Source organism: Glycine max, chromosome 3 (assembly GCF_000004515.6).
Source record: "Glycine max cultivar Williams 82 chromosome 3, Glycine_max_v4.0, whole genome shotgun sequence".
NCBI classification, from domain to species: domain Eukaryota; kingdom Viridiplantae; phylum Streptophyta; class Magnoliopsida; order Fabales; family Fabaceae; genus Glycine; species Glycine max.
Genome location: NC_016090.4, coordinates 6,793,412 through 6,865,500, shown reverse-complemented (window position 1 = coordinate 6,865,500; position 72,089 = coordinate 6,793,412). Strand labels below are relative to the sequence as shown.

Here is a 72,089-nt window from a genome sequence, read left to right as displayed (position 1 = left end):
GAGGATACCCGAGATAGATATTCATAGGGATAGAGCAAAGGGTGAACTATTCTTGTCCCAAAGCAATTACCTCAAGAAAATGGTGGAAAGGTTTAGGATGCATCAAAGCAAACCTGTTAGCACACCACTTGGCCATCATACAAAGCTATCTGTTATTCAAGCACCAGAAACAGCTGAAGAAAGGTCTAAAATGAGTCAAACACCCTATGCCAGTGGTGTTGGAAGCATAATGTATGGAATGGTTTGCAGCAGACCTGACTTGGCTCATGTTGTAAGTATTATAAGCAGATTCATGGGAGATCCTGACAGTGCACACTGGGAAGCTGTAAAGTGGACACTAAGGTATCTAAATGGATCTTTGAAAGTTGGATTAAGGTACAAGAAGACAACACATGAGGCAGCAATCACAGGCTATGTAGATGCAGATTTTGTAGGAAATGTAGACATAAGAAAATCCTTAACAGGATATGTGTTTACTTTGTTTGGTACAACAATCAGTTGGAAAGAAAATCAACAATCAGTTGTTGCTCTTTCAACAACTGAAGCAGAATACATGGCCCTAGCTGAAGGAGTGAAGGAAGCAATTTGGCTTAAAGGTATGGTAAATGAACTTGGAATAGCACAAGCTTGTGTCACGATTCACTGTGACAGTCAAAGTGCCATTCACTTAGAAAATCACCAAATGTACCATGAGAGGACAAAGCACATAGATGTGAAACTACACTTCATCATAGATGTGATTGAATCTGAGAAGGTGAAGGTGGAGAAGGTTTCAACAAAAGAAAACCTGGCTGATATGTTCACAAAGTCCCTCTCTAGTGTCAAGTTCAAGCACTGCCTGGACTTGATCAATTTTGAAGATGCCTAAAGCAGATTGGTAGAAGTGCAGCCCTAAATCACAAGGTAGACACTTGCTGATTTGGAGTCAAGGTGGAGATTTGTGGTGTGTGACTCAAAATTACATTGGCACAAGTGAGAAGGTTTTAAAGTGGTGTTGTCATAACTGTTTTCAGTCATTATAATTGAATTGGTTTTGACACCAATGTATAGTCTTTGTTCCTAGGCCTAGCTTCTAGAGTGTATATATACTCTTGATCATGTAATGCAGAAGGAGAGTTTTGAGAGGTTGCAAAATAGAGAAGTTGCAAGAAAATTCAGAAAGTTCTTAAAGGAGGTAGTGAGCTAGGTGATTGAGAAAGGTTTTGAGAGGAGAAACCAAGAGAGATCAAAGCTAGCTAGCTGCTTGTATTGAACTTGTAATTTCATGATCAATGCACTACAAAAAAATATTAAATAATGGAGGTTATTTTGCGGAGGTTTTAGAAACCTCCTTAATTTATTAAAAACTACAATTTTTTGTACTTAATTTGCGGAGGTTTATAACCTCTGCTAATTAAATATTATTTTTCCACTCTTTTCACTAGCTATAAATAGTAACATGCTAGGTCAGTTTTGAGATTGACTCCTCAGCTTCCTCTACCTTTTAATTTCGATTTTCTCTCTTCTTCTCCCAAAACCCTCTCTTCTTCCCGCAGGCCACCAAATATGTCTCAGAAAAATGACGATCTCGAATTCATTCACCGTTGAATCGTCGTGAAATTTAAGCAGAATGTTCGCAAACCAATTTCGAGCATTCCCACCGTTGTGAATTTCGATATCATGTCTGAGCTAAGAAAAATACCCCTCGCATTGTAGCCTTTTCCTTTCCCGCAGAAACCCAGAGCTGTCTCGGTAAAACTACGATCCCGATTTCTTTAACCGTTGGATTATCGTGAAAGTTTGATATGTTGTGAGAAATTAAATTGCGCACACCTTCATCGTTGGGATTTGGAAAATAATATTCGTGGAGGGAGAAAAAGGAATCGCACGAAGACAGTACAAATGGAGTCTTCAATCTCTTCTCATTCTCTCTAATGTTTGGGAACCTTATCAGAGCAACCAAAGGAAGAAATTGAGGAATCTTAGGAACTTGATAGAGATGCCGTTATCACTTTCGAAAGACACGTGAGTCCGCTTAGAGGTAAGGGATGAGTTATTCAGAATTGGGAATTAGTGAGAACATGTGTAGGGATCCTTAGAAGTTTAAATTGGAGTTTTATTTTGGGATGTTTATTAAATTGCAAATTTTCCTTTATAATTATAAATAAAATATTGATGTTCTGATGAGAATTGCTTGATAAATTGTGCTCTTGATATTTGTATATTTTGACCTATGATTTTGATATAATTGTGTAATATTATTTGAGTGGTTTTAGTCCCCAAGTTGTGATAATCTTTTGTAGAAATTGTTATATTGAGGATATGAAATGATGATTCAAATTGTGAGTATGTGGTGAATTGAACATGTGATGAATGACAAGGTAGACACTTGCTGATTTGGAGTCAAGGTGGAGATTTGTGGTGTGTGACTCAAAATCACATTGGCACAAGTGAGAAGGCTTTAAAGTGGTGCTGTCATAATTATTTTCAGTTATTATAATTGAATTGGTTTTGACACCAATGTATAGTCTTTGTTCCTAGGACTAGCTTCTAGAGTGTATATATACTCTTGATCATGTAATGCAGAAGGAGAGTTTTGAGAGGCTGCAAAACAGAGAAGTTGTAGGAAAATTCATAAAGTTCTTAAAGGAGGTAGTGAACTAAGTGATTGAGAGAGGTTTTGAGAGGAGAAACCAAGAGAGATCAAAGCTAGCTGCTGCTTGTACTGAACATGTAATTTCATGATCAATGTGATGATGAAGAGCTGCACTTTTCCATGGATGTAGGCATATTGCCGAATCACGTAAATCTTTGGGTCTTGCTCTGGTGTGTATTGCTTTGTTGTGTTTTCTGTTTTTTCTTTTGATCTTGCAAACTCTTTGGTAGCTGAACAAAGGATAAGAAACAACAACTCATTTAAGCCAAACCTTGTATACTAATAGATTTTGCTATAAGCACTAATTTAAGCCAAACCTTGTATATTGCGAATTAGGATTGGGGCATTGAAGGTGTTGTGAAAGAAATTAGGGTGATTGGTACTTTAATAAAAAGTCATTAATATGCTGATGTGGCTCACATTTTCGTGACACTCGCTACCATTGTCATTAGTGGCACAAGTAACATTATTACCAACTACATGCTATCCATATGGTCAACCTAATCAAATGTGGTATTAATTCTTTGATATTATGCTTTTTGTGTATGTTCTTGAGCTCTCACATAGTACTTTCTCTTATTCTGGTTATTAATTACGATTTATTTTTACCATAGTCATTATTTAGTAGACAGTGGTCAAGTGGGTAGAAGATTGAATAGAACAGGTTGTCATCTGACGCACAAACAAGTGCGAGATTAACAGTCGCTAACAAACAAGTTCGTTAGTGCAGTGAAGCTCTCCAGTTCCTATGCATAGCAACAACGGTGATTGCCTTAAAGAAGCCATAGTCAGACCACCTGGTAAGGACACAGAGAAAACCCTAGAAATTCAATTGTTCCCCTCCATATGAATATGCTAAAGAGCTGCACAAATTACTTAGCGCAGTGTAACTTTGTTTGACTTTTAGTTACCTCTTTGATAGATGTCACATAAATAATAGAATGTCTATATACTTGAATGCAAATCCTAGGCCTGTATCAAGGTGATAACGGGTTCTGAATGCTAAAGAAAATGAAAGAACAAAGTAGTCTAGGTAGGTAATTTAAGAGTGCCCACTATTTTCTGAAAGTCAACTAATTTCCACTTTCCTCTCACCGTCCCACCGTTGTGTCGTATAGCCTCCACAACAGAATTCTCACACTCCCCATCTTTCTTGCCAGCTCAGCAGTTAGTTACGTTGGAATTGATATTGCATTGTCTCTATTAGCTATGATTTCCAACGTGACCCCCCTTTTACCCTTTTGTACATACACTGTTGATGCAGTTCTTTGTGGCCACTCAAATGTGTCAGCAGGTTTACTCATTTGAAGATGGCAAATAAACTTGGGCATAGGTTGGTGGGGATTTAGATCAAAAACTCAAATTCATAGGTTCAACCAATCAGTTCATGATAACAACTCCTTCATACACGAAGAAAAAACAGCAACAATAGAATCTATTAGAAATGTATGCTATCATTATGATATAGCTTGGACCTATGTGCTAATTGTTGAGTTGGATCTATTATAAATGTATGCTATCATTTTGGCAGAGGACTTTGTTTCTCTACTGTTTTGGTGCGTGTACTTTTTTATTTACTGTGTGAACAAAGAAGCTAAACAGAATTGTAGCTCCCTCTTATGAGGTTTTCTGTTCTCGTTAAATCTCTATAGGATATGGGAAAAAATAATACTGCTTTGTAGCGTGTGCTTATTGCATTTTCTTTCTATGGGAGAATGAGGGTTTATGAATCTTCCAAGGGTCTGCTTACTGTCGCTTATTTTCAAGCATATTATGGTGTGTGACTTTGTGTTATGAACTTTGTATGCTCATGTAGAATGTGATTGTTTCAAATAACAGATTGCTTATGAAGGACTCAAGCATAGAGTGTTTGAGGTCTCCTTGGCTGATCTTCAAGGGGATGAGGATGATGCATTCAAGAAGATTAGGTTGAGAGCTGAAGATGTGCAAGGGAAGAATGTTCTGACAAATTTCTAGGTATGATGGGTGATGGCTGAAGCTTCTTTTGATTGTAATATTGTATTGCATTATACATCAAATTTGAATTTCTATTTATTCTTTGAATTTCTAGGGAATGGATTTCACAACAGAGTTGCTGAGGTCATTGGTACGAAAATGGCAAACTCTTATTGAAGCCCATGTGGATGTAAAGACAACTGATAATTACACATTCAGAATGTTTTGCATTGGATTTACCAAGAGAAGAGCTAACCAGGTGAAGAGAACCTGTTATGCACAATCAAGCCAGAAACTGAACTTGAATTTGCTCCTATGATCATTGACCCTATGGTGATATCGGCACCAGAAACTCAATCAGCAGCAGCTAGCATACTAGTTGCAGAAACAGAACTTGAATTTGCTGTTTGTGACTGTTGTGGACTAACAGTTTTATGTGCACCCCAGCCTATATAGAAAGAATCAGACAGAGGTACTTTGGAAAATGGGTTTGTGGGTTGTGTGCTGAGGCTGTTAAGGATGAAATTGTGAGGTCTGAGAGGGTTGTTTGCACACAAAAAGCAATGGCTAAGCACATGAACTTCTACAAAAACTTCAAGGCCTCAGGGCCTCATCCAAATCCGACAGTGCACTTGATATCAGCCTTGAGACAGATTCTTAGAAGGACTTTGGATTCTCCTAGAGTAAGGTCCACACCAAAAAGTCCAACCAAGACTCGCACAAAAATTCATGGTTCTGTGCTTACAACATCTGAGAGCTGTTTCCCTACCTCTCTGAAGGGTTGTGATGAAGGGAATACTTGGGTAATTAGTTGGATAAAAATGGAAGCAGGAAGCAGAAATAAGGACAAAAAAATATAAGCTGCAAAAGTTTAGATGTTCAATTGTAGTTTTGGCCAGTACAGAACTTGTAATATGTTTGTTAGAAAATTTGAACATAAGTTGGTCAAGAATTTTGCTTCACTCAGACCAGTTATGTACCTTGTTTTGTATGGCATTTATTTGTTTGAAATAAGAAAAATATGTTCTTAACTGAAGACAAACATGTCACGTTTCACAATTGGTGCAACAAAACAATCAGATGGGACAATGCTGCCCCTGTTGTTGAACTCTGCAAAGTCTCAAAATTTGATCATGGAGTTCAACTAATCTTGTCTGTACTCAAATTGATTAAACTTGGTTGGAATCATTTCGGGTTACTTAAAGTGAAAAAGAAAAATAAAGACACCAATAATTGAGTTCTACTTCTCCAAACTGGCTTAAAAAACTAATCATTGGTGAAATATAAAATTGACTGGTCTACTTTAATGCAATGCACAAATGCAGCTTCTAACATTGATTATAATTCTGACTCAATCACACAAGACAAGACACTGATGAGTTGTCATTGCGAACCCTTTTGGGATGATGAGTTGAACCAAGGAATTTAATTGGTTACCATCCCTCACATACCAAATACGAATGTTTATAGTGCTTCAGCTAAGTTTCATTTATTGAACTACTTAGATTGTCAAGCTGGTAATGGAAACAATGAAAGAATTAAAAGAAGAAATTTCTGCTTCTGTCAAAGTTTCCAATCCAAGGACTGATTGTTCCTCACCAATAGTAGAAACAGAAGCTACCTATTGAAGGGCCATCACCATGCCACAAGAGAGGCACAGAAACAACAAACATAAGATCTTAAGGACATATTCCTGTCCTTGTCAACTTCCTAGTCATCTTCACTGCTCTCATGACAGAGCGCATGGAAAACATGGACTGCAGTAAGGACCAAAACAAGTAAAGGAGTCTGACACTTTGGATATGGCCACATTGGATGTGTACTTTCGTCAAATATATAGTGGGTGTGTTATATTAGTTTTTGTGTGGCTTGGTTCAAGAGTTATTGGTAACCAGTGACAACAACAAAGATTGGTCACAAAGTGGCAGATGATACTGATCTAGAGTTGTCAAAAGAAGGAAATGCAGATGAGTATGATTATGAAGTGTCAATGAAAGTCTAAGACGCAAGTCATGCTGTAAAGTCAAAGAAATATGACCAAATATATTATTGTTCAGTTTCTAGCAACATAGATTTAATATGATCAAGTATATTAAATATAATATATTCATTTCATAAACCTATAATATATTAATATGATTTGTTGGATGAACCCTACAGAATGACAAATGGCTATCATGGCATGGATGGCAATTTTGAGGGTTTAAGCTGTGATGAACCTGAAGAGGATGCGGATGCAGAACTAATGACAAGATCAAAGGAGCCTGAGGAGAGGGTTATTCTTGTCTCTAAGAAACTGGAACCAGATAGCTTTTTTCTTGATGCTGGTTATGATGTGTCAGCACTGATTCAGACAATCAGACATCTACTAGAGGAGAAAATAAGCTTGGCTTTGGAAGTTTCAACTTAGCTGGTGGTCTCAAATTGCTGAAACAGTCTCTGCTAGGGAAGAAGTTACACATGTAAAGATAGAACTGGAGTTTCGTACTCAGAGACTAGAAAAAGAAAACAATGAGATGCATTCACCATTGGATAAGGAATTGGACAGGAGGTCAACTTACTGGTCATTTAAGCTTGAGAAGTACCAGTTACAACAGCAATGGCTTCGTGAACAAGTTAGAGAGGTTGCAGAGCAGAATGTATCACTTCAAAGGGAAGTCCCTAACTAGATTGACCGTAAGACAGACATAATGTAAAACACTATATTATTGATTTGCATAAACATAGCAGAAGAAAATAGGGACTGTATCCTTACAAATTTTGAAGACGAGGAGAAGGAGTGCAAATGTTACACAAGTCCCTAAGCAGATTATTAACAACTTGCAGTACTGCAAACTTATAAAAAAGGGGAAATACTATATGATATATTAAATAATAAATTGACAGAATCATAAAAAAAGTCAAAAAACTTATAAATCAACATATAAGACATGCATGTCTTACAAAATAAATGATGCTCCCCTCGATGATGACCGTAGGTTACACAAACAATGAAGCAAATAACTGATAATTGGGTGTACACCTTTGAATCCTTGTGATAATAACGCCCAAACAATGCTCCTATGAAATTAAGCAAAGATTCACAAATCACAACCATTCACATTTCAGAAAAATACACTTGCCTGAGATATGTCAAGTATAAATCAATATAAATTGCACGTTTTCATGTTTAAGCAGTTATCACCAACTTAAATTCAGAAGTCTGTAACACAAATACGAATTTCTTTTATTGTTTCTACCATACTCCTATTCTTGTACTTTCTATATACCTAATTTGAAATAAATAAAAAAATAAAGACAAACTGGAAATGCATCAGCCAAGAGTAAAATAAGGACTCCACAAACAAATTAGGTGCACATCATGCCATCACATGGTTTAGCAGAAAGCTTGATGACCAAAATAAATGAAGTCCCTAAAATAAGGAAATCTAAACATGTAATAGTCAAATCCAAACGAAGGCCAGACATATGAATTGAATACCCAGAACTCCATCATGGGATTATCATCTCCCTCTCCATCATTGGAGGTGCTACTTAGGCTGCCAAATCCCTCCACCTCTGGGCGTACTCTACTCCTTGAAAGACTCATGCTCCTTCTTGCACATGTTTTGCAATTGCATCCTATCGAGAGCCATGTCAGTGTTGTATTGATACTGCTTGATGAAAGCAGCCATTAAGTCCTTCCAAGAACGGATCCAAGAAACTTCCAAGTTAGTATACCAAGTAATTGTTGCTCCGGCCAAACTCTCTTGAAAAAAGTACATCAAGAGTTTATCATCTTTTGAGTATACCCTCATTTTTTGATAATACATCTTCAAGTGGTTTTTGGGACAAGTGGTCCCCTTGTACTTTTCGAAGTCTGGCACCTTGAATTTAGGAGGGATGATGACGTCAGGCACTAGGCATAGCTCTGTCATGTCAGCAAAAGGGTAATCACCAATCCCGTCAATGACCCTTAGCCTTTCCTCTATAAGATCAAACTTCTCTCTTTCTTCTATGGCAAGAGGTACTCTCCCTAAAGATGTTGAGGGGCCCCCGAGGTATTACGCTGGGGCATGCCACCAAACACTGGTCCTTCAGCGGCATATGCAGGGTAAGGCTCGAACTTCCTAGAGCGTGGTCCCGGGGCTCTTCACGGGCCTCTCCCATAGGTTGAGCAAAGGGTGCATGCCCCAACTAGGGTTGTTGGCTTTCAAGGAGAATGGGAGTGGAGTGGTTGGTGTTCTCGTCGGGCACATGCAACGCATTGGGTGGTGTATAGTTAGGTGGCAAGCCGTATGGTCGGAAAGAATTCTTACTTTGCACAACATGGGGAACGCCTGTACTCCCCAACACTTCTCCTCCCTGGCCTACGATGTCTGGGACTGGACGACTTATTTGGTTTATGCTGGATGGGTGAGTCAGATTCGCCTCAACGGCGGTGATGGTGGTGGCGACTGCAGCCACGTTGTCCTCCATCATCCTTCTCATACTCATCATGGAGGTCATTTGGTCCTTCATGGCCTCCATGTCGGCCTTCATTTGCTCTTGCACTTCCTCTGTTTCACTCATGATTTTGGTTTTGGCACGTGTTTGGTAGGGGTTCCATAAAATGCGTTCGTTCTTTTTGGTTATTGTGTTTACTTTTTGACTACAACTGCTAAAAAAGCAAAATGCAATGAGTAATGCGACAAAGAAATAAACATGAATGCATGATAATGATAAGTTGCCGAAGTATTGAACCCATGTAGAAATTTCATTAAAGACATAGGGTCGAATCAAATCTCATTTTCATTAAGAAACAACATTGTTTATCTCGCCAAAGCCAAAGCATAAATACAACACGAACGCCTCAGCGGTTCTTAATTATGTGGGACATCAATTCGACCATGTGTTGGCAATAATCGAAAAGCCCATGAACATTGTTTATCTTTGCCCATGACTAGCAGCTAGGTTTTACCTTTTTTTATACTGATCAATAATTGTTAACATATTCTCTTCCGTTCTACTCAGTTGTTTGGTCAAACTTCTCTTTGACCTCTGACAAGCCTTCAATTTATCCTTAAATACCATGCTTTCCACCCTTGACTCGTCCCTTTTGGCCCTTCTAAGTTTGAGCTCGTTGTTGCTGCCCCATAGAGCCCCTCGGAACTTGTTCCTGCTCCATTCTTCCTTTTGGACCCTCTTTGTTTCCTGCTCTAATGCTTCGATCATAGTCATGTTGACATCTCTTAGCTAGTCACACTTTTTCATGACCCTAGTGACTATCGTCTTTAGCTTTTCCTTGACCACTCTCGTTCTTTCAAGCTCTGCTTTCAAGGCTTGCACTTCTTTGCTTTCCTTAGGGACTTCAGCTTCTTTCCCACTTGGACCTTTTAGCTTTGGGAGCCAAGTTATCCCTTGCGTCCTAGCCTTCAACCACTTATGATAGCCGCCGACGACATCGTTGCTACTTCCCCTAAGCTCCTTATATTTCCTTTCCACTGTGTCCTACGCTTTACGAATTCTCTGAAGTATTTTTGCATTACCTATATTGAATCCCCGTGCAAGGAAGGCGTGATGATCTCCTCTGACGATGCACCTCTCATAGGGTAGCCTAGTTGTCTTGTGGCCAACATGGGATTATAATTAATACAACCCCTTGTTCCCATCAAGGGGACGTTTGGGAATCCTTCACACGAGCACAACACTCCAGCCTCTCCTTCTTTCCATCGGGGAAACCAACCAACGGACGCTCCTACCATACCTGCCAAGAGTTCCTCCCAATTTGTTTTTCCCTTTTCGGCACACATGTGATGACCTTGTAGAGGACAGACAAGCCTACCTTCATGTCAAAAAACATGGGAGACCAACCACACATAAAGAGTCGGCGTACAATAGACAATCCTTGCACCGCTCTTTTCGCATATCAGGTCGAATGTGTCATATGCATCGGCCAAAATAGCAATGACCGAACTTTCCTTGTTGTGATGATAAGCAAGAAAAGTGTCGATCGCTGCTAAATCCACTAGCCCGTCTACATTTGGAAATTGTATGGTCCCAGACACCAAGAGTGCTAATATGTCAATGAATGAGGTCCACTATCCTTGATCTATCAAAGCTTCTGACTTCTCCTCCAAGCGCTTCCCTGGTAACCCTACCACCCCATTCCTATTTTGCTTCACTCGGTCTAACTCTTGTGTCAAGATCTTGAACACTTTTGCTACTCTTGCCATGGAAGGGTAGAATCTGGAAAAAAGATATGGCTTCCTTCCTCCTAGCGGGCATCCCAATATCCCTTCGAACTCTTCTATGGTTGGTACCAACTGAAAGTCCCCAAACGTGAAGCATTTGAGCGACTGGTTGTAGTATTGAGTGAGGGATGCGATGGCTTCAATAGACATTTTTATCATGGCCAAATCCCAGATTTTCCCATACGCCTTGCTGAAGGCTTGACGTCGAACTTGATCCATCCGCTACCCTAGCTTTCGCAAGCTGACTAGTTCTAGGTTCTTGACTTTGACATGATAGAACCTTTTTTTAAAAGAGGGCGCTTGGTTCGACCCCATGTTCGCTAGAATGAAAATTCTGATGACCAATACTTTAACACCCTATCATAGAGGAGGTACGATGAATGCATCAGGGCATGTTTATGCTATGCATGACAGATGTGTTTATCTATGGACACAAGAGCTCGGAAGACCATCTCTTCTTACCCACACTGCATTGGGTATCATGGTTCGTTTGTAGTCATTGCCATGGTGCCCAATGCATGCAATTAAGAAGGCGATGCGGACCTTCCGACTTCCCGTGACAAAGATAACGAAACAAATGCAATGCATGAGTGATGACACGGTGTGAGTATGCATACATGGGAGTATGTGTTTGGTAGCACAAAGAGAACACGCTAAATGAATGAGCATGATAACGCAATGACTTAATGCCAAAATTCCGTGTGTGAACATGATAACTGGTAAATACAGGAATGATGTACACAATCACGACGTCATAAAAATATGCATGGACAGATAAAGGAAACAAAACATAATGTGTTTGTTCCGTGTCCCTAAATTAGGGACCTAATGGAAAGGGTTAAAGGTTTGCTATTTAGTAACAACTCCAAAGGTGGTCGCATATAACTTTCAAAGGTTTATAGAGATATCATCCTCTTTGATATCAAACATTGTGGTGGTAGGGACTACCAGCGACAATGTATCATCAAAAAGAAAAACTCTAGATGAGGCTTCACTGTTATCAAGCGAGTCGGAGACCCAACATGACCACAGATTAACCTCCACTTCCTATGTTTCCACGGCCTGAGTATAGGGCCCAATAACTCACTATGTGTGCAAAGGTGTAGGTGCCATGTGTGCATAGAACAAAAAAATATTTCTAAATATGCATGTAATAGGTAGATAGCCACACCAAACACAAAAGCACACAAAAAGAGTTATATGAACATAATAACATAAAAGAAAAAAGGGAAACAAAATAAAGAAAAGGTCATGATAAATATTGCACACAGATTAAATGGCTTAACTCTCTAACAAATGTCCCTAGTAGAGTCACCAACTGTCACAACCTACCCTTCGGTGGGAGGGTGAGGCTAGATAAAAAGTGCGCCTTCCAAAATGGAGAACGCGCGGGAGTCACCACCAACGTTTATTTGAGGAAAACGTTAGAAAAAAATCAAAAAAGGGTCTGCGAATTTCAAAGAAAAGGGTTCATGAGTTGTTTACTCACGGGGAAGGTATTAGCACCCTACGCGTCCGTCACAAGGGACGGCAACCTTTAATCAAGTGTGCAAAAAAATGTGACTTCAATATTATTTATTTTCCCTTTTTATGTTTCTTTATTTTTTGGGTCGACAAGGGTGTTGTCATTGCTCCTATGTATCCTCAAGTGCAATGAAGAATTCAGACCTACGTAGTTCTTAAAAGCGAGAAAGTTGTGTGTTGAGTTGATTTTAAACTTTTGAAAGGTTTATTTTTAACCAACAAAAACAAAAGAGACCGCTAAGGCATTGGACCTTGAACGGATTCAAGCAACTTTTATGGATAAAAAACTCAATTACATGCTGATTTCACCTTAGTTTTACTTATTAACTTTCAATCCCTTTAAAAGATGATTTGTGACGTAAATGATCAGTCAAAATTCACTTTACAAGAAGAAAAGAGATTACTAATGGTAGAAGAATGAGATAAAGATGTTTAAGGCAACAAAGAGGACCCCTAAGGGTGCATAGATCATATCCAAATCCTCAAAACAAATACTAACCGGACGACGAACGAAGAACGACGTAGAAGTCGATTACAGTCGCAATTTGGTAGTGCCTCGGCCTTGTTTTTCTCTTCTTTCTTCTCCTTCTCTCTGATTTTCACTGAAACCTCTCAATGTTTGAAAGCTAAACCCTTTCTCCAGCCCCCCCCCCCCTCACGCCTATTTATAGGAAATTAGGGGGTTTGGGACTTTGGCAGCTCGCCCAGACGAGCTGGTTACTTCACCCCTAAGCTATTTGGGGGCCCAGGCGAGCCAGAGGCTAGCCTGGGTGAGCCAAGGTTTAGAAAAAGGCTTAAAATGACCCCTTTTCCCCCCTTTTGGGTATTTTCCATATTTTTTACCGAAACGTCAAATGATCTTTCATCTTGCGTGGTAACTGGTGTTGAACAACTCAATTTAGCTAGTGAGAATCAAAACGTTAGCTAATGCTAGTGAGAATCAAAACGTTAGCTAATGATAGCATATGTAATTGGTCCCTGAGCTCACCTCTTCCAATTCATCTTATACACCATTTAGAGAGAGAGAGTGAGAGCTTGGAAGAACCAAAATAAGGCAACTCTTTCATGGCAATGGCTAAAGGTATAATTTGATTTGTGTTTCATTTTGTAGTTTGTAACATCACAGGTTAAAATTTTTAGTCTAATACTGATATGTGGCTCTTAATTTTCTACAATAGCTAGCATATGCATATGTAGTCAACAACTTAAGTCAAATTTCAAATTTGTGTCCCATGCACATATAATTAACTATGTATAGCCCAGAAGGAATAATTTAAAGTTCACACTTAACCTTCAGAGTGTGATGTCATGCACGTGATACAAGGTTGTTAATAGAGAAGCTAAAAATCCCTTATTGTTCATCCAATATGAAATACAACACACAATGGAACTTTTGCAAAGGAAGTTTTTTCACATAACCATAAATTGCACGGTTTGAAATTTGAATAGACAATCCCATCCAAAATTGATCACAAGATAGAATTTATAGCATTGGGTATGATTGATCATAAACTCAATGTCATGTTTTTTCTCTCTCTTTTAAATAGATCTAAGAGAGAGAGGGGACCTAAGTGGTGTTGTTGTTGAAAGAGGAGAGTGTGAATAGGAGGAGGTTGAAGAATGACACAAAAAGAATGGGATTGAGATTGAGAGTGGTAAGTGTCCAAGAGGTGTTGAAGCTAACCAATGATCTACTTCAGCATGGCCAGCCCTTTGAATCCTCACTTCTTTCTCTCTAAAAGCAAATTACAACCATACAACTGAAATACAAATTGATATCATAGTCCAAATTCAGACTCATCCCACCAAAATTATAAAATAGATAAACACAATTGCACATGCAAATAGCCTGGGACTGCGGGAGAAAGTACACAAATTTGAAATTTGTTGATTTGTCAGAGTACCAATCACACTAAAAAAAGTTATATATGTAGTAACAAAAATGACACTTAACCTTTAACTATAAGATCAAGACTATTTATACAAAGAGAAATTGCATGTAAGTTTAAAAGATATCAAAGAAAATAGTATGTGAGATGAAACAATATATTTAAAGGATAAAGAGGATTCAAAAGAAAGCATCAATTCAGGCAAGTGTTTCACAAATTTTCACAAGACAAACTGCCCTGAAGAACACACATGAATGTGTATACAAACACAACACAAAATCTTCATCAAATAACAATAAATTAATCCCTAGCATGTGAATACAGTCACAACACAAAACCTTAATCACAAACAATAAATCCCTAACATTTGAATACATAAAATTTAAATGATCAGTAACCAATCAACTACTACAAGAAAATAAGTGATTAGTGTCGGCCAAAAGCCAACTCCAACTGACAAAAACCAACTTTGTTGCATTGGAGATGCGTCACCTTCCTTTGGGATGCTAAAACCCTAGAAGCTAAATTTTCCTGTGTCGATCTTTGAGGCCGACACCGATTATAGTTGGGCTGACCGACACTTAAACCGACACAACACCCATAGATGACACTAACATTTAATTTTCTTAAAACAATTTTTTTAAGCCGATTTTAAGTTTTTTCAATTTTTTATTCTTAGTGTCGACCTAGCCAACTCTGATTATTTTATTTTTAATTTATCTTTCTCTCTGTCAAATCTGTTTTTCATCTATTAAATTATATCTGCTCCTATCGATTGTAAATGAATAACAAACTCAGAGTAGGTAGGTCATCTTTGTGCATGTGATTCTCCTTGTGTGTGTTAGGTCATCTACCCCACTCACTTTACATATCTTTACTTCTCCTACAAGGAATTTGCTGTTATTGAATGCTTCTAGGGTAGTTTTCACTCTATGTAGGTAGTTCCTTTATTTTTCCACTCAAAGAAAACTATTACACATTATTCTAAATTACCTATTGTTAGGCTCATTCTCAACACTAGGCCCAAACACACAATCTAGAAATCCACTTGTCCAAGGATTACAAACTTTAAGTTAATTTTTTTTATTAATTGTTATTTTCATTTATGTTATTACAACACGTAATTGTGGAACCTTCCAATATGTTAGATCATGACACCTATAGGGTGATCAGCTTTTCTCTATCCTTGTATTTAACATTGGAGCTTTTGGAAAATGAAAATGAAGAAAAAAATTATCAATAGGCTTATTTTAATTTAGTTAGTGTAGAGTAGAATTAGCTTAGAAATTGGTAGTGGCTTAATCAAGGCCCTATCATTGGTGTTTTTATATACTTCTTCATTAGCTAACTCCGATTGCGGAGCCACACTTTTTCTTTTTGGACAATTACAAACCCAAAAGAAAATGAATGTCAAAATTGAGAAGAAAAAACACTGCTACAAGCACGGGGATATACTTGTTCATGTTGGAATTCATTTTGTGAATGGTGGGGATGGAGATTGTCTAGTTTGGAGTTGTAACCTTCTCATGATTCTAAACTACCTATCAAAAACAAAGTAATAAGAAAATTAAATAATGAAGTAAAAAAAATAAAAATAAATTTTTTATTAAGGCCAAATAAGTGAAAAAAATGGTTTACTGACATCTTAATATAACTATTTTATTTGGTCTCAATTCTACCAACTCTCCTGCTAGGGAAGTTACCTAATTGTATTCAAATACAAGGAAGTTTAAGGCTAGGTCATTTAGGTCGCTGCCTTAGGCCTCAAATTTTTTAATTGTTTGCTTTACATATAACTAGATTGTATCGTAGGTAAATTTCAAGGGAAATTTTTTTCGTAAGCATAAAAAGTTATATTGAGAATTTTGTTTATTTTGTATTATTAAAAAATGATATAATATCAATTTAAATTTCCATATGATGGAAGTTATTCATTAATAAAAAATAATAGAATACTTTAAATCTAACCCAATTTGTGTTCCCATTGCATGTGCCTACAATGTTATGTGTGGGTTTGTGCGATTTTGTGCATGCATGTGTTTCTATAAATCATCCTTATTAATTGATCTTGCAAGTTCATCCTTCCAAAATGCGATTTCTACTTTGAGTTCTTTGATGTAGAATTCTTGACCTTTAATGCATCCTATCAATTCATGTGCATTTTGTTGCTCCTTCATCCATCCATCTTGATGTGTCACCGCTGCATGTTCAGCCTCTTGTCTATGTTGCTTCTCATCCTCAAGCCTATCCTCATACTCTGCCACTACCCTTTTTGATTGTTGTTGGAGGTCTTCAAGTAACCTTTGCGCTTGTCTTTTAGCTATCTTGGAACTCTTCAGTTCTTCTTTCAATTGTTGATTATTTGCTAATGCATGTCTCTTTCTTTTCTTCTTAAGCCCAATTCATTGCTTGCAGACCCCAAATAATTGAGTTTTGAGTCGACCCTTCTCTTTAATCCTTTCCTTTTCATTTGCTTCCTTTAAAGACCGCTTCCTTTGAGTGTTCCCCATCTTGCATTACCTTGCACATTTGGCAAGATTCCATCAATTCTAGCTTCAACATATTCATTTCCTCTTCAAACTTAGCTAATGCTTCCTTGAGCTCTTTGACTTCCCTCATATCTATAGAAGCTTGCACAAACATTCCTTCAATCGCTAGAATCAGATTGCAAAAAGGTACTTTGACTATTTGAACCCTTACTTTAAGCCAATGGCGATAACTCTCATCCGTTCCTAAGTCTTTTCCTCTTCTGATAACTCGTTCCCATGTGTTCTTCATCTTTGAAAACATTTATGGACTTAGTTGTTTTACCTCAAAAAAGGTGTAATTGACTTTCTATCGGTGGGCCCAACATGGGATAACCCTATTGCCTTAAAGCCAAAGAGGGATTATAATTGATAAATCATTTGGTCCAATGAGTGGTATATTATGGTAGCTCTCTCATTAGTAGTGACTTCTTTCATATTACTACACTTTGGATACCAACTAATTGTCTCCTCTATGAAATCTGTCAAATAATGAGTTTATTACTTTTGTTGGAAAATATGCGAATGGCAAGCCACACACAGAGTTCTGGCACAAGACTTCCTCCCCTATCTTGAAGAGCCAAGAACACATCAATGGCAGGGGAATCCATGAATTCCTCAATATGTGGAAAAAGAAGAATATCATAGATAGTGATAGCCAACACTTTTGTAAAGGCAAACTAATCTTTTTCTTCAGACAAAACATTCATCCTCTCTAATAAATAACTTTGTGGGGACCCAACTACACCATTCCTACTCAATTTTTTCTCCCTCAGGTCTTTCTTGAAAACCCTCAACAAGTTTGTTATTGTATCCATGGAGGGGTCGTGACCATGATACAGGTAAGGTTTGCTTTCTTCCAACGAAAACCCAAAATCTGTTCATATTCCTTTAGGATAGGTGCTAGTTGGAAATCTCATAATGTAAAACATCTTTATGGGTGATCATAGAACTGTTTCAACACAGAAATGACCTCTACTTGCACATTTAGCTCCAATAAATCTAAGACATTCCATATTTCTTTACAAAGGCTACTCACTTAACCCTCTCACCAAGCCATTGAAGGGCTTTAAAAATGTAACATCACGCATCTTAACTTTCACAGACAATATATCCTTTGTTTCGCTACTTGATCCCATATCCTATTTTCCCATAGATACTCTTGATCAAACTTTGATTTTAGCAATTCTCCAATGAACCTTCCTAATGCAAAAATGGTCAGTATGGATGATCATGTACATGGCAGGAATGATGCATACATATTTATGAATAAACAAGGAAAGCCTTTACTTAAGATGCAAAAAGACAAAAATGATACTACTTCTTGAATCTTTTGTTCTTTTTTTTACAACGAGGTGAAAATGATGTATAATGCATGCTCAAGCTGAAATGTAAGTGAATGACAAGAGAGAAAATGATAGGTGTGAATAAGGACACCCCATAGTGTCTTAAATGAATACTCCTACTAATGAATGTTGACTACCCTATGGGCCTATCTCCTCTACCTCATGTCAAACTTTTTATGGCCAAATACATATTTCAAACTCTTAAGGATATCATAGACCTCAAACATATGATGTCTTTGTGCCTTAAGCAAAAGAGCCTTAATTGTTAACTCAAGGTCGCCATAGGTCGGATAACTCTCCTCATGTGGTCTCAATTCTTCTACAGCTAAAGGCTACTACCCTTATATCCAACATCAAAAGTAGGCATGGTAATGGACCAGACAAAACTAAGGCATAAACTTGACCTATTATTTATCATAGGCTTCTTTATAAGTTTGACCTGACTTTTTAAAAGGCTGATATGATCTATTAGCATGTTTAAATTACTGGTAGTAAAAAAAAAAAAATTCATACGATGTTATTAAAATTTAGTACATAAAATATTCCACCAAAACATTACAAGATTCATCTAACATACTTCCCAAAGAAACCACTAATAGCAACTAGCATTCTAGCAAGTGTATTTAACGCTTCAATTCTTCATGTGCAAATAGTTTAGGCTCGTCTCAATATATATAAAAACAGTCCAGCCATATACCACTTGTTGGCTAGACAATATTACCAATATATTATTTTTTTACATACTTCTTGTACTCTTTCTCTTTCTGTTTTTTATTGTTTATTTTTATTTTCAACGTGCAAAGCTAGAGCACTGCACGTTGAAAATAAAAGTTACTCACTATGCTTCTATTTATAAGATCCAAATTTAAAATGATGCTTGTTTCTTTTTAAAAAAAAAAACTCAATCTTTAATGTTTATTGCATTAATTATTTTTAGACTAGAAATATCAATAATTTAAAGAAGAGAAAGAATGTATTAACAAACAATTAGAAGAGAGAAAAATATTAATTACATAGATAATTTTAAAAAGTTATAAATTTAAGACAAATGTATTGTTACCAACTAAATTAATCACTTTTTTTTAATGTTGATGAGTTAGGTAATTGAATCTTATATATAATAAGAGAGGGAGTATCAATTAAAGTTGCATTGGAATCGAGAAGGCAAAGCAAACAGAGGTGTGCCAATGTGTTATTGACTTAGTGATTACACTATCAATAGTAGGCCACTAGTCTAGTTATAATAAAATAATGGATCCGGTGGGATTTGATGGATCCACCACCACTTCACTTGTAATCCCAATTAGGGTTGAGCATCAACCAGTGACCTCATTTGTAATCTAAACAACCTGATAAGAAAACAAGCTTTTTTTGGACTGAGTGATTTTGGGCTACAGGCAATGTTATGAATCCTGGTTCAGAACGGTCCAACCGGGATCCGATGGCCTAATCGGATCGATTTTCCTATTAGGTTGTTCATGCATGTGGCTTGGGATGACCCAACCAAACCCGACGGCTTTGAGGGAATCTGGTGACCCAACCCGATTTTACAAACCCCGACTGGGCTATGCACGCAAAAAAAAAGACCACCCTACAACGCCATTTTGATGTCTCATGATTATCAATTGTTATTTTGGATTTGGGAGTATGGATGAACTTTTCTTAATCAAATAATGTTAGTTATATACTTATATATAATAGATACATATATAATTTTAAATTTTAATATATACCGAGTCAAACTGGATCAATTATTGGTCCACCGATTGGATCACTGACCCACTACCTCGACTGGGTCAATGACTAGACCGATTTATATAACACTAGCTATGGGTGAAAAGGGTTAAAAATATCAGTTATACACACGTATCTCAGACGAGTGCGGGTAGGAGAATAAAAGTCTGTCGAACCCGCACCCGTCCAATGGATAGAGAGTTATTAGGGTATCTTTAATGTAAGTTTCTTATATGAGTTTCTTAATCATCTCTTTGTGGTCTCCACAATATCATGTCACTTTTAAGAAACTCATACATAATTTTATTTCAATGCAGAGAAACCGCAAGAAATTTCAAAAAATCCACACATTTATATTTTTTATTATAATTTAATTATTGTTCAAATAAAATAATTAAATCATTTTTCAGTTTTTATGTATACAAATAATAAATATGAATAATTGAAAAAAATATTAAATATCAATTAAAAAATAATAAAAATTACATAACATTGAAAGGAAATGCGTAATAATAAAAAATACATGTTTACATAATAATAGATAATTAAACACAATGGCTTTAAAATAAAAAACAATACGATAAAAAATAAAAATATTACATAAAATTAATTATTGTTATTTTTATTTCTAAAATGTTCCTAAATATGCTTAACTAAATATGCTTGAAGTTGACAGTCTTTTTGTTTGTCATGAATATCTGCTATCCTTTGGAGGTATGTTGATCTAATACTAGGGTGAACACCTAAAGATACTTTGAATATTGACATGTTATTACCTACACTATTGTAATCAATATTAGTTTGATATGTGTCATGTTCGTCCTCAACAATCATGTTATGCAATATGATACATGCATAAATCATATTCTTCATTTTAGAAGCATTCCAAAAACGTGTCAGACCGTGTATAATGGCAAATAACTATATTAGCATTGATAATTATACACTCATTGAGATCCATTTTAGAGAGAATAAAAAAGATTGAGGCTTGATAGGAACAAGAAAAAAAGTAAGAGTAGAAATATTGTGTGCAAAACTCCATCAATAAGACCCAAATTTATAGTGAACATCATGTAAGTGCTTTTCAACAACAACACCATGAAATGACAATTGATAGATAGGAAGTCTAGTACGCAACGCAAATAGTAAAATCCAATCATAGTAATTTTGAAAAAACAAAATTATTATTTTCCACTCACCACTTACCATCATTAAAAACAAAAAACATCACTCAACTCCAGAACTTTCCTCTTTCCTCAATGTTCTAACTTCATTTTTCTTTCAAAAAAAAAAATCACCCTCCGTCATAAAAAAGTCTCCACGTCTTCCATTCCTTCATCCTCCTTTTCCATTTTCCCCCCCACCGTCATTTTTTATTCCTTTGGCTTCTTCTTCTTCTTCTTCTTCTTCTTCTTCTTCTTCGTTTCGTAACCACCCTTTTGTCGTCGCCCCTTGAGCCACCAACTCCTCCAACCATCACCATTCCTCGTGCATGCAGCCACCGGTGCCACTCCTCATGGCTGCAGCCACTGTCTTGATTTCTTTGTCCCTTCACCGCATCGATCCTCTCCATTGCGACCACTAGTGCCACTCATAGAGTCATCGTCGCTTCCAACCATCGCTGCATCTTCATCGTGCCACCTTTTCACCCTTTACTATATTGTTCTGAATTTGGATCTGAATGAGATTTATTTGTTCAACTTTTATGAATTTTGGGATTCATTGTGATTGTTCTTTGTTTGCTTAAGTTTCTATTCATTGTTCTTCTTCTCTTGGGATGATTATTTTTCCTCTGATCTGTACATGTGCTAAACATGTTAGCTTGAAAGAAATTATTTTTTAATATTAAGATATCATTTCTTATGTAAGAAACAAATATGAAGAGTGAAGAAATGCACCCTATCATGTGGGTTTCTTCCATGACAAAAAAATTTAAGGAATGATTTCTTCACACTAAACACCCTCAAAGAAATCATAGTTAGATATAGTCTTATAAAAGGATTGGTTTCATTAGCTTTACACTACCATTAATCTTAGCCATCCATTTAAAATACAAGTGCTTATTCATTTTCCTAGATTCTTATTCATGTGATGGTGCAGCTTTTGCGGCATTGAGCATTGTACCGTCCAGAACCTTGAGTAGTGTGCCTCTCTATTCTCTTACTTCGTCGGATTTAGCTTCTCTGTTGTCCTTTTTTCAGCTGCCCATGTGTTGTCCCTTCGAGAACCGTGTTCATGAATTTTAAAATTAAATCACAACCCTCCAATTTGACTTAATGTTTTCTTTACATCTCAATCGTTGAATGTATAACTTCACGCTGCCCCTGTGCAACACCACTTCTCTCTTCACAGATAAATGAGGTATTCCTGCCTGGATTTGGCTTCCCACCTAAATCAAAACATCAAAGCAAGCGTCTTCTTCCACAAGCTGAATGAAGTGTTTATGCAAGAGTGGATTCAATTGAAATCAAAGGAAAACTTACTAAAACTTTTTATCTTTGTCCACACAAGGTAATTCTCTAAAATAATAGCTTTGTAGGTTCTTTCCAAAACCTTGTTTTTTCACTGTCATTCTAATTCTAGAAATGTAGATTTTGGGATTATTATTTTACATTGGACACTGATCACAGATCACCCTTTTTTCCAAGAGGTCATATGTGCAGTAGTTATTCTGAACAACCCGATCAGAGCTAAACAAATGAAAAGCAGCAGAAATCCAAAACATGTAGAACACTGCAAGAATACCATATGGTATGATTGGAAAAATAATAAGTGCTCGAACTTCTCCTATCACTTTTGCAGCAACCTGTGAACTTCTCCTAACTTGTTTTTATGATACTTTGCTTCTCAGATTCTATATACATTGGTTTTATCCCCTAGATTTTTAAATGACATTCATATTCTGGAAAAAGGTTAAATCTGTTTTAAACTTAGCTTATATTGAAGCAATTCATGTTGAATTCTTGAACTTCACTATTTTTTATTGCCTTTTCTTACTAGTAATAATTTGGTTTTTAAGGAGGCTCCAAAATTACTAGTCACTATTCATTACCATTCAACTACATTTTCCTATCTTCTAGAATTGAGCTTGTATTTCAGAGAGAGTAAATATAATGATTATTGAATTAAGGCTTTCTTGTTTCTGTTTTTCCCTTTTAGTAGCTAATAATCTTAAATGTTTAATGTAATGGAATAATGCAGGGATATATGAAGCAACTTCATTGGAGCGCAATAGAAAAGATTCTATCCGAAATTCAGATTTATCCAATGGAGAGTTTGATAATCAAATCCTGATGTCACCATTACCTACTTGAAGTATGTGCATTTTATTCCTTCAACTTATGAAATGTAAATTTATTGCCAATTGTTTATTTGGTCCATTTGTGTGAGTGGGTATCTATGCATTCTGTTCTGTTCAATTGACACCTAATAACATTTTTTTAGGATGATAATTGAGTAACCGCAGTGGTTCCCATAGATTATATATATGTTTTCTAATTATATGATACTTAATTATTTTTTTACAGGAGTTAATTGATGGATCCAAAGGAATTGACTATTAAACTTGGTCTTGAATTCAATAGTTTAGAAGAGGCATATTTGTTTTGGACAGATTATGGAGGCATGAAAGGCTTTGGAGTTAGAAAAAAGAATTCAAGCAATAGTAAGAAAGATGGTTCCATTACTCATTATAAATATGTTTGTTGTAAGGAGGGCGTACGTCAATATGATAAAAGAGATCCTAAAACAACTAATCCAGAAGCTGAGACAAGAACAGGGTGTATGGCAAGTATGAAAGTTAAACGATTCAATGAGAAATATAAAGTGATTGAATTTTTTTATGATCATAATCACCCACTCCATCCACCAGAAACTGTGCATATGTTAGCTTGTCAACGAAGAATAACTGAAAAGCAAGCATATGAACTTGAAGTGGCAGAAGATGTAGGGATTCAACAAAAAGTCTTATTTGATTTGATGAGTAAATATGTAGGAGGTAGAGAGAATCTAGGGTATACCTGGCAAGATGCAAAGAATTATTTGAATTCTAAGAGGCGGCGAGATATGGCTTATGGTGAAGCTGGGTGTTTGCTACAATATTTCCAACAACAACTTATAGATAATCCCTCATTTTTTCATGCATACCAAATTGATTCAGAAGAGCAAATAACAAATATCTTTTGGGCTGATGCAAGAATGTTATTTGACTATCAATGCTTTGGTGATGTGATTTCTTTGGATACCACTTATTGTACAAATGGAGATCATCGGCCCCTTGCAATTTTCTCAGGCTTTAACCATTACAGAGGAGGGGTGATATTTGGGGCTGCATTATTGTATGATGAGACAATTGACTCCTTTAAATGGCTTCTTGAAACATTTTTGCAAGCACATAGCAAAAAAAGACCACAAACTGTTTTCACTGATAAAGACCAAGCCATGGCAAGAGCATTGCAGGAGGTTATATCAGAGACAAAGCATGGTTTGTGTACGTGGCATATAATGAAAAATGGAATCAAACATCTTGGCAATTTAATGAAAGATGAATCAAATTTCTTATCTGATTTCAAAAAGTGTATGTATAATAATAAGGAAGAAACTAATTTTGAAGCCTCATGGAGAACCTTATTATTGAAATACAATGTAGAAGAAAATACGTGGTTGAACTCCACCTACCAAATCAAAGAGAAATGGGCAGCGTGTTATATGAAGTATGCTTTTACACTTGGTATGCGTAGTACACAACTAAGTGAAAGCATTAATTCAGATATAAAGAGTTGCACAAGGCCTAATTTGAACATCAACCAATTCTTCAAGCAATTTGAAAGGATTGTCAAAGAAAAACGGTATAGTGAGTTAAAGCAAGATTATGAGATGCGTCAGAAGTTGCAAAGAATGATCATACAAAGTTCACCTATGATTCGACAACTTTCTCAAGAGTACACTCCTCCCATGTTCAATTTGTTTCAAAGGGAGTGGGATCTAATAGCTGCCACAAATATCAACAAAAAACAAAGAAACGGAAGCTCATGGTGAATATGTGATAACAATGGTGGATGAAAATGGAGAGTGGAGAGTTAGTTATGAATCCCAAATTGAGAATGGAGAATTGAAAATCACTTTTAGTTGTAGGAAGTTTGAACAATGGGGAATATTGTGTTGTCACTTATTGAGAATATTATTCCACAAGGATGTCAAGCTTCTTCCAAACAAATATATATTGAAATGGTGGACACGACAAGCAAGATGTGATACATACAATGATAATAGTGGGAGGCAAATTGATGTTGATCCTGGGTTGGAGAGTTCAAATCGATATAAGCAATTATGTCCAATGCTTATGAGATTGGCCGATGAGGCATCTGACTATTCGGAAGCATGTTCTTTAGTTTATCAAGGGGTGTTAGAGCTTAGCAAGAAAGTGGCTGAAATTTGATTGAACCAACCACCACATGGTCCTTATGATTCCACGTGTGAAGCCACAAGGTATGCTATGGAGCCTTCGGCATCCAAAGGAATTGGATTTAAGAAGAGAGATGGTAAAAGAATGAAAAAAAAATAACCTTCTGAGAAGTTGGGCTGATAATCTAAGGCGAAAAAGAAGAAAAGTGAAATCCATGCAACCATCAATTCATAAGGTTTATTTTAAGCATTTCTTTATTCTTTATTTATTTTGTTGATCAAGTTTAATAGTATGTTTTTAGTGTGGTATGTTAATTCAAAACCTATGATATATCAGGAAAGTCAAGTCTTGTTGGAAGCATTAAATTCAGACTCGTTGATAGGATGTGCTCATTTAAATCAACTATCATTACAAGAATCAACTTCTATTCTTTCGAAAGCATATACTTATTTAGTGTCTTTTCCACCTCAACCAAGTCAAATGAGTTTTACTAGAATGCTTGTGATATGTATATCAATTTTAGATTACTACAGTTAAATATCAATTCTAAATTTTACTCACTTTTATTCTATTCAATTTAGGCTCAAGATGAAGATAACATTCCATCACCAAATTGGCTTCTCTGTTGTCCTACAACAGAGAAGCCAGGTCCTATTCCATTACTTGAAGCATTGGACTTTAGTCAAATAATCTCTAATGGTAGAATTTGTCGAAGCCTGATCTGAATTTGTCATGGTCAATGAAGTTTTACCATATATTACCTTAGTCAATGCATTTCTCATTTTGTATGTTAGAAGTATGCGAGTAAGTATTTTGGAGATGTACATGATAAAAAAACATTTTTTTGTGTTAGAAGTAAGCAAGTTAGTATATTGGAGATGTACAGGTCCTTTTTTTGTCTATGGCTGCGAAGTCAAGTTGGGTTACGAGGTTGGATGCTGCACAAATACACTAAAAAAATATTTTTGCGTGCTGTTCATAATTGTGGTAAATCAAATTATAATATTAAAATTGACAAAAAATATACATTATTATATTTTTATTAAATAGTGGTAAATCAAATTATAATATTAAAATTGTACAAAAAATAATATAACAACTTCATAAATTATATATTACACAAATTATTAAATAGTGTATGACGAATAATAAAATAATAAATAGAACAAATTTAATATTTCTTAATCTCAACCGTTTAATCTATAACTTGCTTACTTATGGATTCTTTCACTTGCAGCAGACAAAAATATTTCTGCAGCCAAGTTAGGATTTACTTATTAAGATAAGTAGATTTTTTTTAAAACAGAAATATTTTTAGTCAAGTACATTATATTTAAAATTCATATTAAAAATTTAAATTTAAATTTTATTAATTATTATTTTCACAAAACTATTAAAGTTTTTTATACATAAAAAACTATTTAAGTTAAATTCAGAGATAGAGTTAAAAAAAGGTCATAAATTATAAGGGATAAACAATTAAAAAAAAGGTAGTTTAATATGATTAAGATGGAATTTTTTAGCTAATGGTGAAGATAATGTATGTATAACTTCTACAAAGTAAGAAATTACGATGTAAAACTTTTATTATTCATAAAAATATTTTATTTTTTATTCAATTGTGGTTTGCTCTTAGACAACGTGCAAGTTATACATTCAATGGTTGAGATATAAAAAAAACATTAAATCAAGTTGGAGGATTGTAATATAATTTTAAAATTCATGAACACTGTTATTTTCAAAGGGACAACACAGAAACAACTGAAAAATAGACGGTAGAGAAACCAAATTCACTTTGTCATTCTATACTTATTTAATTAATAAACTTTAATATGATTGAATGTTGAGACTTGTTTTTTCATATCAACACACACATTCCTGTTCAAAAGCTCCATGAATAATTTTTTTTTTTTTTTTTGAAAAAGCTACCAACATTGTGCTTCAATTCAACAAGTGATTCATAAACTCCTCACGCTGATGGGCTTCAATTCCACAAGTAAAAAAAAAAAAAACATATTTAAGTCAAGTAGATATTTCATAATAGATAAATATCTATTATCTCATTCTGATATTTTTCTAATTAATAAAAGAAGATATCTAATTCTAATCTAATCATTATTAAAAGACGGAAAAGTGAATGATAAGCACAAACCAACGTCTATGAAGCCAGCGTTAGAACTCTCGTGTCTTCTTTAACCCTCAATCAGCAACGTGCGCCCTCCTCGGGTCAAGCTCAGTCAGCACTGCACCGCAAATTTTTCTTTGCCCCTTTCGATGAGTAACGCCACAGACTCCGCCGGCGAGATCCCACCGGAGACGAGGTCCGCCGAGAGTGACGGTGGTGGGCCCCGGCCCACGATTAAGATCAATGTTACGCACGGTTCCTCTCACCACGATTTACACCTCCCGGCCCAATCAACTTTTGGTTAGGTTTCTCTCTTTCAATCCATGGTACCTCTTTGATATTACTATTATTTATTCGCGAATTTAATAATTTGTAGTGTTAGTTTTTATTAGACTTGAATATGATGATGAGTTTGGTGTGCGTTTCTCAGAAATTTGAGGGATTAGTCTGTCGCTCTTAGCTTGGAGATATTCTGGAATTGCTTGTTTAACAAATAAAAAAAATTGTGCGTGAAGGGAAAAAAAATTAGAAATTGCCGGAATGGGGTTTGATCTTCAAGTGACACGTGTTAAAGAGATATTGGTGGAGTTTAGGGAACTTTAACTGATAAATGTATGGGATATTTGTTGATCCTAATTAATTAGGGTAAATAGTGAATTTGATCCTCGAAATTATGATGTTGTCACTTTAGTTTAAAGTAATAAAATTTGAAAAAGGTTCCTGAAAGTGCAATCGGTCACTCACTTTAGTCCAAAATACAAAACATTGTGATTTAAGTGATAATATTAACACATACTCTTAAGGACTCCAGTGACATTTAGTAGATATGTTTAGGGACTAAAGTCACAACATGGGGACTTTTTTTTTTTTTCTTACTTAGTAACTAATATGACAACACTTTACACTTTCAGACACTAAAATGGTGCTTTACCCTATAAATAAACTCTTGAACTTTTTGAACGGAAAATATTGAGTTTTGTTACTGAAAAAGTGAAGTTTTTTCGCATAGTTAATCAAAGGTAGTGAGAATATGTAGTCATTTCATGTAACTATTTTCTAATTTTACTTGGAAAATGCTCTATTGTATAGTTACATTGATTGCAATCTATTTTGTTTTAAAAGAATTATTAGTCTGCATAGGAATCTGGATTGTGAATGATAAGCTCTGTAGTTGTAATGTTATTAGCTTTGGGTAAGTGTAAGTAATTGGTGAGAATTGTGATGCTGAAATGAATATTCTAAGTTCTAGCCAATGAATACTGCAGCATTGTTATAGCTTCTTAAGAAAGAATGTATATTGACTATCAGAAGATTCAAAATCCACTTTCTTCTGTGGTTATGGTGCTGTGATTTTGGGTTTTTAGAAATAGAGTGGATTAAATTCATTCCTTATAACAAGTGTCAGTTAAAATTGAAAACTTTATTATTGGGAATGGTTATCACATGACATGAACAAGTTTTAGGCACACTCATGCATGTAATTCTAGTTTCTCAGTAACGGAGTCTGCAGCTGATGGGAAGATTTACTTCTGGTAGACTATTTTAAAATCTTGTAGTTTTCGTTTGGTTCCAAATTCATTCCAGAACTTTATTTGCAATTTTGCATAAATTTTTAAAATGTTTCTTCCGTGAACATGATGAAAAGTAATTTGCTTGTCAGCTTCCATTTGACACTTGTTCAAAATTAACTAAAAGTGATGTGATTATGGCCATTACTATTTAATTTTCCTGTGTTATTTGGATGAAAAACATAGTTCCAAGAAAATTTCCAGATTATACTTATTCTATGGGGAGGGCGAGCCCTGGTGCAGCGGTAAAGTTGTGCCTTGGGGACTTGTTGGTCATGGGTTTGAATCCGGAAACAGCCTCTTTGCATATTATTTTGTCTTCTAGAATATGTTCAAGGAAGTCGATGGGGTTGACTTAGAAATGGCATATACTAGTACAGAATATTGATAGAAACCCAGATTTTGAATACAGGAGAGTGTGAATAATTCCCAGTTGAAAAACTTATCTCAGAAGAGCAAATAAGGATGTATTTATCCTTGAATTTTAGTGGGTTAAGATTACGTTGCACTTAAATTAAATCAAGATGGACTTGCCCTTACTTGGAACATTTAAGAGACATACTCACTTTATAGGAGCCTTGCCCAATTAGAAAAAGAATAATGGAAAGGAAACACAAGGAAAAATTTACGGAAGTAGACTCTCCCATAACAAATAGAAAGATAATGGAAGCTCTCAATATGTAAGAGAAGAAATGATAGCACATATCATTCAAGAGATTTATAAATCTAATCTTATCCTGCACCCTGTTCTTACTTGTCTCTCCTCTCCACCCTGTCTTTTTTATTGCTCCCAAGTTACTGAGTCTGCCCTTCTATTCCTCCTGCCATGTGAGCTGTGTGGACCTGCTCCTTTCCCCTGTCATCAAACATATTCTTTCAATGGTACATGTGTTTTCTTAATAGGATTATTAGGAAGAGAAATGTTAGAGACATGCTCTTAGACATTATCTTTCTAACACTCTGTGATTGGCTGAATTTTGTTAAAAATCACCAAGTTTGGGGGTCCCACTTATCATTTAATGATTTTATCTCCTAGTTTAGATGTGGGGTCCACCAAAATTAGTGATTTTCAATAAATTTCATTCAATCACAATGAGAGTATTAGAGAGAGAGAGTTGTTAGCATTCCTCCAGTAGGAATTGTTTGTGAAAAACTGGTTTGGTGCCTGAAGAACATTGATTCTTCTTTGAAGGAAAAAAAAAAGGAAGGAAAGCATTTTTTCCCACTCTTTTCATACTTAGTATCAAATTAAAATTGTCCTCATTATGATATTGATCATTTCTTTGTTTGGAGTATGCTTGAGGAATTGGTGCATGTTTTAATAGTGTCATATATTAAGTACTGTAGGAGTAGAATGTACTCTGTTTTCATTGATATATGTATTTATCTTTTTTGTGATTTCAATAACAGGGGATGTTAAGAAACTCCTTGTCAATAAAACTGGTTTAGAGCCTGCAGAGCAACGACTTTTCTTCAGAGGGATAGAAAAGGGTGATAACCAGCGTTTGCAGGCTGAAGGTGTAAAGGATAAGTCAAAACTTTTTCTTTTGGAGGGCATTGGTAGCAAAGAGAGGAAACTTGAGGAAACCAGAAAAGAAAATGAGATGTCTAAAGCTTTTGAGGCTATTGCCAGTGTTAGAGCTGAGGTGGACAAGCTCTCAAATAGGGTGAGCCTGTGTTTGAATTATGAGTACTATGCTTTTTGTAGAAAGTAGAAACTTATCTGTAAGAATTATTTACTGTTGTGTGTATCTGATCACATGAAATATTCTTATTTTTAATGAATGAGTAATAATGGGCATTATCCCATACTAATTTGCTGTAATTAAAACATATCAAATCATATATTTGACACTCCTCATCAAGCTGAAGCATATATGTCATGAATCAAACTTGTTATAAATGTGGTAAATCCAACAGTTATGAAAGATGGTTCCAGTCATGTGGTTGCACCGGATAAACATGGCTCGGCTAAAGCCAATGAAGGCCCATAGTGGTGACGGGTACTATTCACGCATGAATAAAGAATGCTTTGAGGTGGAAGAAAAAGGAAAGGTCGATGCAACAATTATAAACATCCAGAAGAGGACTGGGCTTTGTGAGCCTCAGTCTGCGAGCTTGGTGCTGCAAATGGAGGCCAGACTCATTGCCATGTGTTGGGATCAGGGGCTGTTTGGCTGCTGTTTAGCGCGACAAAAGGATGTGCGTGAGAGTTCATTGGTGGTTCTTTCAAGAATCAAGACGTCGTCAATGGCTTAGCATAGATAGAGGGAAAGTTGTTGGCAGGAAAGGTAACTGGAGCTGTGGCAATAGCAGCGGCGGTGGTGGAGATCGGTAAAAGTCACCAGAAAAACTGAAAAATGTCAGCGGGAGAAGGACTACAAACATAGAGGTCCACCAGAATGTAGAAATAGGTCGTCGAAATAATGGTTTTTGTTATTCCTTTGACAAGAATAACTTGCTTTGATACAATTTGGGCCTAATTCAACCTTACAAAATTTGCTTATAAGGTAAGGGTTGCCCCCAACTTATATAAACTATTATGGCCTCATTACTAGTCAATGTGGGTAGGGGTGGCAAAATGAACAGCTCGGCCCAGCTTGGTCCATTGGGCCAAGCGTGAAAAATGAACTGGGTTGGGCCAACCCATATTGTATATGAGCCTCCTTTTTTGAAGTCCAATCAGGTCCAGTGGCCCATCTGGCCGGCCCATATTAGCCCTTTTTTTTGTCTAAATTTATAAAATTAAAAAGAAAAAAATTGAAAAAATATCAGGCCAAAATAGGCCTGATTGAATTCGGGCCTATATTTCTTTAGTCCAGTTTGGCACGATTCTATTTGGGCCAGCATTTTCTTAGTCTAGCTCGGCTCAGCTGGCCCAGTTTATTTTGCCAGTTCTAGATGTGGGATGGGTAGTCCGATATCGGCCCGATAGCAGGTGGCACACTTGGCCAAACAACAAACTGCTACCATAGACTCTAATACCATGTAAGAATTATTTAGTGTTGTGTGTATCATACAACACAAAATACTGTTATTTATAATGAATGAGGTTTGCAAAATAAGGAAACCAAATGATGAGTAATAAAATATTCAGATAGGAATTATGTTCATTATTACCCATTATTTTGTTTCCTTATTTTGTAAACCTCATTCATTATATATAAGAGTATTTCATGTGGTTTGAATCAGGTCCATGGAGATCATTTATAGGACTAGGTGCTTCTGAAATTTGCTTGGAATCAGAGTCTCATAGATCCATTAAACGGACCACCCACCATGTCATCCACGCATCAAGTCCTTAGTGTTGGGCGTGAGGGGGTGTATTGAAAAAAACTCAAGTCTCACATCAGCTAGAGATAAAGACCAACATAGAATATATAAGTTAGAGGCAACCTTCATCTTATGAGTTAGCTTTTGGGGTTGAGTTAAGCTCAAGCTCACGTGCAGCTTTTGGGAACCTCTTTGCTCGTTATTCATGGGTGGATATCTTCATTGTTTACTAGCCTTGTTTATCTGGTGCAACCACACAACTGGAACAACCTTTTGTCTTTTATTGGGTTTATCACATTTGCAACAAGCTTGGTTCACATCACATACATGCTCCAGCTTGAGGGGGAGTGTGAGATTACATCTTGATATTATTCCTGATTGTATTTATTATTAGTTATTCTATTTCCTATTAATCAGCAATTAATTGATCCTGTAATCAATACTGATTCCTTTTTCTATATTATAAATAGACATGGGGTGTGGTCTACTTTGACACACATTACAGTAAAACACTGTTATAATATCAGTTAGAGAATGAATGTATGAATTATTTTAATTTTTCAGGTGACTTCCATAGAAGTATCTATTAATGGGGGGAACAAAGCTTCCGAGAAAGAGTTTCTTGTGCTGACAGAGTTGCTTATGAGTCAATTGCTGAAACTGGATGGTATTGAGGCAGAAGGTGAAGCAAAGTTGCAGAGAAAAGCTGAGGTAGTATTTATGATATTGCAGTTGCAAAGTTGAAATTTGAATTATATGTCTGTTATTGTTGAAATTTGAATCTTATGTATTGGTCAATCATGCCCAACAATGTTCCTTAATTTTACTATATAAATTGTGCGGCAGGGAATGTAATTTTGTGAAGTGTTTTTCCACCAAGATGCATAGCACTTCAAGGTCTCTCCCTTGAGATAAGTTTTCATTGAAAACAATGTGTTGATAAAAGACTTGAGAAAGTGTGTTGCATCAAGTCTTTTGTCCAAAAGATGCCTTTTGCTAAGACACTTGTAATACAACTTTGCAGAGACCAGGTGACTAATAAATCATTAGTCAGCTTGATAAATTGGTAGTTCAAATTGATAGGGAACAAGAATTGGAAAGGGGGCTGGGGTAGTTATTTAAATGACATGGAAGAGAGACGGAGTTTGTGTGACTGAGGTTATATGGCTGGGGTGATGGCGTGAGACATTTTATAGGTTGATTGTTATTCATTGAGTTGGGAAGAGAATAAGAATTCTCTAATGAGCTGTAGCTCTGGTATTTGAGACTGACTGAAATAGTTCGGAAACATTGCTTTTGTTTTCAATATTAGTTCAGTAACCATAATACTAGTGGATTTCTATCACAGCTACCACAAACAACAATAGTAATGGAAATTTAAAGGTAAGGGTCATCTACTAATTTGAAGTCTGTCCAGTCCCCATCCAAGGTGTGATTCCAATATCATCCCAAAGGTTCTTCGATCCATCTTGCCTCTCCAAGCTAATTAATGGTATTTTTCTTCAATCCTTGTCTCTCCAAGCCAGCATCAAATATTTTTCTTTAACAGTAGCCTCTGCAAGCTCGAACGACAACATCCACATTGCAGTTTTACTGTTTCACAAGAGAACAGAATATAAACTCACAAAGATCTTTCTATACAGAGTGGATAAGCCAATGTAAGCATGACTCAAGTACAAGAGAATACTCCAGAAAAGTACAATTAACTCGTGATTTGTTCTAATTTTTGTTCAGTTTTTTTTTTCTTTTTCTCTTCTGTTTTCACTTCAAGAATGGTGGACATTTAAAGAAATTTTTGGCAAAGTGACATTAGAGCCGATCCATCTGGAAATAGAGCCTTTTTCAAAATGGCGTTTTGTTCTCTAGCAAGATGTTGAGTCCAGCCATCCTGTGCTGGTCCTTTTGCTTCTAAAATTTTGTAGAACAAACTTTGGCCTCACTAATTTCTTCTAGAAGACTCTGAAACACTATGCAAAATATTTTGCATCAGGAAAATTTTTGGCAAGCTACAACCGACTATCATTTTCATTAATTACCTGATCTTGGATTTGTTTGTCAATCAGCTTCTTGAGTAATTCTTCTTTAGTTTTGGGCTTCAACAACAGCTCTCATCTATGGATTGTTTTCTGAATCATTTGGTTTACATGGGACCTTCTTCGTTGATTAAACTTCTTTAGGAATCTTCAAATCACTTCATCAGTTCATTATGCATTTTTTATTATCTTCACTTTCATTAATTCTCCCAATTACATTCATATATTATAATTCATCAATATTGCTGCATAAAGAATTCTGGTACGATTCAAACATAGCTATCACAGTCTTTTAGTAAGGATAATATGTTTGTTATCATTACAAAGCGTTGACTAAATTAGAAACCTTGGTCCAACCAAAAGGCTCAATATTGTTTGCATATGAAAGATTTCCTTCTCTCTTTTGTGTGATTTCTTAGTATCTATGCATATTAGGTTTTCCTTCTCTAAATATGTAAGCTTAAGAAACAATGTATCTTGTTGATAATCATTGTCAGGCAAGTGTTTAATATTAATTTATTGTTTGACAATGTTTCATCATATATGAAACTCTAATTTTTCTTTCAAATATATTTCATCATTTGCATTTTTATATGTCTCTTGACCTTTTAATACATTTACCTCTTTCAAATAAAATCTTAATATCACATTGAAGTATGACTAGCAAATTGCAGTGATGTGCCTTGGGAAGTTGAAACGTGAAATATGTTATTTGTCAGTGTTAATTTCTTTATCAACTACTTTCTATCCATTTTCTTTGCATGGAGTGAAGAAATGTATTTGTTTAATGTTGGAAATATTGTCCTTCCCATTTTGGTAGTAATGTGTAGTAAATTGCACCATCTGTTCACATACTGCTTGTTAGAATTATAACACCCAAATGCTCATTTCTTGCGGAGATGCAAATTATATGGATTATTGCCTGTGATGAACTGACACAAGCTTGTTGACCATTGAATAGGTGAATCGTGTGCAAAACCTTGTGGATAAATTAGATTCTCTAAAGGCAAGAAACGCCAACCCTTTTAGCAACAGTAGCAATGATGTCAAAGTAACAACCCAATGGGAAACCTTTGATTCTGGAATGGAAAGCTCGGATGCCCCATCCGATAACTCGTCTTCAACGAAAGTAACTCAAGATTGGGAGCAGTTTGATTAAATCTTGTACATCATATTACTGTCCCTTCATCCTTTGTTCGAGATTCATATATATATTGAGAGGTCTTGGTACAACGATGTTGCCTTGTGATTTGGTAGGCAGAAATTTTAATTGCAGAAATGTTCTCTCCGCTTAGGTAAAGTTGCATATGTTAATCTATCTCGTGCACTTAGTTTTAGGCAAAACATGTAAAACCAAATTGTATTCTTGTTACTTGAATATATTATTGCATGTTTTCTAAAAATTTGAGCTGTGTATATATTCTTTGTGCAGGATGGGGTTGACTGTATTTGTCTATGGGTTATTCAATGAATAAAAATAATATCACCTATGCAATTCCCATCAAATATTGAAATTTTAATTCACGAAATATATACAAGCTCAATAGTCAATATATACTGTGACAATATTATAATAATCTCATGAGTTTAATTTTCAGTTAACATATTCACACTGTCAAATAATTAGAAATTACTTTAAATATGATTTTTTAAATGATTATTATAAAACTCACTAATTTTACACACGTTAATTTATAATTAGATAATAATGCAAAAAATGTTTACACTCTTAAAACTTTCTAATTAAATTACAATCTCATTGTTACATATATACTTATGTGATAGTAAAACTTACACGAATGAACATTCATTCATATTTTTCCATAAGACATTAACACTACCCTACGACTATACATAACTATGTCTACATGAATCATAAATTTATGGTCACACCCCTTGCTCCATTTACATTAACACGGGGTGATGCTGAAGTTTTATCCACTCTTGAGGATCCATGCTTGGTTGGGTCATATTTTTCACCATCACCCCAAAGGGCATAAGCTTCTTCTCCATAGACGGTGGCGATGAAGCATGCTGCCACCAATTACTTCAAAAACTGAACACCGCTGCTGCCGCCATAGAAGGCACCCCTTGAGTTGGTCACTGGGAATGAGTCTACAAAGCTGAGTTTCTGCCAAGAGGCCTGTTAGGGGGGCACCTAATAGGCCAGCCACAGCGTGTGTGGAACACTCCAAGGGTGTCATCCACCTGTGAAATGTAAATTCACAAAATGATAAGGAAATACCTAGAAATTATGAATTCAATATTTTTTTTATTGGTCAATGTTAATATTAGTTGTTAGTGGGGAATTGGAATGCACTAGTATTTTTCCTTCAACCCTTAACATTATCTTTTCAACCACCAAGTTAACTTTTTTGTAAATTTAAAGTAAGTGTAATTGTAACAAAAATAAAGTGTTATTAAAAAGAAATTTACTAAATTGATCTCTTACTCATTTGACTGTTCAAGCTATGCAGTTCGACTTTATGCAGATTCTCTCTCACACACTAACACAAATATAAGCATGTATTATGAAAAGTAGTGTATATTTTTTTTTCAGGATTATTCTTTGCTTTCTAGATTTTTGAAGTGAAAATTTTATGTAATTAAAAAGCGTTATACATGTATTTGTTATTTAAACAATTAACATAAACATATTAAATTAAAATTAAAAATAACAATAAAATACAATTTTTGGGTTGCAGAAATAAATGATTAAATTACTTTAAGTAGTAAAGATAATATGTCATTATTGGAAAGCGTGAAAAATTATATATTTCAAATGTTTTTTTAATGGAAATGTAATTGATAATATCAAGAGTATGTTTGAAATTTTTTTAATGATAAGACAGCGATAACTTAGGATCAATTATGTAAATAACCAGCATTAGATTAATAATATCGTTGGAGTCTAAAAGGTAATCTGACCGATAAGGCAAATGGATGAAATCTATTTCCAGTAAATAAGATGATAACGATGTTTGAAGATATTTTTGTTCAAAATGAAGATTTTTTTTTACCTGAAATGGAGAATTATTATACAACTACCACTTCATTAAAAATAAATAAATTAAGCCTATATATGTTTTTATCATTAATAAATATTAGATTTATTTATTTATTAATAAATTTTTGTTTATCATTGAGTCCTTAATAAAATAACACTTTTATTTTTAGTTTTTGATATTTTGTTTTAGTCTTAATAAATTAATGAATTTTGTATTTATTTTTTAATAAATTAACAAATTTTATTTTAATTTCAACATATAATAAATAGACAAAAATTATCGTGAACTAAACTCAAAATTCGTTATTTATCGGGAACTAAAACTAAGTATCAAAAATAAAAAATAAAATTATTATTTTATTAAAAACTCAACACAAAACAAAAATTTATTAAAAAATAAAAAAAAAATTCATATATTTATGAGAAATAAAAACATATTTAAGCAAATAAATTATATCACTATATCACTATATCACTTGAGTAAAAACCTTGAATTCCAGTTATTTTTTAGGACTCTACTTTTGAAACAGAAATCACAAGACACGAGAATTAATTCATCGATCTTCTACGTTGATCTTTTATATCAAAAGCAACTCTAATTACCTTTCGTGGGGGAAAAGTGTTAATCAACAGATTACATGTGAATTTGTCCATTTCTTGGCTAACTTTCTAATATTGTTGAATGAGAATTAATCAAACAAGCGAAACAAAAGCAACTCAGACCTAAAGTTATACAGGAATATCATCGAAAGAGAATTAATGAAACAAGCATAGCAAAAACGACCCAAACCTAAAACTCCACGAATATCGCGAGTTTGCAGCACGCTTTTTAAAGTCTTTTTAAGTATATTTATTAATAGTATATGTATTGACTGTATAAAAGAAATTTACATTGTCACTTGATCAATCATAAATTGTCATATCATAGACTTTTAAAATAACTATGCTAAAAATTATTATATTAACAATATTTAAAAATTAACTCAAATATTTTTTTTTATCAAATAAAACTGACTTATATTCTATTGTTCTTCTCTATCTGTCATTTTTACCTTTTTTTTTTCTTTTTCTTTTCTATTTCCCATTTTTCTCTTTCTTCCACCTGATTTACCACAAAAAAGGGGGTGAACTTTAGTATTTAATTTATATTCATTAAATAAAGTTGACGCACAAAATAGATGAAAATGTTATTATAAAATTATACTCACTTTCTTTCGTCTTGTTTTATTCTTATCTCTTTTTTTTTTCATTATATCATTTAGCACTTTTTCTTTTATTTTTTTCTTTTCACTCCAATCCACCCAAAATGAAGTGAATGCTTTATATTCTCCTAATGGGAAAAGAGCCTTGTTAATGAAATCTTTGATAAGGTGGAATGAAAAAAGATAAAAGTGAGAAAAAATGAATATTTTGAATTAAAGTAAAAAATAAAAATATGATTTTTTACTGTTCATTTGATTTTTTTTTCTCTTTTGTCAGTAACAAACTGATCCTTAGCTTATTGTGAATTGAAAATTAAGTTGAAAAGTACGGTGTTTTGACCAAGAGAAAGAAAACCCTACGTTCTATAGAAGGCTTGACTTCTTGTGGAGGATCATCATAGAATGCTCCCTGAAAGCATCCCCATTACAATAGCCGCCCAAGATTGCACCAGACCTGCAATTTGCATTCCCATCATCACACTTGTATTAATTAATTGTCAACAACTGCCAATTAATTATGCTACAACTAATTAAACCTTATAAGTGATGATGGTAACTATATATGTACTTTAAATATTTTAAGTCCATGTATCATTAAATTTTTAATCATTCAAAATCTTTTGTTAGATTTTGATCATGTCACTGTATAGACTTTGGTATAATTTGTTTATAATTACGTGTGACATATATTAGTAATATTATATCAGCAATTATTTTGAAATAAAATGTTACATGACATGGTTATGTAAGTCAAGCACATAATTATTTTAGAAAAACAAATTTACAAAATCAAAAATAGTAATCTTTAAATTAAAAGATTAAAATCAAATGGGATTATATTTAAGTAAATTAAAAATATACTTTAGTTAGAAATAAAATTCTGACATGCCAAAAAAAGATCAGGCAATTTTTTTTTGTGTGCATATATAAAATATAGATGAAATGTTGTTTATATGATTTTACAACTTTAAATAAATTTTAATCAATATAATTTGGAGTGTGAAATAGAATATATTATTAGAACTACTCTTCATTTTTAAATTCGAATTTTTTTCATTTCCTTCTTTTGATCTTGTTACTTTGCCATCATGATGTACTTTTAGTTATAACTCATTAGGATCATCAAACTAAGAAATTACTTAAATTTTATCTACTTATTAAATAATTTACTACTACAGAAGTAGAATTCAACATCGATTAAAAATGGTATTTTACGTCGGTTAACGATCGTCGTTGTCTCTGATGACGTAAAAAATTATGCCGATTTCAACGACGGTTATCCAAAACCGTCATAGATATTCTACAATTCTAAAACGGACTGTCAGACAGTCCCGTCTTAAAACTTACAAAAGACTACGACGGTCATGGGGGTAGCACCGTCGTAGGCTTAATCGTACTCTACGACGGTGTGCTCCCAGAGACCGTCGCAGTCTTTGCTATATTCTATGATGGTTGTCTTCAAGGGACCGTCGTAGAATGAACTTAATACTACTACGGTATTTTATAGGTGACCGTCGTAGTTAGTTGTATATTCTACGACGGTTGTCTCCGAGGGACCGTCGTATATTAGCATTGAAAGAGAGGACAATGACAAACAGCATACTCAAAAAACATTAACTTCATAGCTGAAGAAGAGCTGTGTACTAAAGAACTCTTAGAATTCTAAAAGTCTCCATTTCAATCATTCAAGCATTAATCTAGTGCAGAAAGCCAAGGATGGTAACTCAAATGCAATCGATTTGGGCTGCCCCATGGGATTACCTAAAATTATTCAAAGACGGGCATCTTTAGGCCCAGTAAGGAATACCTAGGGCCCAACATACAATTCAGACAGGGGTGTGCAAGGACATAGAGCATCAGATCAGTCAGCAAAAAAAGTCCACCACCACTACCACATTCCCAAGAGAAACAGGGGAGCACAAAAGCTTCCTTATCAATAGTATAACAAAAGACAGGAAGAAGGGACATGGTTTCAATGTAGCCAGCCATTTAGTCACATGTACAAATGCCCAAAAAAAAAAAAGTATATCGCTTACAATCTTGGTGCTGGTAGAAGTGTAGAAGATGAACAAGTACACAATAATAGGGAGATTATCCCAACTCAAGTGGGAAAAGCATTATATGCAAAGATGAAAATAAAAAAAAATCATATAGGGGAGAATCCCCAATTTCCACCTTTAGGACAAGGTTGAACTTCAAGGAAATTGAATTGATGTAACCCAAGACAAAGAAAAAAATTATAGAAGAATAAAAGAGAGATGATGCAAAGCAATTGAAGCAGTTACAAAAAATAGTTGCATGATTAAGAGTAGCTACAAAATTGACTGTGGTTAGCATTGCATGAATAAGGGCTTAGCTAAAATAATAGGACAGAATAGAAGAGGTTTCATTCTGAATTATTAGCATTTGAGGAACAGGAACTAAGTAGCAACACAGTTGTATAAGGGGAAACCTTTGGAAGGTGAATTCTCTCTTTTATTCTGTTTTCCATTCTGTGCATATTACAGAAATGTTCTTGCTTTTTCTCTATTCTGTTTTCTAATCTCTCTATCCAAAATCTCAAACTAAATTGTTGGGTTTGTAAGATACCTAACTCAAAAGAAAAGTTTAAACAGTTAATTGCACTCAAATAATTTTGAATATTCAATACCTCAAATGCCTTTTTGAGGAATTTCTGCATGAACATTAACACAATGTTTTCAAATATCTTCGTTTTCCCTGCCTCGGGCATCAAATGTTTTGGTGAAATTCATATGGCTCTTGCTGAACATGTGAGTTGAGCGAGTTTCATTTTTCATTTTGTGGATTTCATTCCCAAAGTAGTGGGATCAATAAGAATTTCAAGCAATGAAGGAAAACGTGTTTTCAAAGAGTGTTAGTGAATGGATTCATATTGTAAGATTGAAATTGGAATATCTGATCCTTATTAAGATTCTAGGAGGTATGACTCAATGTTTTTAACTCTGTGTTAGGGCGAAAGCATAGCCAGAGTGGATCCTCTATGTAAGTATACTATATGCTACATTGCAATGTCATGGTGGTTACTTATGATTCAGATGTATTTACCATGTGATGAAGTTATGTAACTTCTAGAAGTATTTTTGTGAACGCAATACTTGTTTGCAGCAGAGATTAAGGCCTTAGTTGAGGCATTTACTTTTGCTGCAACATTTCTATTTGCGCATTTTATTTTCTGGCCTAAGTTTACTTTGTTTTTCATATATGATTTTGTTTTCTCAAAATACAATTTTCAGGGATTTGGAGGCCACAGTTTGCACTGCTGAAAACAGGAAAAGTCAGGGCCTTTCTGTTACCAACATCAATTTCGAAGTGCAACAACCCTTGTGGGAAAATAGTGAGCTCTCCCTTTTTCAGCACCTTCTGATAAACAATGTTACATGAAGATATGAATTCAGCAAGGATCTGACCTTGAAGCACAATGAGTACTTAATTGGCACCGGGATGAGTGTGGTGTGGGATAACACCACTAGGACCAACGTCCAACCTTACTGCATATACTTCAAGGCCATTGAGACCTGGATAACGCAACTTTCCTCATCTCTCCATTGAGGCCATTGATACATGGGATCTAGCCACAAAAGTTGGGGTCACAGCAACATTCATTATGTTTATGACATTTGCAGCTTCAGCTATAACCCAGTGTACACAAAGTCATCAATGTTCTATTATCAGGTGGCTTGCAGGGGTAGCCTGCAGGTGTGTCTGCACCTTTCAGGAACCAAACTCCTAATTAATGGAGCACTAGAAGAAGCAGTTTGGCCTAAGAAAAAAAATGGTGTGTTGGCTTGTAACCATGTGCTGATTTTAGTTCTACAAGCTCTGATCAAAACTAGTTACATTTCATTTTGTTAGGGATGGACAATGATGTTTTATATAGTTACTTCGATCCTGCGACATTTGCACCACACACAAGCAAAACAAAGCAATTTCAAATAAACAAAATTCAAATCTAAAAACAACATTAATATTAGAACCATGTGAACGTGAATAGAGAACTCTGTAATCAACATTCAACAGCCACAGATACAAAGGAAAGAAACTTTATTAAGATGTGAAAACCAGAAAATTAATTGAAGGAAAACGTACTTCTTGGTTACTGTTATATCGGGTAACAAAGTCAAATGAATATGGGGTAACAAAGTCAAATCAATGCAAATGCATAAAGACTAATCGCAAAAATAACTTGGACCCATAAATAAGAAACTAATGGTGGGTGTTGGAAGTTTGAACCATGAAGCTTCAATCTTTGGTTGGAGGCTTATCAAAGATCGATTGTCGACTAAGTAAATAAAATCAAATCACAACACTAATAACATTGATTGTGCGATTATTATTATTAACAAATTGAAGGATGACATGTCTAAGGAGTACTCAACAGGGAAAATATTGAGTCTATGGATATTATGAAATTCGTTACGGAGATTGGAACTTAGAACTTCGAACTTACGAAGACAATATTAAGAATAACAAATCAAAAACTGAGGGAAACTTGAGTGGCCGATGGGAAGGTAGTCACATGGCCACACAAGTAGACACAAAGATAAAGACTAGTGTAGTACTGTCAATGAATGGAGAGTGGCGTGGGAAGTTGCTTTCCTCGCAACATTTGTCTTTATCCTTCGTACTATTTTTGCTTATACCCCCGCCATGAATGATGCATAAAAAATGAATTGAAAGGCAACAAAAGTTGGTACAATCCCTACTACTACCCACACCATGAATGATATGACATGCATGATGCATGTGTTACATCTGCTCTCATCCTGGCCAACTAAAAAAATTAACAGCCAATTTTAATTGAAAAACAACAAAATCAGATATAATTAAGGAATTACATTCAACTCTTTCCATCGGTACTCATAACATTTCATACAAACTAGTGAAACTACCAAAATCTTTCATCATTAGGCCAATTTGAAAATAAATGAATTTAGTTATGTAATTCAAATAAAACTTTTATAAAGAAGATATTTATATATAATTTAGTCTCCAGCTTATTCAATTACAGAGACTACTAATGATAAAGACAATAAATCTGAAGCTCAAATTAAACATCAGGGGATTGATGAAGTTCAGTGTACTAACTTAGACCAAACAATGCTCAATGAAAGTGATAATCTGGCATAGGATGACACCACTGATGAAGGATGGCAGGAGGTTGTTTCCAAAGGTCGTTCACTCGCTGGCCACAAGTCAGCTTCATCAACGAGGCCCACATAAACCCCACTGAAATGCAAAAAAAAAAAACATTTAACAGCTTCAGATTACATAAAAAGATAAACAAAAATTAGAGTTTCTCTCACAAAACACACAATGTATCTTACCTTATGGAACCAGCTTTGTCCATACAATGTGCATACAAACATTAAACACTACAATGTTATAAACCTTACCTTATATAGGACGCAGCTTTAAGACGATGTAGACCACCACCAGCAACTAACGGCCTGAGACGACAAGGAAGCAAAATCATCAAATGAATGAAGGAATATAAGACATGCAAATGAAGGTATACACAAACAAGACCTAAATGCAGCCTTACCTTTATCGGCGGTGGCTGCAAACTGAACAAGACGCAACGTAGACGATGGTGTTTGTCGGAGACGATGGTCTATGTACCTAGCTAGGGCGCCAAAGTAAGAGTAATTGAGTCGAAATTTCGAGCAAAGAAGTGATAGGGCACACCAAAGTAAGAGAAAGTAACAAGCACGTGCCAGCCATGTGATACCATTTCGGATACAATGACGGGTCTTAGCAAAGACCATCTTTGAATGACAACAACATCGAACATCAGGGGACCGCCACGTGTCTCTACAAAACATACACCGACGACTCTTCGAATAAGACCGTCTTTGTATTTTAACGCCTTAAATCACGTTGTCTCCACGTGAAACCACCAACAATACGAAGACGGTTCTTGGGGAAAGACTGCCTTTGTATCTAAATGACGAAGATGTTGACGTGTTTCTACCTTAACAATACAAAGAGGGGTATCTGGATAAGACCGTCTTTGTATTTTAACGCCTCAAATCATGTGGCCTACACGTGAAACCACCAACAATCCAAAGACGAGTATCTGGATAAGACCGTCTTTGTATTTTAAATCCTCAAATCACGTGGCTGCCACATGAAAGTACTAACAAAAACAAAGACGGTCTCACTAGACCACCATATTTGTATACTCAATGGCCCACTCACATGTTTGGCACGTGTTACCATTAACGATACAAAGACGGTTTTTTCCACAAAACCGTTTTTATAAGTTAGCCACCTAAATACGAATTGCCACAACGACTGCATGTCTACGACGAGTAGCGGCAAAACGACGTCGTTCTCATGCCCTTAATTACAAACATGCCATCGATTCACCTTCTACGACGGTTGTATGAAACCGTCGTCGAATGCCTGGCGTAGAAAGCTGCTTTTGTAGTAGTGTTTATAATTATTGTTTTTAAATGAGTACTTATTTAAAAATTATTCATTTTAAGTTTAAATAAACGATTCCAATCATCATGCCCTGAACAGCTCCAATCACCAAAGTCTTACAAAAAAAATTACATCAAGAGAAGTCCATAAAAGGAAACTAGTGGCAGCACAAATGTTAGTGTCGAGCACAACAATGGAAGAGGCAATGTTAACTGCATATGGTGCTCCACTGTTGAACCCTGACCACGCCATCCATAGCAACCCTGCATGATGCAATCCTACCCCGCAAGGGCATTGGATAGAAAACTCCAAGTAGATTGGGCTAGAGATGCAAGAGAAGGCCCTAGGATTCTTATGAGCCTTAGAGTAGATTTCGAACCCATGGGCTAAGTACGAGCCCACTTATCTTTTTAAATATTAGATTAAGGTTTCATTATTTTTGGGTCTTGTATTTAGGGCTCCATAATGTAGGTAGGGTACCCTAGAAATATAGGAAGTTTAGTATGTTGAAGTAAGGTAAGGTCTGAAAACTCATTTCCTGGGCATCTTCCCATGAAGAAACATGGTTCCTCACCAACTCAATGAGTGGTGCTACAAGTATAGAAAAATATGGGGCAAACCTTTTGTAAAAGTTTGTTAAGTCATGGAAGCCCCAAATTTTTCTTACACTTGGTGGAGCGGGCCACTCGAGAATGACCTTTATTCTCTTAGGGTTCATGGGAATCCCTTGATCACAATTTAAAAAATTAAGAAAAGTAAAGCAATAGAACATACATTTTTCTGTATTTTCATGTTGATTATTCCTACCAAAAAGTATGACAAACCTAAGGTGTCCCATATGAGTACCTAAGTTTGTATTGAAACAAAAAATAAGAACAAACCTACCTAATGAGTCCCTATGTACACAAATCATGAAGATGTTGGATGCACGAGTGATTTTACAAAAGAGTGTTGCACCACCCAAAGCATTCATCATACCACCTATTTTAGGGATTTGGTGCCTAATAATACCTATTTTGGGCACCAACAAAGCACAAGGATTTAAGCTCTTGTGAACCAAACCCTCATCCAACAACTCCTTTACTTGAGGAATAAACTCAAGCCTAAGAGGTGTGGCAATGCTAACAAGTGTCTTTTTACAAAGGAGAAAATGTGGAGGTTATTTAAGAGGGGAAATTTCTTTAATATTTGTCTTTATTTCAAAATGTCTTTCCTTCTTAGCTAACCTCTTGGAGGAGACACTTACCTCCTTACACTCCTCCTTAACCATTAAAGGTTTTCCTTCTTCTTGGGGGTAGATTTCTTCACTAGATTCTTCCCCTTTTGCTTCTTTACTTTCACTAGAGGAAGGTGAAGTAGTAGCCTCATCTTGGCTACTATAAATGTCTTGGCCCCTCATAATCATGGTTTTCTTGGTGGGGCATTGAGAAGTAATGTGCCCTCTTCCAAGACATTTAAAGCACTTTATGGAGCTAGTCTTCTCTTGCATACTAGCCTTAAGGGGTTTCTTTTCTATTGTCTTCCCCTTATCATCTTTGGGCTTAGAAGGTGTCACCCCGAAGATGCCTTGACCTTGGTCTTTCTTTGGATAAGAGTGAGAGCCATAAGATTTTGAAGTAGACTTCCTTTTAAGTTGTTGCTCTACACTTATTTTCCAATCTAAGTTAGCCTCTACATTGTCCTTCCCATGAAAGTATGGGAGGTTAATGTTAGCCTCTTGAGGCTTTCTTTCCTTTTCTCTCATATGGGAGTGAGATCTAAGATGTGACCTATGCCTTCCTTCATAATAGTCACGAAGTTCTTCACTTAGGCTCTTGCAAGAGTTATGACTACTATAGGAGGCATGTTTTTCTTTTCTTAACTCTTTTAGCATTTTCCTTCTTTCTTCTTCCCTTATTTTCTCTTTTTCATCTTGACTTATTTCTTCCACTCTTTTTTTTCCTTTTTCTTTTCTTTCTTGTTTTTCTTTCCACAACTTAAGGGATCTCAACTCATCTAATATCTTATACAAGGGGTCCTTAGTATTAGAACCCTCACCATTAATACTAGATGAAGAATGAAGACTCATGGTGGTTTCTAAGTTGTGGTTCTTTCTTGTTGGGGGTTTGAAAACAAAAGGTAAAATAAACTATGGTTGAAACTAGCCAAAATAAACACTAAAAGAGGTGTGAAAGATAAGGTAAAAAATAATTGGTAAAAGACAAGCTATCTAGGCGGTTTGACAATGGAGGGTAAAGGAAAGAAGCTATGAAAGTAAGCAAGAAATTAAAGTGCAAGAAATGCAAACTAGGCGGATCCTAAGAGTGTTTGAATGACCTCATTTAAGGTTCCCAACAAAACACTCACTATCCTTAGGAAAAATTGCCTAAAATTATTACACACAAATGGAAGTAGGGTGACCTATTGGAGGCTCCCAACTTACTTCCAATGAAAGGCCTTTTTGTCATAAAATTTGAAAGCAAAACAAATTGCCAATTACAAAATTACAAAAAAAAAAGAGTCCTCAATTGTGGTGGCTATTCTCTCTTTAGTGTTTCACTCAATTTGGAGTGCTTCTTAGTACAATAGCTCTTAAGGTGGTTGGCCCCTTGCTTCTTGACTCAAATTCTTTAAGACATGGCACCAATCCTCTTTTCCAATTCCCTATATGGCAACTCAAAAGCAAGGAAACAAAGAGACAAGCAATAACCAAAGACCAAAAAAAATGAAATGAAAGTTAAACCAATAGAGTTTTAACAAGACAAATTTCCAAGGATTATTCAACAATTAAAGCAATGAAAAACACAAAAAAACAAGCTAGGACTCAAAGAGAAACCTAGAATGGCTCTAGAGTAGAGTAGAAAAACTAAAAAAAAAAAAAGACTCAAGAAACCTTTAGTTTTGGCACTTGTTTTCACAATAGTTTTCAATTGAAATTTCAGAACTAGGATTGGTATAAAATAGGCACCAATTATAGAGCAAATTTTGAGCCAAAACAACAAGCTCACTTTCCTTTCAATTTTTTTTCCTGGACACTTATTTTTCTGCCAACTTGTGCGATTTTTCTTATTTTTTCCTTTAATCCAAATCGCTTGGTTCTTTTTTTATAATTTTGGTCCAGATGTCTAGAAAATTCAGTAAAACTTTCAGCTCAAAAAATGTAGTGACCAATTCCCAGTAATTTATACAAGTTCGTATGTTCAAGCTACCAGCACCAGCAATTTCAACCTAGAAATCAAGAGTAGTGTTTATGTTGCTTAAGGCTTGGATAGTTACAATTTGTGTTTGCTTATGCTCAATTATCTTGAATAACACAATTCAAGAGAGCTTAAGACTTATTTTGATTCACAAATCCAGCCACAACTCAGCACCACAACTCAACTTCATCATAGGCATCATGTAGGAAACTTAGAAAACAAAAAAAAGTTCAAAAACAAGACTACTTCTAGGAATTGATTTAGAACATGTTATGAACTAAATAACATGCATGAATTAGACTCAAAATTCAAAAGATAGGCTAAGAATGACAAGAATACATGAACAAATGTATCTAGAATTCAATCAACAAAATAAAAATTCAACACAAACTTAGAACATAATGTGACAATTACTATGACTAAACATGACTCTAAGACAACATGGATTAAGTGATTTACACTTAGATTTTGGTGTTTTTTTTTCTAATCAATATTTTGGAAGAAAATTTAGATCTAAAGGTTCAGCACAAGAATATTATGAATGAAAAATGATAGAACCTAAAATCAACACAAAAAACACGATTCAAGAGTAGATCTACAAAATTTGAATCATAGAAATGCAAGAACAAGTGTAGATCTAAGATTTAATCAGTTTATTTTTTTGAATCTACTCTAAACAGCACCAAACCACAAGACAATGGAGGATATACAAGGATAATAAGATGAAGAACAAGGAATTAAAGAGAATTCACTGAACAAAAAGATAGAGGAAGCAAAAGAACATCACCTAGATGAAGATGCTCTTGATACCACATGGTGTAAGCTCCATTGGAGCTTGTAGGCCTAGGATCTTCTTCATCAATGGATTCCTTTGCTTCTTGGAAGATAAATGGCAGCGGAATGGAGAAGGAAGAGAGAGAGGAGACGCCACTTCAAGGAGAAGATGAGTCTAGAAAAAGCTCACCATCATAGGAGGCCATGGATAAGAGCTTGGAGGAAGAAGGAGATGAATGAAGGGAGAGGGAGAGAAGAGCACGAAATTTTGTGCTCTAAATGAGCTTTGAAATCTGAATTTTAATATTCAAATGATCAAAGTTAAAAAAAATGCACACACATGACCTCTATTTATAGCCTAAGTGTCACACAAAATTGGAGGAAAAATTGAATTTCAATTCAAATTTCACTTGAATTTGAAATTGAATTTGTGGAGCCAAACTTTGGAGCCAAAATTTCACTAATTATGATTAGTGAATTTTAGCTATGGTTCAGCCCACTAATCCAAGATCAATTCCAAGATTCTCCACTAAGTGTGCTTAGGTGTCATGAGGCATGTAAAGCATGAAGGACATGCACAAAGTGTGACTATATGATGTGGCAATGGGGTGTAGTAAGCAAATGCTCACCTCCCCCTCTAAAATTTAATTGGATTGGGCTTCTACCAATTCAATTAAACTTATTTCCCAACACACATCAAATATTCACTTAGTGCATGTGAAATTACAAAACTACCCCTAATACAAAAACTAGTCTAAGTGCCCTAAAATACAAGGGCTGAAAAATCCTATATTTCTAGGATACCCTACCTACATTATGGAGCCCTAAATACAAGGCCCAAAAATAATTAAACCTTAATCTAATATTTACAAAGATAAGTGGGTTCGTACTTAGTCCATGGGCCCGAAATCTACCCTAAGGCTCATAAGAACCCTAGGGCCTTCTCTTGCATCTCTAGCCCAATCTACTTGGAGTTTTCTATCTAATGCCCTTGCGGGGTAGGATTGCATCATTACACCCGCAAGCATCAGCAGCACGTTGTTCGATGGGAACCTCTCCCTGTCACTCTTCAACCTTGTCCCAACCTAATCAAAACATGCTTAATTACTTTTAGAATTTTTTTTCCAAGTAAATTCTTATAAGAGTAGTGCTATATATGCTTAAAGTTTAGAGTATTAATCAATTTGGTTTTTTTAATGCTATAGCCTATAAAAAAAATGATAGATTTAGTCAATTTAATTTTAAAATTATCTCTACCACTCAAATTAGTCTATATAATTGTAATGCTTAAACATGAATTTATTTCTTTGTAATTTTTCAATTGTGATCTCTACAAGGTTTTTTTAAATTAGTTTTGTAAATGTATGTTTTTTTCAATTTAATTTCTAATTATAGGAATTAAAAATAAAAATTAAAATTTTAAAGAGATTAAAACTAAAAAAAAACTTATATAAACTAAAAATGAAAGAAAAAAATTATAGGAACAAAATTGAAAAACCAAGAATGTAAAAAAAAGTAAATTAATAATATTTAAGCCTAGGCTAATAGTTAACAAAGCAACTTTTTTTTCTCAGCAAAAAATTAAGTTTACATTTAGGAATGCCAAAAAATAATCAAATGTAATTTCAAGTACTAAATTATTAATTTCCATAATGTCAAGCACATCCAAATCAACCAATAGTGCCAATATCACTTGACCAAATTAACGTTTTTCTCAATAGAAAACATTGATACATCTCTGTTAACATGCTAACTCGTAGTGTGTGTCTACAAAAGCCATCCACACCTTAATGTTCATTCTTCCCAGCACTGATCCCGCCAACAAGATCATCATGATAGCCGCAAAAGTGAACCAAAAATACACAAGAGAAGCCATGGAAAACAACAATTCAGAGGCCGCGCTTTCAACTACACCATTGTTAAAATGGTGCGTGCTTTGGGGCACTTTGGCGCGGTGCTCTTCCCTAGAAAGGGAAGGAGTTTGTTATTGAATGATATTTGATAACAAACAAGCACCTAACATATTAGGTGCGAAGACTTAATGGGCCATGAAAGCAGAGTTCACGGCCCATTTCTTCTTCACCATTCTGGCCTAGAGGATTACCAGGCTCGATCTTCTGTTAGCTGCCATGCGTTCCCCTTTGTTTAGCCAATAAGGGGATGTAGGGAGGTGCTATTGGTATGCTGTGGAGGTGGCCATGGATTGCACAAGTTTTGAATTGTAGGAACTTCTCGGTTTTGAATCAAGCTTTTAACTCACTAGTGTATATATATGTTCATTTTATGGGACTAGAGTTTGTGAATATTTGTGTCTTGTATCTTTTTGCTTGGGTGGGTTGGTATACTTATATGTCTTTCAATCTTTGTCTTTAGTACTAGTTGAAAAGCATGAATATCCTGAATTTGTTTGGATAAGTTTTTTCATAAGAATTTATAGGAAAAAATATAAGAAAATAAATAAATTAATATATTCAAAAGCTGAAATTAACTCATGCATATAAGTTAATTTGTAACAAAACTTTGATGCAAAGATATCCGGTGAAAATATTTAATAATTGGAGGAAATATTTTATTTGGATTGGTGGAATGAAAATATACATATATGAATTTAATTTTAATATATTTTTTGTCACTCCTATTTTTCTCTATTATGATTTTGGTCTCTATGCTTTTAAAATTTAGTTTTTAGTGTCATAGTTTTATTTAAATAATTAAAGCAAAAAATAAAATAAAAAAAATATAACAGAATTGGAATTTCATTATGCAACTATATCCATTTTTTTTGTTTTATTCATTGTAATTTTTGTCTAAAAATAAATATATCAATTTTTTCATCTAAAATCGCATTATATTTTTATTTTATTCCTCATAATTTTTGTTTTAAAAATATTCCTATAAGTTTTTTGTCATTAGTTCTTACCATTAAAAATTGTTAATGGTTATTGACGTCACACGTGTTATACCAACAAATGATGACATACAAAAGACTCATGTTAGTAAAAAAAATGTCATATACCATGAGTATAGCATCAATAAAATCAATCGCATAAAAGGAAAAAATGTTGCATTAACCGAGGGACTAGAAAAATTAAATGGACCAAAATAAAAATGATATAATTTATTGGACTAAAAAAATGAAATATACTTTATGGAAACTAAAAAATATAATTTAAATATAGTGGCTTATTATTGAGACATGGATTTGTTTGGGAAAGTTTTTTCATAAGAATTTATAGTAGAAAAATATAAGAAATAAACAAATAAATATCTTTTTTTTACTAAATAATACTTATCTTATTTCATTATGAATCAAATGCTCAATATAAGGAATTATATGATCAATAGAGTAGAAATTAGAGAACAATAGAGCCACCATTGCTAACTCATGAGCAACTTCATTAGTTTGTCTCTTAATAAATCTTATTCTATAGGATGGATGAATAACTAAAATCTTTCTACCCTCATCAACAATATTTCTCAATTATGTCAGATCCTCACATGCAATATTTATTTTGTCAACTACCATTTTACAGTCTAATTCAAATACTACATGATTAACATTCATTGTAGCTATGAAACAAAGAGTTGTTAATAGACCTCATACTTCACATTCTTGAACATTTGTGCATGGTTGTCTCCACGATGTCATTGCTGAAATCAATATCCCTTGATCATCACAAACACATAAATCAGATCCAATGGTATTACAAATTATATGGAAGCTAAAATCCACATTGCATTTGAGTCATTCATGTTCTTGTTTTTGCTAGCCTTCAGTGACACGATTTCAAGTGTCAATTTTCCCCAATGATCTTTTTTCTTTGCATATTTCATACTCTAGTGAAACTCCTCCCCTCTTCTAACCACAAACTCAATTAAGACATCCTTGTTTTCCCAAATAGTCATTTGATATCATCCATATGCTCTATAGCAAGATAGTCATTTGATATTTCCTTTCTTCTTGCACTTTTGAAAACAAAGTGAGAAAGAATTACTTACATGATTTGGTCTGTAACAAGACCTCCTCCAGGCAATGGCTTAGGGTTGAGCTTTGAACATCAATCTTCATTTTTTGTTCACATAAAAAACGTGTGAATGTTGTCTCAACTTTAACTTCATGTAGCGAACAAATAATGGAACACTGCACCCCTCTAGAATTCAAAGTTGTTCTAGTTGGAATGTAATCTCTACATATTCTCCACATCAAATTTCTTGCTTGTGGTGGAACATTCACTTTCCAAATCAACCTCCAATCACCATGTATTGCTATGTGTTCATTATCCACTAGGTCATTCATTATCACTTTGTACACACTTTTTACCGAGTCGACTCCCTTCGATGTATAACCCCATATCTTAGTGTTCTGTTAATCAAAATTCAATAATGTTGTTCTCAATATGGCCTCAACATCCTCCACTTCGAAAATTTTCTCAAGGGAGGTGTAATTCCAACACAAAGTCTCTTTATCCATCAAAACTTCCACTTTTAAATCCTTCAAGCCATTTACATGTGGTGTTCGAATCACTGCATGACCCTTATGCCTCAACCATGATTCTTCTCAAACATTAACATTCTCCTCATTTCCTAACTTCCACCCCACACATTCCTTCAACACCGTTTTGGAAAACAATATGCTTTTCCAAGAATATGATGGGTTGTTACCTAAGTCAACACCCATAAAATTCCTTTTAGGGAAGTATTTGGATTTGAATACTTTTGTTGACAAAGCATTGGATTTTGATATAAATTTCCACCCTTGTTTTCCTAACATAGCCAAGTTAAAAGCATGGATATTTTGAAAGCTTAAGCCCCCAAGCTCCTTTGAGACACATAATTTGTCCCAAGCTAGCCAATTCATTCCTCGATCCCGATTCCCTACTAGTCGACCCCCACCAATATGAGTTCATCATTCTTTGGATCTCTTCACCAAGAGTTGTAGGTATAAGGAAAATGCTTATGCAATAATTAGGAATAGCTTGAAGAATAGATTTCACCATTGTCCCTCTTCTTGCCATTAGTAAAGAAAGCCAAGACATTTGGCTTTGAATACTTTTGTTGACAAAGCATTGATCCACATAATTGATATCACATCATTCTTCAAACCTTGATCCACATTCCAACTAAAAGTGACTTCAGATTTCAGTAGATTGATATATTTCCTAGATGCCTTTGCATAGTCATCTAAAATATTTCTAACCATCACAACTTCTCTCATTAGCTCAAAAAAAAAACTATCATCTACAAACAATAAGTGGGAAACAACAAGAGCATATGTACAAATTTAACCCCATGCACCTCAACCTTCTTTTCTGCATCTTTTATTAGAACAAGACACAATATAAAAAGGTAAAGAAAGAGAAGATCCCTTGATGTAGGCCCCTTTGTGGAGTAATAGGCTCAATCACTTAATCATTTACATTAACATAAAAATTCACAGAAGAAACACAAAGCATTATCCATTTAACAAAGTCTATATATGAAAGCCAAGTTAAATGAGCATCTCCTGCAAATAACCACATTCAATTATGTCGTATGCTTTGCTAAGATCAATTTTAAATGTTACATCTCCTTTATTTCCCTTTCTTTTGCACTTCATAAAATGAAAATTTTTATAAGCAACAAAAGCATTATCAATAATAGATCTACCAGGAATAAAAGCTGATTATTCTTCAGATACACAATTTTCCAGGAACTCCTTTAGTCTATTAGCCATCACTTTAGACAAACTTTTATAGGCCATATTACATAAATAGATAGGTTTGTAGTCTTTCATACCTTGTGGAATCAAAGCAATGGTGGTATCATTAACAGTAGGGGGGAAACACCATCTGTGAGCTGTGACACCCTCTACCCCGACATATATATAAATAAGCAAAATATATAAAAATATCGGTAACCAAACTCATACGAGTAAAAGGTTCACATTCACTTCACTATTATCAATTAAACTTATTCAAACATATTCGGCTCAAAATAAGGCCATCAAAATTTACATAGATATTTTGTTAAATCAGTGAAATAAAATAAAATAGACTAACATCATGCAATTAATATAAAAACTTATGTCCCACTGTCACATCCTATCAGAGCGTTGTGTCTCGACGTCCTTCAACATAATGTTCCTTAAAGCAATTCACCTAGTCATCTGCTCCCCCGAACACAAAGTTCAAGATCATCACAGGATCCAAACACAAACAACACATGGGGAGTGAGTTATCACATTTCTAACTAATAGAGAAACAAGACAACTAGATATACATATCATATAAACCAAATAAAACTTACTTACACGTAATTCACGTAATTCCACCACTTTGTCATTCAAAGTTCACTTTTCATCCATCAATCACACTTTTCAATCATCAATCACATTACACAAGAATCACACGCTCTGATCAAGACATAATAACACATCAATTTCATAATAAACAATTAGCAAGCGCATGAGACAGTTATGCTAAGACTCAAGCCTATATGCAATGTGGTACCATGTCAGTGAAAAACCACCCTGGGACGCTTAGGAGTACATAACAAGACACACCACACAATGGGTTTGTCAGGTCACTCTCACTAAGTAAGATCATAGGGAGACCAGTCAGGGTCACGATGTTTTGCGAGAATGCTCCAACCATATGGGATCAGCATAGGCTTAAAGGAGCACTCAAACCCGGTGACCCCCAAGGCCTACACTCCGAAGAGTCCGTCAGGACCTCTCCCTCCTGATTCAGGTCCAACCCCTAAAATCATTTTAGCACACAGACACTGCTCATGAATTATACAATACCCACGACCTCACACTCGTGTTTTAAACACGTACAACATATTGCGCTACAATTTAACACTGGTTCCTAAATAGGAAACCTACACTTTTTCTTTAACACTGTTTCCTAAATAGGAAACCTACACTTTCTCTTTAACACTGCGCATTTACACTTTTCTCAAGATAACACTGGTCGGGTTATTATACAATTCACAGCTTACAACACAAATAATGTCACATCAAGAGTTAATCACACACTTATTCACAACCAAAACTCATTCACAATTTCACATCTCCTAATGTCACAATCCACCATCACATGTTTTCACGTATCTCACAATTCAACACCTGTTCTACTTTACACTTTTACTCAATCTCAATAATAATATTATAATCTCAAGGCAACATATTATTCCACAATTCATCACATATTTCATTTATAAACACTGCTCATGAATTATACAATACACACGACCTCACACTCGTGTTTCAAACACGTTTAACACATTACGCTACAATTTAACACTGGCTCCTAAATAGGAAACCTACACTTTCTCTTAAACATTGCGCATCAACGCTTTTCTCAAGATAACATTGGTCGGTTTATTGTATAATTCACAACTCACAATATAATTATTGTCACATCAAGTGTCAAACACACACACTTATTCACGATCAAATATCATGCCTACAATTTAACATCTCATAATATCACATTAACCATCTCATTTTTACATGTATCTCGCAAATTGACACATTCAACTTTATACTACTCAATCTTCACAATAATATTATAATACCATTATAATAACTTATTACACCTTATAACTCATATACACATCACATAATAACAATATTTGCATGATACAAAACATATATATGTATATGTATATAGTAAATTAAACTACATTGTTTTTAATCAAAGAATTTCTATAACAATTAATTTAATATTACATCAAAAGAAATTACCACTAGGCATTAACCTTACAATTTTCTTTAATTTATTATTCTAGTATTACAATAATTATATACACATAACATGTTGATCATCGTCGTAGAAAAATTAGAACAAGATAATAATTTGTATAAAATAAGTCATTGAATAATATTATTTAAAATACATTTTACTTTAATAAAAATAACTTAATTTTTTTAAGGGGTTCAGATTCAACACAAGGAGACATCAATTTCACAACAATTTCTCATTGAGACATCAACTAATCCATCAAACATATATAATTCAATGTAATAATTATAAGGATAAAATGAAAATTGCAAAAACACCCAAAAACTCATTCCAATTGATATCTCTAAAGATCCCTACACATGTTCTCACTAATCCCCAATCGTGAATAACTCATCCCTTACCTCTAAGCGGGCTCACGTGTCTTCAGCCAGCGATAGCAGCATCTCTAGCGTTTCCCTAAGATTCCTCCAATTTTTTTCCTCTAATTGCTCCGATAGAGTTTCCAAACGTCAGAGAGACAAAGAAGGGATTGAAGCCTCCGCTTGTACTGTCTTGATGCGATTCCTTTTTCTCTCTACGTGACTATTATCTCGCAAATCCCAACGGTGAAGGCGTGCGTAATTGAATAAAAAACCACATATCCAAATTTCATGAAAATCCAACGCTTAACGAAACCGGGATCATAGTTTTACTGAGACCGTTTTGGATTTCTGTGGGAAAGAAAAAGGCTACGATGCGAAAGATATTTCTCTCAGCTCAAACATGATATAGAAATTACCAACGGTAAGCATGCTCGAAATTGGGTTTCGAACGTGTTTCTCAAATTTCAGGACGATCCAACGGTGAACGAGTTTCAGATCGTCATTTTTCTGAGACAGGTTTGGTGGGTTGCGGGAAAAAGAAAGGGTTTTGAGTGGAGAAAAGAGAAAAACGAAAATGAGGGAAAGAGGAGACATCTGACTTAACATAGCTATTTATACCTAGGGTACTCAGCCTATTATTTTCTCTATATTTATTTTTTTTACTAAAAAGCTTTTTAAATTTATTTACGAAAAATTGGGTAGTTACATGAGCCACTTGCATCCAACCATAAACACATCCTCTCAACAAATACTCAAAAAATGATGGTAAAACCCAAGATTAAATCCATCTAGGTCAGGTGCTTTATCTAGTAGCATTTGGAAAGTTGCCTCCTTAAATTCTTCATATGAAAACAATCTCACTAGCCTTCAATTGTCATCATTTGAAACTTTGCTAGTAATTTTGTCCGTAATCACAACATAATTTTGAAGTCTGACTGCGTCCAAATCACATTGGATTGTACCAAATAATTAAGTCCTTAAGGTTTTGATGTTAATAAAGTATAAATTTTATGTATTAAAATTTCATGCTAAGCTACAATTTCATATATCTCTATGAGAGACAAGCCAAAAAGGGTGAATAGATTGGCTCTAGATGATAGAGAAAGTATCAATCATTGGATGATACTGCTTCAACATCCAGTCCTGAGCAGACAAGTGTTTTAGCACTTGGCTCGTAGTACAAAAGCAATTAAACAGTTAATCAATCCTCAGGTATTGAAAACAATCATCAGAAAGCAACGTTCATAAGTTCAGTAAGAAACTTGTGCCTTAGTGCATAAAAGGAAAATTTTAAATTGTCTTGTTTTGATATTTTTAATTCCTTTTGTCTTATATTGTTAACGTTTCTTTCGATTTGTACGCTAAAAGTCAGCTCTAAGCACTACACAACACTGAAAGGTTTTACTTATTTGAAGATATGTTGCAGAAAGTGTTTGTGGTCCCCACTCTCTCTTTCTGCATAGTAGCGGCCACATGCCAAGTGCCAAAGCTATTAGATAATGGCTAGTTGGGATCTCAACATATCAAAGCTTTGAAGTCTATGTAAAGATTGAAGATGTTCGTGTTAATGTTGTTGAAATTACAAGAGAATAATCTGAGACAAAATGAATAAAGTGTTGTAACACTGTAGTTTACTAGATGAAGGAAACTTGAGTGAATCTTAGCTTTGCTAAGTTAGTGAGTTTCATTGTATTCGAGCTTATTGTGTAACCACTCTTTGAGTGATTAGAATACATTTTCTATCAAACATATATTCTTTGTGAAAGCCAAGAGTAGTTTAGTGACAAAAAATATTTGGTCTTAATCTCAGGGGGAGATTAAAGGTAGTTCCAGGAGTGAACTAGAGAGTACTCATAGCCAAAAGTGTCATAAAGAATACTTGGTTGTAATAAAAGAATTAATTAGTGGAACCCTTCAAGGTTTGAAGGAGAATTGGACGTAGCCCAATAATTAGGGTGAACCAGTATTAAACCTTTGTGTTTTCTTTAGTGTTTCTATATAACTAATTCTTTTCAATAAGTTACTTCCACATTACCATATCTAAGTCTTGTGAACAAGTTTTTTTAAATACGTGATTTCGAACCCCTTGGACAAAACCCATCGTTCATTGATATCTATTTGAAAAAAAACTTTTAAAATTTTTCAAAAGACTAAGTTTTTATCCATCACACTATTCAACCTCTCTTCTAATGTATTTCAGGTGCTTCAATAATGACCTCCTACAAATGCAAATATAAATAATCAAAAGATAGCTTGTAAATCCCCTCCAGGTCTTCCATCTTTTCTCTACCTCATCCTCTAGGTCTTTAATCTCCTTTTTCTAGAAGGAGTAGATGAGTGAAAGAATTTTGTATTCATATATCCTTCCTTAAGCCAGTACATCTTGGATCTTTGTTTCCAGAATGCCTCCTCCTGAAGTAATAGTTTTGTCAATTTCTCCTTCTCCTTTTTAAATTCTTTAACCTTTTCCTTCTTAGCTCCCATTAGATCCTCCAGTTTATGTTTGCTTCTTTTAATATCTTCTTGAAATCTTATTCAAATGCACCTCCCCCAAGCCTCCAATTTCTACTATCGGGTTCAAATTTTATTGGTGAAATCAACCACACCAGAATTATTCCAGTTGTCTTTCACCATCTCCTCTACATCTTCCTCAAACAACTAGACATTTTTTAATTAAACCTTTTCATCATATGGTGATGGTTCGATGCTTCTTGGGTAGCCAGGTCAATGGGACTATGATTTGATATAAATGCTATTGAATTTTGTAATTCTACATCAGGATAATAGTCTAATCAATCACTAGTGACCAAGGCACGATCTAGTCTCTCTTCCACACCTCCACACCATTAACAATACCCTTGCTACATGACCAAGTGAAATAATAACCCACCATAGGACTGTCCACTAGATTGAAATCTAACACAACTCTGCTGAATCCATTGATTAGCCAAGACAAATGATCCACTCTTCCACATTTATCATCTAGGGAAAGAATGTCATTAAAATCACTAATAACACACCAAGGGAGAGATGATAGAGAAGAAAAATTTCTAAGCATGTTTTAAGAATCTATCCTTCTATGGCTTTTAGGAAACCCATATGAACCAGTAAATCTCCACTTTTTATTATTATCATCAGCAACCTACATTGATAAAATTCATAGAATAATTCATAATTTGACAATTGACCTTATTATTCAAAAACAAAGCAAGACCACCCCACTCTTACCCTCCCTATCAACTACCAAGCAATTATCAAACTCCAATTGTTCTTTTTATTTTCTCCAATTTATTTGCATGTACAGTGTTTCTGATAAGAATATAACATCTGGTTACTAATAAGGATGATGTCCCTAAGAATAGAAACTAGATACAGATTACCTAAGCCTCAATAGTTCCAACTCAAAATAATCATTAGTCCTAACAAGCCTAACTGTTAGGCTCTACCATTAAAAAATGCATGGAACAACTTTATAATTGTGTATTCTTCATCTTATCCTCCAATGAACACACCATGATCTAATTTTTTTTAAAATATTAATGGCTTAAATAGGGTTAATTAGCGGCTTAACCCAACCGGTCAACCTATCCCATCATACTTTTAACCTATATTAATAGATTGTATTGTTCCCCTTAACCCAACGTATCATTTTCTTACACTATTGCAAATTCAACTCTGTTTCCCTTTCTCAAATAATTACTTTTAAGTTGTTCATCTACCTTTTTAGATAAATTAGCAGTAGACATGTGCTTTACACAGTAGACAATGTATGAGAAAGAAAAAGAGAGAAAGGAATTCGGTAAATGAAAAAAAGAAAAAAGAAAGTGGGCCAAAACAACATGTGGATAAGACATGCCACGATGATTAGATGGTTTTTATATAAATATAAAAGCATAGATAAGTCATAAATATGTTAATATATCTTTTTTTTTCTAGAAATAAATGTGCGTATCTCTCTTTATTGCAAGGAAAAATTATCTTGCATTTGATCTGCAATTGCTATCTCTGTATTATATATACGACAGCATTGTAAAACCTTCCAACGCTTGACTATTTATTAACCGAGTTAGTTTAATTAATTTAATGTCCAAGAGCGTTATTCACTCCTATGGTAATGTGTTTTCATTCTCAACAAATTTGAGTACTACTATGTGGCAATGGGTTACATATTAATTCTTGTAAGTATCTTCATTTATATAATTAGAATAAAATAGTTTATATATTAAAATAAATTCATATAATTAGAACAAAAATACGTGAATTATTCAAAATTAAATTATGTAAAATTATATAAATTAAAATTAAAAAAGTATTCATTCAATAAATTTTTAATTTTTAATAATTTGATAAAAAAATTTAAAACTCGTGATGTGACTATACATAAAAAATATTGTATACAATATCAATCAAGAAAGGAAATAGGATAATAATTTTTTTTTATTGTCTATAAGGATATTGGTTCAATTTTTTTTTTACTAAATAATATTTATCTCATTTCATTAATCATCAATCTCTCCGCACAATTAATTAGATGATAAAAAACATAGATACTAAGGATGAATTTTGAGCCAATATCTTCCTACATTCATTAACTAATAAACACCCTCTCCCTCTGAAATGTCATTGCTTGAAGATCTGATCCTATCAGCCACAATCTTACAATCAGTTCAAACACAACGTTATGTAGCTCCATTTCTGCTGCATACCAGCTGTGTGCATGATTCAGCATTCGTGAGCTTCCTCTTCAACATTTGACTCAGTTGAACACGGTTTCATCACCCTTTGAATTAGGGATACACTCTCTACAGATCCTCCAAAGTATGCTTGGAGGAACATTGGCATTATACAAATAATATTCCACTCTCCAGGCATCTTGATATATGCTCCCATTATCCACAACATGGGAAAGTATTTATTTAGATTTGAAGACACTCCTGACAAAAAAGCATTAGGATTAGAATCGAAATAAATCTCCATCCTTATTTTCCTAACACAGCCAAGTCAAAAGTGTAGATGTTGTGAAAACCCAAACCATCATCCTCCTTTAAAGCACACAATATGTCCCAAGCCAGCCAATTCATCCCTTTTGTTGCTTGATGACTCGAATCCCACCAATATGAATTCACGATCCTTTGAATTTCATTGCCCAAAGTTTGAGGAAAGAGAAATATAATCATGCAAATACATTGGAATAGCTTGCAAGATGGATTTTATCATTACTTTCCTATCAGCCATAGAGAGCATTCTTCCACTCCAAGAATTAATTTTCTTACAAACCTTATTCCTAATAAAATTAAAGATCGCCTTCCTGCTTCTCCCTCACAAGATGGAAATCCCAGATATTTTCCTCTTCCACTTGGTTCAATTTCCTCTAAGACACTATTTTTTTTTTTACTCCATTTTTAACTCCTTACCACACAATCGTCAATATATCACATTAAAATCAACAATTGATTATTGATGGTATATCGATCTGGGACAGACCGACATTGGCATGAGGGGGGCCTTGGCCTCTCCTGATTTTTTTTTTCAATTTAAAAAATTATTACATTAATATTAGTTATTTATTTTTAAAGAAAAAATTATTTTTTTAAGTAAACAAATCTCATTTGAAACCAGTTATATTTTTAAAGGATATATAATGAAATTTGTTTTTGAAAGTGTGATGTTAAGATGACAAATTAGTTTCTCAAAGATAAAAAATATAAATTTAGTCATTAAATGTGTAAAAGTGTGACAAATTAGTTATACAATTAAGTTTGTGATATTATTTTATTGTTAAATTGTAATATTTAAAGACTAATTTAAGAATAACTTATATTGTTCAATTACTAATTTCACATTAAGTTATAAAATTTAAGGATCAATTTGTCATTACATTGTTTCTAGAACTAATTTGTCTTTGTACATTTGTAGATTAAATTTAAATTTTTAATCTTTCAAAGACTAATTGATCTCCACCTCACGCTTTCAATGAAAAATTTCACTATTCATCTTTTTTTTAAAAAAATTAATTTATTATGAAAATATATTTTGTCTCTTAAATTTATTTTTAAAAAATTATAAGATAAATAGTAATATTTGTTTTAAGAAATCTTATCTCAATATTATATTTGATCAAAATTTACTTATTATATGATCAGATTTATCTCTTAACTTTTTGAAATTATAAAATTAATATTACTTTTATCTTTTTTAAGCAATTTTATCTAAATATTGTATTTCAATTCATTAAATTTTAGTTATTATACAATGAGTATTTTTTTCTTTGTTAATATCTAATTGATAAACTCTAGTTTTTTCAATTAATTAGAGCTCTTGTTTTCAAATCTCATATAAACAAGTGTCATTAGATTGATTGAAGATTATTTTAATTTTTAAATCATGAAAATATACAATAACAGTTGTTGTCATTATGGATTGTTTCTTTCTAGATTCCAATAAATAGGTTTTGTAGATGTATTTTGAGACATTCTTTTAACATATCATCTAAGAAAAATAATTCTTTAAATTCTATGAGTTAGAACAACATTGACAAGATCAACAAAAACTGAAAAACTGAAAGACCGCACCACACATGAAAGAAAGATTTTTAATATTTTAGTAATAAGACTATGTTTCATAATAAGATGAAAAATAATTTTTGTTATTGAATACTTATTAGTATCCATTGAAAAGAAAATTGTTAAAATTAGTAATTACTGATTATTTTTGCGACATATAAGAAAGGTGCTGTGTGTGCTTCTTTTTTGTGATAAGATGTTATGTGATTTAATAGATTATTAATGTAATTTAATAGATTGAAACATCAAATTATAAATATGTTGTATAAAAATAAATGAAATATAATTGTTGGATGTATTTATTCAACAAAAAGAAAGTTGTTGAATGTATTTTATTTTGTGATCAACCTCTTCTTTTTTAGGTTTGAGTCCATCCTTGTAACTGACCAAGGATCAAAATAGTTGATTTTAAAAAATATAAAAACTAAGTATTTAAATTTAAAGATAAAAAATTAAATTATGGATTAAACATTATAAGGAAACGAAAAATATATTTTATACTTGAACTAAATTGAAACATTAGATAACGTTTCTAATTCGGATTGGAAAATGAAGGTACTTTTAATTCATTATTTAGTTTTATAAATTGCTTGATCGAAGGGAACTATACTTTAGCTTTAAGATAAGATAGAAATGTGAAACACGTGAATGAGAATGAATGGCCAACCAACTATTCTTCAACTCTTGTTAACTCTAGTGAACAGTACGGTAAGGTTCTGAATCATGACACTCTGTCATGGCCGAAATTCTTGTAATTATCATTAACTTAGTACAAATGTAACTTAGGATTCGCGTGGGTTCTATCTTGATCGTTAACAATGGTTCTTGCTGCAACACCAATGATAATTTTCCCATGTATTAAATTTTATACATGTGGCTTTTTTCATTCTAAATGCATGGTTTCTTTGAGTGGAAGAAAATAGGAAATGATGTAATAGTAACTTTGGGGAAAAAATCCAAATGGTTAATATAATTTTTTTTCTTTATAATGTACAATTTCCATCTTTCCATTTTTACAAATTCACAATTTTAAATTATGTTTTACAAAATATTTCAGTAGTTTCTAATTTTTTACTAATTGAGAAATTTATTTAGTTAGTCTGTAAATAAATTTTTTTAATAGTTTTTATTATTTTTTGAAATGTTACTTGAAATTGTTTTGTAAAAGTTAGTTTTTAACTTTTTTTTATTTTTTTTATCCTTAATATATTTATTGAACTTCCTACTTAGTTTTCTTTGAATGAATCATGATTTTATTTTTTTCAATCATTTTACATTTTACCATTACTTCATTAGTTAATTTTACCGAACACTTATAATTCAATAAGCTAATTTTTTAGCTTCTATTTAATTTTCCAATTTTCAGTTAACTTTGTTGAACATAACCCTAGTCTTCATATTTTTTTAATTGAGATATTTCATCTTCCACTTTAAAACATTTTTCCCCAACTTTAAAAATTTTACAATTTTAATCCTTGTGACCAATTTCAAACATGATCTCTGTATTCCGTACATGTTAACTGATATGTGTCTATTTATTATTCAAATGATAATTTTTTAAAATTATTTAATTACTAACAAGCTTAATTTATAAAAAAAATAAAAAATACATAGTCAAGTCTAGAATTGATAAAAGAAACTAAAACCACATATTTTAAAAAATGAGTGATGAAATATCTCAATTAAAAAATAAATAGACTAAAATCACAAATTTTTTAAAAGTAAGAGATAAAAATTCTAAATTAAAAATATATAGATTAAAATTGAAGATTTAAAAAATATGAGAACAAATTATGTTTTAGTTTTTTTTTATGACTAATGTTAGTTGTTACTCTATCCCATGGGAGTAGTGTATGGATTTTATATTATTTTTAGATATATTTTATTATTATTTCTAAAAGCATTTTAAAATTAACTTCTTTTCAAATTTAAGATGGGAAACTAAAAGTTAAAAATTTACAACAAACTTAAAAGAGACCTAATTTATTATGAGCTCATAATAAATATAGGTGCTCTCTTATTATTACAATTTAAAAATCCATAATAATCTAACTAAAACATTTTTAATTCATTATATACCTAAAATGCATGCATGATTTACTCCAATACTATCCACACTACTAGAAAATAGTTTTTTTTATATTATAAAAATCGATATTCTTTTCTTCTCAACAACATCGATTTTTAGATGTTTTCTCCTAAAAATCCATGTTGTTGATTACTGAAAATATCGATTTTTCTTAAAATGATGGTATTTTTTTGGTTATTTTTAATATCCTATTTATGTTTTAATTATCAACCTGTAATTAATTCATATCATAACTTATCATTTAAAGTTGTAAAAAAACACATAAAATAAGCTATGCACCAAAAGCTATAAACAAAGTATATTATGCACAAGATTATTTATAAACATTTATAAACAAAATATATCATAAATATTTTCAAGATGTTCCAATATTTCTCACAAAATATATCACAAAGACTTATAAACAAAAATTTACATATTGATAATAATAGAGTAGTAATGTACTTTAATTACAAATAAATCCAAAATAAAACGAAGTTAAAGATTGCATCTGGGAACTCAAATAATAAGCAAATTCCGTGATTGTGTAAAATTCTTCCGTCCATTTAAAAATAAAATAGTATTCTTATCATGATTATAAATTATCTTACACTTCGTAGTCCCTTCCAAGTTTAGATGGATGAATCTTGCTGCTTTCATAAATGAGTACATGGTACTCGACACATCATGAAATTAATATGAAATTCATATTAGATATGTATATAATTTTAAAATTTGACATATTGATGAGCGTTTAATTACTCACTTAACTGCAACAAGTCACTTTGTACTCAATCAGCAAGACTTTAAAAGTGACTGAGCTAGGAACTTAGTGGTACGAGGAGTGTCATTTAGGGTATTGAAGATGGTGATAAGAAAAATACTTTGTCCAAAGTGGGTCAAGGTCACCTGATGATTTCTAGTGAGCCCATAGAACTCTTAGAGTTCTAAGTGCATGTTGCAACTAGATTGTAGTAGATTCCAAGTAGGCTCTAGTTGATCCTTCCATCTTACAACAAATGACCTACTAACTTCACCATAAAGCTACATTTAACAAGTAAAGTAATATAAGCAAATGTGTTATATCGTGTCATGTTTATTTGAGAATAGTGTTGAAATTTCTAACCTGATCCATAACATGAAAAGTGTTGAACATTTTCTCTGTTGTTTTGTTAATCTTCATCATAATGTTAGTTATTTCCTTCCAGTTATGTTGATCTTCATCCATCGTTTCTAAACTCTATTTACAATATAAACATGACATTAAGTAGATTTTGTCAAAACATCTAAATTCATTAACTGATCCATGCACAAACTGACTATTCACCATGCTTATCCAAGAGTTTATTCTATGCAACTAATATAATGAGGAGGAACCAGAACCACACAAAATAGAACCTAAGTAAATCTACAACCAAAACAAAATCTAAGTAAACCAGAACCTAAGTAAAATTTCATTGATTTTATTGTCAAAAAAGGCTTACATTATTGAAAACAACCAAAACAATATCGAAAACACTGTCGAATCCAACCAAAACACTGTCGAAAACAACCAAAATAACTAAAACCATGAACAACCAAAACAATGTCAAAAACATTGTCGAAAACACTGTCGAATCCGACCAAAACATTGTCGAAAACACTGTCGAATCCGACCAAAACATTGTTGAAAACAACCAAAATAACCAGAACCATGAATTCATTGTTGAAAAAAGCTTCGAGAGAGAGAGTAAGACCGTGAGCAAGAATGAGACCGATAATGACGACACCATGAGCGACATGACAGTGGTTTCAGTGTCATGAGAGTGAAAGTGAGACTAACAAAGGGTTTGTGAGGGAGACGAGTGAACTGCCATAAGCACAATAAAATTATAAATAGGAAAATACAACGTCCTTTTTTTTTCAAAAACCGATGTTAATCAACTCACGTTAACATTGGTTTATGGAAAACCGATGTTAACACACTCACGTTAGCATTGATTTTTTGGAGAACCGATGTTAATGAAGTCACGTTATTTACAATTATATCACCACGTTTTTGTTTATATCAATTTTTTATAAAACTGATGTTATTCTAACAATGTTAAAAAGTAAATTTTGTAGTAGTGTCATGATTTGATTTATATAAGTTTCAGGAATTAAGTCAAGGGTGTTGTTGTTGACTAGTGATCTTTGGATTTTTTTTGGTTACCACTAGTGATCTTAAAATATCAGTTATTAGTTAATTAAGAAATTAAAAGAAAGAAATTTTTATTGAAAATCATATAAAATAACATTTAAAAATGATAAGAAAACGTACTCTTGAGCAACTGAATTAAATATTTTTTTATTTTCTTAACCAATATTTTTAGTTCATACTTAATGTTGGACAAGTGACCTCAATAATTTAAGAAGGGGGGTGAATTAAGTTTCAAAATAACAAACTTTTAACCCCCTTTTTAAAATGATAGGCTTAGAATGCAAAAGAAGAAGCAACAATTAATTTAATAATGTTCTTTAAACGTGAAAGATAAAATTGATTGTAATAAAATAAATAAGATAAGGGAAAAGAGAAATGCAAACTGGATTTACACTGGTTCGGTCACTTTCCGTGCTTACGTCCAGTCCTCAAGCAACTCACTTGAGATTTTCCACTATCTCTATAAATCCTTTACAGAATTTGAACACACCTTGGGATCCCTCACCCTTGTGTTCAAAGATTCTCCAAGAGACAATTCGTCTCTTGATTACAATTCTCACAATTCAAAAGACAATCAGTCTCTTGATTACAATTGACTTTCTGAGAGATGAACAGAAAGATTTCTCTTCTTTAGAGTGAATGATACAAATTGAAGTTCTTAGAGGAATTTCTCTAATACAATTTGAAGTTTCTGGATGAATTCACAATAGATTTGCAAGTGTTTGTTCAAGAGTTGTTGAGAGAGCATTTGACAATTAAGCTCTCCTAGAATCTCTTTCTTTTTTTTTTCGAAGTCAGACACACACATATATAGGTCCTTCATGCCTTTTCAAAATGGTTTGAAGAGATGTGTCTTTTCAAAAAGTTTTTTCTGAAATTCTTCACTGGTAATCAATTATAGGTTTCTGGTAATCGATTACACAGTTATATTTTGAAGGATCATGATTTTTCAAAGTATTTTCTAAAGTGTCGTTGCTAGTAATCGATTACAAACATCTAGTAATCGATTACATGATTCAAAATTCAAATTCAAAATCCTTTTTAAAAATTTATTTTCAAAATTATCTTCTAGTAATCGATTACATTGCTTGGTAATTGATTACCAAAGCCTTAGATGTTGAAAACAATGTGTTTTGAGGCAAAAACTTGACCAACCAATGAGATTGTTTGAGGCCTTATCTTTTTCTTGAATTAATCTTGAAAGCAACATTGTTTGATTATTCTTTGGCATTATCAAAACTATGTATTCATACATTCACCATCATTATCAAAACTATGTATTCATACATTCACCATTAACATTTTTCTTTCTTTAATTATCTTAACCACTATTCTCCACACACACACACACACACACACACACACACACACATTAAAAGCCTATTAAATTAAATAGACCAGGCTTAGGCTTATTAAAAAGTCTTATAAGCCTAATAGACCGACCTATATATATATATATATATATATATTATTTTTTGGATACAATTAATTTTTTTTTAAACTATCAGACTTTGATTACACATTACTGCTCCATAACTTCTATTCCTATAATCAAAGACTTTAATTATAATTTAGATGTGAGTCATGTGCCCTTTTATATTCCTCATTATTTTGATTGACTTTCCTTTTTCTTTAACTTTCGTATTACATTCCTACTCCATAAAATATTAAATATTTATTGTGAAGAAGACTTTTAAAAAGGCTATAAGGTCAGACCAGACTTTTAAAAAGGTCAGACCGAGTCAAAATAAAAGTTTTTGATAGGCTATAGGACAGACTCATGCTTCAAAGATTCATCGTAAGCTAGGCTCATGCCTTTCAAAGCCTGACCTGGCCAATTTCCACCCCTACTGGAAAGTTAGAAGTGTTAGTAAATTGCCGGTGGCACGAATAGTACATGTCTCACTGTGTTCGTCTACGAAGCTTTGGACAGTACAAGGAATTTTAAATATGAAATAATTTTAAAATAAATTTGTAATTAAGATGTATGTTGATGGAGCTAAAAATAATTTTCTCTTTTTAAACTAACACTTTTAATTTTTTTATACTTTAATTTTTTTTTTAAATTTAAAATGTTTGAAGAATCTCTTATTCCATAGCTATAATGACTAATTCTTAGATGTTCTATTTCCGTCCTATTATCATTTTCGTCCTAGGTTGTTTAATAATAATAATAATAATAATAATAATAATAATAATAATAAATAAATAAAAGAGTATAATTTTTTTACAAAATTGACCAATAATAAATACGTGTTAGAAGAACTATATTAAAGAATATATTATTAATAAGAATAATGTTATATCCTTGTATTAATCTTCCTAGAAGTATCCTACTACGTTACAAAGAACATATTAAATAAAAAAATGCAAATATTTAATTTCTTAAAAATATAAAATACGTTTAATACTTATTATATAAAGGGAATAAAAGGATTAGTAAAATAATATTATAGAAGATTGTATTTTAGAATAATTCTTGTTAGTAATCCTCGTAATATTTTATTGGTGAAAAAAGTATCTCCCGTCTCTTTCCAAATACTAGGTTAATTATTTTTTTCTCTAATTATTTTTTTCAAACTTTACTTTTAGTCTTTAAACAAATTTTTTAACATTTTTGGTTTTTATATTTTTCTTTTGTTGAGATTTTTAATTTATGTTTCAAGCAAGAATGTTAATTGATGATGCAATAATCACATTGATAACATAATAATTAATCACTTTCCATAATGTTGAATTAAAGACTGTTCAAAATCATCTTAAATTTTTTTAAAAAATTATCATGAAATGTTATTTTTTAAGTAATGAAAATTATTACATGTTATTTTTAAATTATATTTTTAATCTATTAATAATTAGGTTGATGTCATTATATGACTTGAACAAGTACAAGATTAAAAATATAATTTATTAAAATAATTACATGTAATTATTCTATTAAACTCTCTAAGAATGTCAAGTCATTTCCTTGTAATCTGATTGTCACATCATTAATTCACCTTATTATTTGATAGTAGGAATTATAATGGCTAATAAAAAATATAAAAATAAAAAATACTAAAAAAAATTAAGGATCAAAAGTGAAATTTATAAAAAAGAAAAACAAAAAATCTGAGGACAAAAACATAATTAAATCCAAATACTATAACTAAGAAGATACAAATTTCGTAGTACAGATTATTAAGAATTGACCTTTGTTTTAAATGCATTTATTAAGAATTGACCTTTGTTTTAGTAACTCATTTCCCTCCTGTTTAATAAACTCGTTGGCCCTAGAACTTACGCTTGCTTGTGTACTGTCGTATTTTTTCTCTCCCTAAAACAAATTGCCAAAAAATACAGTATAACGACACAACTCATCTGGCTTGGTACGAGGTACTAAAATAATATTTGTAGTTTAAATACATTTCCCAATATAAAATACATAATAAAGATATTTATGGGATAATTTGGTTAATTAAAAAATTATTAAGATAGAAATAAATTTTGTTTTTGAAAAATTTCAAAAATTAGTTTCACAAATAAAAATGTTTTCCTTGTGATTTGTGAACATTTCTTTATATCTAACGATTTTTTTAACTGCTCTTTAAATCTGATGATGAATGAATAAAAGATGAACATTAAATGAAGAAAAATAAAACAAAAAAAAATGTTGTAAGAAGAAAATTTTGTTTATTTTTAAGAAATGAAAAGTGAATTTTGTTATTTATATATATATAGAAGTAAACAACTGACAATGTCGAAATTTTGATACTGGTATGAATAATAATTTTTCAATTTCAGCTGGACGGTGAACTTTGATCTTTTATAATTTATAAGTATAAACAAAAAAATTGTTTAAAAGAAAAATATTACATTATATATAGGCAATGAATTTGAGATGAAGCCAACTAGCTGGGCAATTTTAAAACTTTTATAAAGAAAGATAAATATGAAAAATAAAAAGATAAAGATAAATTTTTTTTGGCCCAATCGATTTAACCCACGATGGGACATGTCAAATGCGCAGGACCAACTTGTGTGACAGCACCAATCATCTAGGAATTTTCATTAAATCACTACGAAATACCTTACCCTAAAAATATCTGACACATGTTCCAAATCAAACACGAATCATTGGCGATTGAAGATGCTTATCTCCAATATTATTCCTAATGAACGTCACACATAAACATAATTAAGGACATGCACGATAAATTTGGAACCATATAATTTCCGAGACATTAATTTGGCTGCTTCCGAACATTTTGGCACATTTTCAAGCCTCTCTTTCCCTCGTCAGTTTCAATAATACAGCCAAGTCACCCCCAGCTACGTAATAAAATTGAACACTTCAAACTCCAATTGTTGCTGAAACCCT

The 72,089-nt window shown here is 33.5% G+C and overlaps 2 protein-coding genes and 3 pseudogenes across 2 annotated transcripts; 3 read left to right on the top strand and 2 right to left on the bottom strand.

The window, feature by feature from the left end:
- Nucleotides 1-3,157: 3,157 nt before the first annotated feature.
- LOC100796530 (uncharacterized) lies at nt 3,158-5,622 on the top strand (annotated as a pseudogene).
- A 17,736-nt stretch (nt 5,623-23,358) lies between these two features.
- LOC100795482 (protein FAR1-RELATED SEQUENCE 5-like) lies at nt 23,359-24,858 on the top strand. Its single transcript, XM_006577392.3, has one exon. The coding sequence runs from the start codon at nt 23,359-23,361 to the stop codon at nt 24,856-24,858; it is 1,500 nt and encodes a 499-aa protein (XP_006577455.2).
- A 2,494-nt stretch (nt 24,859-27,352) lies between these two features.
- On the top strand, nt 27,353-35,627 carry LOC100804846 (BAG family molecular chaperone regulator 4). Its single transcript, XM_003520306.5, has 4 exons — nt 27,353-27,650; nt 30,329-30,585; nt 32,756-32,902; nt 35,186-35,627. The coding sequence occupies exons 1-4, from the start codon at nt 27,500-27,502 to the stop codon at nt 35,381-35,383; spliced, it is 753 nt and encodes a 250-aa protein (XP_003520354.1). The 5' UTR covers nt 27,353-27,499; the 3' UTR covers nt 35,384-35,627.
- A 3-nt stretch (nt 35,628-35,630) lies between these two features.
- LOC100794950 (ammonium transporter 2-like) lies at nt 35,631-50,961 on the bottom strand (annotated as a pseudogene).
- LOC113001225 (auxin-binding protein ABP19b-like) lies at nt 41,650-44,219 on the bottom strand (annotated as a pseudogene).
- Nucleotides 50,962-72,089: the final 21,128 nt, after the last annotated feature.

Coding starts and splice junctions, on each gene's coding strand:
- LOC100804846 (XM_003520306.5), top strand. CDS start 27,500: ATGAGTAACGCCACAGACTCCGCCGGCGAGATCCCACCGGAGACGAGG. Junction 27,651..30,328: donor CCCGGCCCAATCAACTTTTG/GTTAGGTTTCTC, acceptor TTTCAATAACAG/GGGATGTTAAGAAACTCCTT. Junction 30,586..32,755: donor TGGACAAGCTCTCAAATAGG/GTGAGCCTGTGT, acceptor TTAATTTTTCAG/GTGACTTCCATAGAAGTATC.
- LOC100795482 (XM_006577392.3), top strand. CDS start 23,359: ATGGATCCAAAGGAATTGACTATTAAACTTGGTCTTGAATTCAATAGT.